Source organism: Bufo bufo, chromosome 1, assembly GCF_905171765.1.
Source record: "Bufo bufo chromosome 1, aBufBuf1.1, whole genome shotgun sequence".
Lineage (NCBI taxonomy): Eukaryota > Metazoa > Chordata > Amphibia > Anura > Bufonidae > Bufo > Bufo bufo.
This window is the reverse complement of record NC_053389.1, coordinates 109,293,393-109,365,481: the sequence shown is the minus strand read 5'-3', so window position 1 is coordinate 109,365,481 and position 72,089 is coordinate 109,293,393. Positions and strand designations below refer to the sequence as shown.

At 46.0% G+C, this 72,089-nt stretch overlaps 1 protein-coding gene across 4 annotated transcripts; it reads left to right on the top strand.

The window, feature by feature from the left end:
• The first annotated feature begins 25,476 nt into the window (after positions 1-25,476).
• On the top strand, positions 25,477-59,215 carry LOC120997670 (trifunctional purine biosynthetic protein adenosine-3-like). 4 transcript variants are annotated; one of them, XM_040427877.1, is made up of 23 exons: positions 25,477-25,574; positions 26,821-26,971; positions 30,033-30,128; positions 37,783-37,957; positions 40,415-40,526; positions 40,853-40,921; positions 41,351-41,476; positions 42,430-42,517; positions 42,997-43,082; positions 46,735-46,903; positions 47,558-47,789; positions 50,791-50,885; positions 51,614-51,723; positions 51,937-52,135; positions 52,906-53,157; positions 53,503-53,655; positions 54,068-54,271; positions 54,826-54,828; positions 55,349-55,498; positions 55,868-55,998; positions 57,262-57,403; positions 58,134-58,249; positions 58,858-59,215. In XM_040427877.1, exons 2-23 carry the CDS (start codon positions 26,827-26,829, stop codon positions 59,050-59,052), a joined length of 3,048 nt encoding a protein of 1,015 aa, XP_040283811.1. In that variant the 5' UTR covers positions 25,477-25,574; positions 26,821-26,826; the 3' UTR covers positions 59,053-59,215. The 4 variants fall into 4 exon arrangements, with proteins under 4 accessions (XP_040283811.1, XP_040283837.1, XP_040283828.1 ...); XM_040427894.1 differs by lacking the exon at positions 25,477-25,574 and adding an exon at positions 25,588-25,617; XM_040427886.1 differs by lacking the exon at positions 25,477-25,574 and adding an exon at positions 25,749-25,849.
• The last annotated feature ends 12,874 nt before the right edge of the window (positions 59,216-72,089 follow it).

Here is a 72,089-nt window from a genome sequence, read left to right as displayed (position 1 = left end):
AAGTTTCAGCTCAGACAATAAGGCGCACACTGCATAATGAAGGCCTCCATGCCAGAACTCCCAGGCGCACCCCCTTGCTGTCTCCAAAGAATAAGAAGAGTCGACTGCAGTATGCCAAAAGTCATGTGGACAAACCACAAAAGTTTTGGGATAGTGTTCTGTGGACTGATGAAACAAAATTAGAACTGTTTGGGCCCATGGATCAACGCTATGTTTGGAGGAGGAAGAACAAGGCCTATGAAGAAAAGAACACCTTGCCTACTGTGAAGCATGGCGGGGGGTCAATCATGCTTTGGGGCTGTTTTGCTTCTACAGGTACAGGGAAGCTTCAGCATGTGCAAGGTACCATGAATTCTCTTCAGTACCAAGAGATATTGGATGAAAATGTCATGCAGTCCGTCACAAACCTGAGGCTTGGGAGACGTTGGACATTTCAACAGGACAATGATCCCAAGCATACCTCCAAGTCCACTAGAGCATGGTTGCAGGTTAAAGGCTGGAACATTTTGAAGTGGCCATCGCAGTCACCAGACTTAAATCCGATTGAGAACCTCTGGTGGGACTTAAAGAAAGCAGTTGCAGCACGCAAGCCTAAGAATGTGACTGAACTGGAGGCTTTTGCCCATGAAGAATGGGCGAAGATACCCGTAGATCGCTGCAAGACACTTGTGTCAAGCTATGCTTCACGTTTAAAAGCTGTTATAACTGGAAAAGGATGTTGTACTAAGTACTAAGATTGAATGTCACTTGGGGGTTGAATAAAACTGATAATGATGTGAGCACAGAAAAGACATTTGTGGTTATTTCATTATAAATGTTATGTTATATTTGTCTGACTTACAAGTGCCTCTTTGATTTAATTGTAAACAAGATGACTGAAATGATCAAAATCAATGTCAAACTGGCCAAAACACTCAATTTCAGTGGGGGTTGAATAATTTTGAACACAACTGTATGGGTTGTTGGCGTATTCGGGGGAAAATGGGCAACAAAATGTGGGGTGCATTTGTCCTGTTACCCCTTGTGAAAGTGAAAAATGTGGGTGTAAAGTAACTTTTTTTAGGAAAAAAAAAATAATAATCTTTTTCATAGCCAAGTGTTTTTTGATTCTGTGAAACACCTAATGGGTCAAAGTGCTCACTACAAACCTTGAAATATTCCATGAGGGGTGTAGTTTCCTGAATAAAGTCACTTTTTGGGGGTTTTCACTGTAGGGCCACCTCAGGGTGTCTTCATATGTGACATAGCTCCTAGAAATAACCGTGTAGTTTGCCCGGCGATCATTTTGCAGCGAACTTTGCTCGTTCGCGATTCGCCGAACATGCGAACATATGGCGATGTTCGCATACGCCATATTTATTTGCATTGCGCCGAACTTTGACCCATGACACATCCATCAGGTGGGGCAGGACAACCATTTGAGACGTTTCAGAACATGGACACACCCCCACCCTAGAACAGAACACTATCTGGCAGCGATTTTACATTCTGTGTTTTGTCAGTGTAGAGAGAGGTTGCTTTGTGGAGCAGGAATAGACTGTTAGGGACACCAAACGCTAGCTAATACAGCCACAAAAGTCCTTTTGTCGATAGGTGTGATATACTGAGGGGTGTGATATACTTATAATATACTTTCTAACATAGAAAGTATATTATAGTGCATTTGTATTGTGCAGCAGTTGTGTGCGGTTTTGCTGCGATACCGCAGCTATATAGAGGGACAAACGCTATTAGAATAACTAATTGCAACTGGTGTGATATACCTGTTGCCCCCCAAAAAAACTGATTGAGGGGTGTGATATACCTATAATATACTTTCTAACATAGAAAGTATATAGTGTATTTGTATTGTGCGGCAGTGGTGTGCGGTTCTGATGCGATACCGCAGGTATATAGAGTGACAAGTGCTATTGGAACAACTATTTGCAACGGGTGCGATATACCTGTTGCCCCAAAAAAAAAACTGATTGAGGGGTGCAATATACCTGCTTCCACAAAATACTAAGGGGTTTGATATACCTGCTTCAACAAAATACTGATTGAGGGGTGCGATATACCTGCTTCCACCAAATAATGATTAAGGGGTTCTATATACCTGCTTCCGCAAAATACAGATTGAAGGGTGTGATATACCTGCTTCCACAAAATACTGATTAAGGGGGTTGATATACCTGCTTCCACCAAATATTGATTGAGGCCTGTAATATACCTGCTTCCACAAAATACTGATTGAGGGGTGCGATATATCTGCTTCTGCAAAATACTGATTAAGGGGTTTGATATACCTGCTTCCACAAAATACAGATTGAGGGGTGCGATATACCTGCTTCCACCAAATATTAAAGGGTTCTATATACTTGCTTCCAAAAAATACTGATTAAGAGGATTGATATACCTGCTTCCACAAAATACTGATTAAGGGGTTTGATATACATGCTTCCACACAATACTGATTGGGGGTGCGATATACCTGCTTCCACAAAATTCTGAATAAGGGGTTTGATATACCTGCTTCGAACAAAATAAAGATTGAGGGGTGCGATATACCTGCTTCCACAAGATATTGATTAAGGGGTTCTATATACCTGCTTCCACAAAATATTGATTGAGGGGTGTGATATACCTGCTTCCACCAAATATTGATTAAGGGGTTTTATATACCTGCTTCCACAAAATACTGATTAAGGGGATTGATATACCTACTTCCACAAAATACTGATTAAGGAGTTTGATATACCTGCTTCCACAAAATACTGATTGAGGGGTGCGATATACGTGCTTCAACAAAATTCTGAATAAGGGGTTTGATATACCTGCTTCGGGGGGCGGAGCCTGACCTTGCTTGATGGCGGTTGCTTGAGCGAAGCGCTTCCGCTACCAAATCTCCCTTAAGCCTATTTCAAAGCGATATCCCACCGGCATGGTGAAGATTCAACCCAGAGAGAGCCCCAGAGACATACCGTACCTAGCTCACAGTCAGCTGCAAAATCTCGCCCAATGATGGAGAAATATCTTCACGTCTCCTGCTCAACCTGCCTCCCGCGCTCCCAAGATGACGCCGAGATGACAAGACAGTGAGCACTCGTGCACAGAAGTCCCATGCGATGATTCCGATGCGGACACAGATGCTGCCCACAGACAACAAGGGGTGAGTGAATCGTCGGATCTCACCCGGGACTATCTAGATTGGGCCTTACAAAGAGCCCTTGCATCTATTGCGGGCGACCTCGCGGTCATCAAAGCGGACATCCGCCATATTGGTGACAGGGTAGAAACCCAAGAACAGGCTCAGGAAGCTCTACTTACCTTCAATGCAGCAGTAAAAAAAACTCCTTGGAGTCGCACCACACTGCTATAAATAATCTGCTACTACAAATTGAAGACCAGGAGAACAGAAGTCGCAGACGCATCATTAGAATCCGCGGCCTGCCAGAAACTACTGAAAAAGAAGATTTACACGCTATTATGCTATTTACACGCTATTTACATGATTTACACGCTATTTAATACCTTATTAGGACCTGACAGAGCTGAAGCAATCACTGTGAAAAGGGTACATAGGGCATTACGCGCTAAGCCCACCCCCTCTGAGAACCCCAGAGACATATTCTGTGGATTATTGAGCTACCGGGACACAGAGGCCATTTTATATAAAGCAAGGAAGCTCGGGGACGTGATACTGGCGGTATCAAAATTCAAGTGTTCCAAGACCTTGCCGCTTCAACGCTCCAGAAAAGGAGGATCTTAAAGCCTCTTACGGATCAACTGAGAGCATCAAGAATCCCGTATCGATGGCTTTTCCCCTTCGGCCTCTTAATCACAGCTGGTAACAGACGCATTACCAAAAGATCTCCAGAGGACTTACAGCACATGTGGGAAGCATTAAGGCTGTCACCTGTGGAAGTACAGTCATGGTTGCCTCTATCTCAAGCTGCAGAACTACCCTTACTACCGGTTCCATCTACTTGGTTAAAGGTCCGAACCCAGAGAAATGGGAGAAACCAGAGATCCTCATTCAAGGACTTCAATACTTAAGGGTCGAGCCATATAAGACGACCACACCTTTGTTATAAGTTCTTTATATGGGACTCTTTCTATAGGGTTATGTTTTTTCACACTTCATTACTTGTCGGTTGCTGATATTCTTTACCTATATCTCCCCCTCACTCTTGTTTTAAAGAGGGGGACTTAGTGTATGGTATTTATACATACCATTTAAAGGGATAGTTGATAGCTCCTTTATCTGCCCAATAGGCTTATTTAGTTGGGGGGCTTGGGCAGATCAGGATACATAGATGCATATGCATCCCTCCTCCCTATTAGCTCCTTATGGAGACCTAAGTCATTATACTTCATTAGTTCCTAAGTTACACGTTTTGATATTGTACCAATTGTTGTTCATTTGTTTGGTCATGGTGTTCAAGGCAGGCTCATCTTCAGAAGCTGACATGACACAAAGATGGCCTCCCTGAAGCTCAACCTTGCTTCTTTTAACTTGCATGGTTCAACAACCCAGTTAAAAGAAGCCGTGTTTTTCAGATCTTAAAAAGGGCAGAAGCAGATATCGTACTGCTTCAAGAAACGCATTTTCGAGTTAGGCCTCATGCACACGACCGTTGTGTGCATCCGCGGCCGTTGTTCCGTTTTCCGTTTTTTTTCACGGACCCATTGACTTTCAATGGGTCCGTGGAAAAATCGGAAATTGCACCGTTTGGCTTCCGCGTCCGTGATTCATTTTTCCAGTCCATGAAAAAAATAAGACCTGTCCTATTTTTTTCACCGACAACGGCACACAAGATAGTCATCCGCGTCCGTGATCCGTGTCCGTGATCCGTGTCCGTTTTTCCTATCATTTTCAATGCAAACTTGACTTAGTTTTTTTTTTCACTTTTCATGTCTGTGGATCATCCAAAAATCAAGGAAGACCCACGGATGAAAAAACGGACACGGATCACGGAACAACGGAAACAGTTTTTGCGGACCGCAAAAAAAAACGTCCGTGTGCATGAGGCCTTAACCACATTCCAAAGTTATCAAGTTCTTTAAATCAATCCTGGTTTCACTCATGTTATGACCGTTCCTCATCAAGAGGGGTCAGTATAGGGATTAATAAGAATATTCCTTTTTCAATGCAATCTGAGTTGGCGGACCCTGAGGGGAGATATCTGTTCCTAAAAGGGACAATAGGAAATACTGAAGTTACAATATGTAACCTGTATGCCCCTAATAAGGGTACGGTCAGATGGTTAAGGGACACGCTACAAAACATCTCTGTATTCACTTCAGGATTCTTGATCATAGGGGGTGACCTTAACTTAACCCTCAATCCTCTTTTGGATGCCTCTACTCATAAGTCCGCCATCTCCTTTAAAGCACTCAAGGGTATCCAGCGTAAATTAATAGATCTTTGCTTAAGTGATGTTTGGAGATCTATACATGCAGACAGGAGAGACTACACGTTTTATTCTAATCCCCATAGGTCATACCTAAGGCTCGACTACCTTTTTATACCAGACAAATACCTACCCTTAGTCCAAAGGACGGATATTCATAACATCACTGTATCAGATCACGCATTGGTCTCCCTGTCCATGAGCCTTCTGGAGGTTTCAAGGAGATAACACACTGCTAGAGACCCCTTTGCATAGAAAGTCTATGTCCCAAAAGCTCAAAAATTACTTTACAAATAATAATAATACCCAAGAGACTCCACCTGCATTTGTTTGGGAGGCCCACAAGGCCGTTATTAGGGGAGAATTCATAGCTTTAGGATATACCTGCTTCCACAAAATACTGATTGAGACCTGCAATACACCTGCTTCCACAAAATACTGATAGAGGGGTGCGATATACCTGCTTCTGCAAAATACTGATTAAGGGGTTTGATTTACCTGCTTCCACCAAATATTGATTAAGGGGTTCTAAATACCTGCTTCCGCAAAATACAGATTGAGGGTTTTTTATATACCTGCTTCCACAAAATATTGATTGAGGGGTGCAATATTCCTGATTCAGCAAAATATTGATTAAGGGGTTCTATATACCTGCTTCCACAAAATACTGATTGAGTGGTGTGATATACCTGCTTCCACAAAATACTGATTAAGGGGTTTGATATACTTGCTTTCACAAAATACAGGTTGAGGGGTGCGATATACCTGCTTCCACCAAATATTGATTAAGGGGTTCTATATACCTGCCTCCTCAAAATACTGATTAAGGGGATTGATATACCTGCTTCGACAAAATACTGATTAAGGGGTTTGATATACCTGCTTCCACAAATTATTGATTGAAGGGTGCGATACAACTGCTTCCACCAAATATTGATTAAGGGTTTCTATATACCTGTTTCCACAAAATACTGATTGAGGGTTGTGATATACCTGCTTCCACCAAATACTGATTGAGGCCTGCAATACACCTGCTTCCACAAAATACTGATTAAGGGGTGCGATATACCTGCTTCCGCAAAATACTAATTAAGGGGTTTGATATACCTGCTTCCACAAAATACAGATTGAGGGGTGCGATATACCTGCTGCCACCAAATATTAAGGGGTTCTATATACCTGCTTCCACAAAATAATGATTGAGGGGTGCGATATACCTGCTTCCACCAAATACTGATTGAGGCCTGCGATACACCTTCTTCCTCAAAATACTGATTGAGGGGTACGATATATCTGCTTCCACAAAATACTGATTAAGGGGTGCGATACACCTGCTTCCACCAAATATTGATTAAGGCCTGCGATACACCTGCTTCCACAAAATACTGATTAAGGGGTTTGATATACCGGCTTACACAAAATACTGATTGAGGGGTGCGATATACCTCTTCCACAAAATACTGATTAAGGGGTTTGATATACCGGCTTCCACCAAGTACTGATTGAGTGGTGCGATATACCAGCTTCCACCAAATACTGATTGAGGCCTGCGATATACCTGCTTCCACAAATACTGCTCTTCTCTAGAGATTTTGGCACAGGGTCATTTTAAAAATTACAGGCCGTTCCACAGGGGTGGTAGGGGTCGGGCAGGTGCAGCAGGCCGGAGCCTAAGTAGGAAGTTGGAGAAGGTGCGTGCGATTATGTCAAAGGACACACCAGAGTTGGTTAAGTGACTCACTCAGCCTTTTGCTTCTGCACCCTCCTCATCCTCTGTATCTGCACCCTCCTCACTCTCTGCTGTGTGCGCCCCCAAAGACACCACCACCACCATAGCCCCTCCACTCGAGTCAAAGGAATTATTTTCCCATCCATTCCCAGACCGTACCAATGCGCAGCAGATGAGGAAGAGGAGGTAGCAACGGCTGCCACCCAGCGGTCTGACGACAGTACCCAGATAAGCCCAAGGAGGGTGGTCCCTGCTGTTGCTGCCTACTTCGAGACCTCTAATGTCAGTGGTGGTGAAGGTGATGATGATGATGATGACGTGTCAATGGACATCATGTGGGTGCACACAAGAGAGGAAGAGGAGGGGAGTTCAGAGGGAGATACGTAGCAGCAGATAGGGAGGAGAAGGAGGAGAAGCAGGCAGAACTTGCAGTGCACCGGAGGCAAAAAGCAGACTGCAAATGTATCTGGAGCGAGCCATCCACCATGCACGGTCACATCTTGCGCTCCCAGGACGCCGACACATGGCTCCACAATGTGGGCTTTTTTTTAACATGTCAGCTGCTGACAATAGTGTTGCCATTTGCAGCCTGTGCTGTCAACGCGTAAGTCGCGGTAAACCCAACGCTCACCTAGGGACGACAGCCTTAAGAAGGCACCTGGCCTCCCATCACCGAGCCCAGTGGGAGCAACGCCGTCAGAACCCACAAAGCCACACTCCCGGCGCTCCACGTCCTGCCTCTTCTCCTTCTCCTCCCATTTGTCCTACACTCCACCTTCCACCGTACCGTCGTCGCGTTCATCTGGCAGAAGGCAGGCTTCCGTGGCCCAAATGTTCGAGCGTAAAAAGTTGATGACGCCAAATAACCCTCTTGCCCAACAGCTGACCGCTGGCTTGTCGGAACTGCTAGCCCGCCAACTATTGCCATATAAACTGGTGGACTCGGAGGCCTTTAGAAAATTTGTGGCCATTGGCACACCGCAATGGAAAGTCCCCAGAAGGAAATATTTCTCCCAGAAGGGCATCCCAGAGCTATATGGCCACGTTCAGCGGCAAGTGAATATATTTCTGGCACACAGTGTCGGTGCCAAGATACATCTGACCACAGACACTTGGTCTAGCAAACACGGGCAGGGAAGCTACATAACTTTTACTGCCCACTGGGTGAACCTTCTGACGGCCGTCAAGCATGTTACCTGTGGCACCCATGTGGATTTGGTGTTACCGCCACAGATTCCATGCAGGCCTGCCTCTTCTTCTCCTCCTCCTACTCCATCCTCAGTCTCCTCCTCGGCTGACTCCCCCTTTTCAACTGCTACCGCCTCTTCCACTACACCCCCAAGCTCCCCAGAACCTATTCGACATGCCAGGTGAGACGTTTCCATGCTGTGCTGCGACTGTTGTGCCTGGAAGCCAAGAGCCACACCAGTCCTGCACTGCTTTCAGCTCTGCAGTCACAGGCCAATCAGTGGCTAACCCTGCTCAATTTGACAGTTTGTAAAGTGGTGTGCGACAACGGTGCCAATCGGCTGATCGCGCTGAAACAGGGCAAAATGACACACGTGCTGTGGATGGCACACGTCCTGCAGGCCAGGAAAATTTTCGGCCATTTTAGAAGATCTTACATGGCCATGGCTCGCCTTGCTGACGTTCAGCGGCGACACCACCTGCCCGTCAGATGTCTGACAGCCCGACGCGCTGGAACTCCACCTTGTATATGGTTGATAGGCTGATCCAGCAGCAATGTGCCGTTAACGACTACCTGTACAAACTTTGCAGCAGGACAGGTTCTGCGGAGCTTGGTTTCTTTTCACCGCACCAGTGGCTGATCATGCACGATGCATGCAGACTTCTGTGGCCATTTAATGTGATCACCAAACTGGTCAGTCGCAGCCAGGGTGCCATCAGTGACATCGTACCTTACGCCTTCTTTCTGGAGCGTGCATTGCGTCGTGTCATTGATCAAGCCGTCGAGGAGCAGGAGCTGGAATAGGAGGAAGTCGCAATGCTGAATGAATTCCCAGGGGGGGCTACTCCATCTGAGACAAATCAGCAGGAGTCTGAAGAGGAGTCAGAGGAGGATGGTGGCTGGAGGGAGGAGGAGCAAGAAGAGCAGGCTTTGAGGGGGACTTTAAACTTTTCGGTGATCCCTGGTGTTGTCCGTGGCTGGGGGGAGGAGACAGAGGATGACATTCTCCTGGGCGATGAGCAGGAGCCAGGGCTCTCCACCGCTTCCAATTTAGTACAAATGGGCGCCTTCATGCTCCAGTGTTTGAAAAGGGACCCCCGTATAAAAAGCATAAAGGGAAAGGACCAGTACTGGGTGGCAATGTACTTAGACCCCCGGTACAAACGCAAAATGGCGGACAAGTTACCAGCATCACAGAGGGCTGTCAGAATGCAGCATTTCCAGGCTTTGCTGCGAGAGATGCTGCGTTCTGCTGTTCCCGTTGCTGGCAGAGGAATTTCTACCCACAGCGAAACAGGTGCGGGTACCAATCCTATCGCGCCTGCAAGAAGAGGGCGGTTTGAAGATGTGTTAGTCACTTCGGATATGAGATCATTCTTGCAACCAACCCATCGACAGCCGAACTCCGGATCCAGCCTCAGGGAACGCCTAGACCGACAGGTGTCCGACTACATCGGGTTAAAGGCCGATATGGACGCTCTGAGAAGCGAGGAACCCCTGGACTACTGGGTGTGCAGACTTGACCTGTGGTCAGAGCTGGCACAATTTTCCATGGAACTCTTGGCTTGCCCCTCGTCGAGTGTCCTGTCCAAAAGGACGTTCAGCACAGCAGGGTGGATCGTGACCGATAAGTGCACTCGCCTAGCTCACGACAGTGTGGACTATCTTACATTTCTAAAAATGAATGAGGCATGGATCTCGGAGGAATTCAACACCTGTGACAACCACATGTAATTGAATTTCCTCATGCCAGCGCACACATATCCGCCACCAGACACATAATCACTTGTTCTTTTCTGTCGGGTGAATGCCAAATTTTTGGGGCCTGTACTCCCGTGGCCTAAAATAAAAATTTTCTAGGCTCCAGAAAGGCAAATTTTTGAGAGTTTCCCTTTAAGACGCATAAAATGGCCCTTAATTAAAATACATATTTTTTGTGGGAATTTTTGCCATTGATCCCCCCTCTAGTATGTAACTGTCCATGTTGTGGGACTATTTGTGCACTTCCAGTAAGTATTTGGTGGCTGCAAATATGACCTGAAGGTTTTTCAGGTTAGCCTGCCATTAAAGTGAATGGGGCCCACCGCGAACACGCGGTTTGCATACATTTGATCGCGAACGCGTGTCCATCACTAATAGCTCCCAATTACTAATTCCAGCTAAATCCGCTCTCCAAAAGTCATATGGTGCTCTTTCCACTCTGAATCCTGCTGTGCACCCATACATCATTTTTTGAGCACATATGAGATGCTGGCGTATTCAGGGGAAAATGGGGAACAAAATGTGGGGTGCACTTTGTCCTGTTACCCCTTGTGAAAGTTAAAAATGTGGGTGTAATGCAACTTTTTCAGGATTTTTATTTTTATTTTTCTGTTTCACAGCCAAGTGTTTCCTAATTCTGCGAAACGCCTAATGGGTCAAAGTGCTCACTACACACCTTAAAGTATGACTTGAGGGGTGTCGTTTCCGGAATGGGGTCACTTTTTGGGGGTTTCCACTGTAGGGCCACCTCAGGGTGTCTTTATATGCGATATAGCTCCCAATTACCAATTCTAGCTAAATCCGCTCTCCAAAAGCCATATGGTGCTCCTTCCACTCTGAAGCCTGCTATGCGCCTATACATCATTTTTTGAAAACATATGGGATGCTGGCGTATTCGAGGGGAAACGCGTAACAAAATGTGGTGTGCATTTTGTCCCGTTACCCCTTGTGAAAGTGAAAAATGTGGGTGCTAAAGCAACTTTTCAGGATTTTTATTTTATTTATATTTTTCACAGCCAAGTGTTTTCCTAATTCTGTGAAACGCCTGATGGGTCAAAGTGCTCACTACCCACCTTGAAATATTGCTTGAGGGGTGTAGTTTCCAGAATGGGGTCACTTTTTGGGGGTTTTCACTCTAGGGCCACCTCAGGGTGTCTTCATATGCAACATAGCTCCCAATTATCAATTCCAGCTAATTCCGCTCTCCAAAAAGTCATATGGTGCTCCTTCCAGTCTAAAGCCTGCTGTGCGCCCATACATCATTTTTTGAGCACACATGGGGTGTTGGCATTTTTTTATTTTTATTCTTTATTTATTTTCCTTTAGTTAACATAGCATTCAACAATACAATGTAGGCTACTTTCATACGAGCGTTCGGGTGTTCGCTCGTGCGCTCCGTTTGAAGGGGCTCACGAGCGGCCCCGAACGCATCCGTCTGGCCCTAATGCATTCTCAGTGGAGGCGGATCCACTGAGAATGCATCCGTCTGCCAGCGCTCAGCCTCCGCTCCGCTCAGTGAGCGGACACCTGAACGCTGCTTGCAGCGTTCGGGTGTCCGCCTGGCCGTGCGGAGGCGAGCGGATCCGTCCAGACTTATAATGGAAGTCAATGGGGACGGATCTGCTTGAAGATGACACCATATGGCTCAATCTTCAAGCGGATCCGTTCCCCATTAACTTTCAATGTAAAGTCTGAACGGATCCGCTCAGGCTACTTTCTGACTTAGAAAATTTTCTAAGTAATAATGCAGACGGATCCGTTCTGAACGGATGCAAACGTCTGCATTATCGGAGCGGATCCGTCTGATGAAACATCAGACGGATCCGCTCCGAACGCTCGTGTGAAAGTAGCCGTAATTGTACATAAGGTTTTTGTACATTTCACAGGGTTTATACCATGTGTATATCTTTGATAAATACAGACTGTAGTCATGGATGTAAATCATTAAACATACAACCTGTTAATAGCCTTCAACAAATCTCTTACTAGTCTGTCAGTAATTGTTCACCAAAACAATAGTGAATTAGCAAAGTCAGTTCTTAATTATCTAGAGAAAGGTCATGTATCCCACTTATTAGTCCTCCGTCTGGAAGTGCCATTCTCTGTTGACCCACAGGGAAGCCCCTTAATCCACAGGTGACAAAGTGTATGAATATTGCAAAACATAAAAGTGTGACGAAAGACATAGGAATGCGCAAGGCAATCACTCCAGGGGGGAGGAAATGTGTGGTCTCTGCTCAATCTAGAAAGAGTTGCTGTGTATCAGGGCTGCTAGCAAAACTCAGCCAGGGCTCCCATACTTTATAATATTTAGCCGTGGCTTTATGAGTAGAGACGCTCAAATCCTCTAGCCTGGCCACTTGGCCGACCTCACGCAGCCAGTCACATATGGGTGATGTCACTGTCTGTTTCCAATATAGAGGGATCATTCATACTTTTAGCTACTAGTGCCAAATGTCTCCATAGTGAAGTATTATATTTGGTCGGGGAGTCAGGTAGAATGTTCAAAAATAGAAAAGGCAAGGAACTCTCCGGGGATCCTACACACACCTTTTTTAATATCTTTTCCACCTCCAGCCAGTAGGGGGTGATCAAGGGACAAGTCCACCATAGGTGTGTGTATGAACCAGTACCTGTAAGACATCTCCAGCAGGAGGAAGAGATGAGAGGATTCATAGCTTGTAATGCTACGGGAGTTTTGTACCATCTGCTGACAATCTTGTAGGATGTCTCCTGCATAGTGATGCTTCTAGATGTGCCACATGCATTTTTGTACACCGCTACCATGTCTTCTTTGGTTCATTGAAAATTTACCGTAATTCTTTCTTCCATACTTCTATATATGCGAGTGTAGGGCAATCCGTAGGGTCTACAATCGGTTTATATATTATGGATATTAACTTCGGGGGAGGGGATCTTTGCATGGCTAGCTTTTTGAACCAGTAATGATCCCTATCTAGCATATCAGCAATCCGAATGCTTTTGTAACTGAGCAAAAGTTGAGAGTATGTGAGATGGTCCAGCTTAAGGTCTGGGCTGGGGCGGACTGACAACTCATGGAGCCCCCCAGGCAATAGAAGATTATGGGGCCGCTGTGTCCCGCCCACCCTCAAGTCACACCCACACACAGCCCCACCCACATATTGCGCCGCCCACATCACCTACACTTGGTACAGAATTTCTCTTTACCATCCCCCCCACCTTCTCCAACCACCCAGCACCCTTACTCACATAAAACAAGTAATATATATATATAATGTAGCTTACAGTGAATTACTGTAAATACTTACAGTTCTGAAGACTCCAGCAGGCTCAGGATCGGGGCTCAGGGCTGGAAGTTGGCACTGCTCTGCAATTCAGGAGACCTATAAGACGCACCTAGGTTTTAAAGGGGGACAATAAGAAAAAAATATTTTTCATTACACCTCAGGTCAGACCACCAATCAGACCCCTAATGTTAGTCATATCTCAGCTGACAGCCCCAATCAGACCCCCAATGTAAATAGGACCCCAATAAGACCTCAAATCAGACCTCAGCTCAGACCCCAATGTAAATTACTCCCAATCAGACCTCAGATGAGAGCCCCATGCCTTTCATCAGCCCCCATTATCAGCCCTTATGCCTCTCATCAGCCCCCATTATGCCTCTCAGCTCCCATTATGCGCCTCTCAGCCCCCATTATGCCTCTGTCCCCAGATTATGTGCCCCTCACAGTAGATATGCCCAGATATGTGCCCCTTAACGGTAGTTATGCCAGATTAGGTGCCTCCTCACAGTAGTTATGCCAGATTATGTGCCCCTCACAGTAGTTATGACAGATTATGTGCCCCTCACAGTAGATATGCCCAGATATGTGCCTCCCACACAGTAGTTATGCCAGATATGTGCCCCTCACAGTAGATATGCCCAGATATGTGCCCCCTCACAGTAGATATGTTCAGATATGTGCCCCTCACAGTAGATATGCCCAGATATGTCCCCCCTCACAGTAGATATGCCTAGATATGTGCCCCCTCACAGTAGTTATGTCATATTATGTGCCCCCTAACGGTAGTTATGCCAGATTATGTGCCCCTCACAGTAGTTATGCCAGATTATGTGCCCCATCAGAGTAGTTATGCCAGATTATGTGCCCCCTCAGAGTAGTTATGCCAGAAAATGTGCCTCCTCACAGTAGTTATGCCAGATTATGTGCCCACTCACAGTAGTTATGCCAAATTATGTGCCTCTTCACAGTAGTTATGCTAGATTATGTGCCTATTTTTCATAGACCCATTTGGACCCAGGATTTTTAAATAATATGGTTCAAATAGCCATAGGCTACAAAACTCCTGTTTCTGGTCTGATAAAACGTACGTTTATTTCGATCAATAAAACTAATACAGAACAGGAGAAAAAGAAAAGAAAAAACACTTAATTTTAAAATTTAAAGGTGCTATGATGATGCTCGCGGCAGTGAATCGGGATATGATTCCCATAGATGTGTCCTAAATTGCTTTGGGAAAATTCCCTCTTATCGCTACTTGAGGTATAACTGCTGCCACATGCAATATCCAAGGGTAACCTCATGTATATCACTTGGAATGATTCCCTATTAGTGCTACTAATGGTGCAGCTACTACCGCTATTGTGTCCAAGTGTAGTGAGTCTGCAGTTCTCACCACTCAGACAGTACATCTATCACACACCTATTTTTAAAAGATCAAACTAGAGCTCCCCCAACATGTTTCGCCACTAGATGTGGCTTCATCAGGGGATGGAGCTACTGTCAACACGAGTGCTTGATACGTGAAGGTTTATAACTGCTAGGGGTGGGACGTTAGTACTCTTCTGTCCAATCCCTGCTCAGAACTCGTGTGACAGCATGATCATCCAATCAGGTACCTTCAAGCTTTTGTTCCGTGTTCGCGTCGCCTCTTCAAGTGCGCATGCGTCAGAACTTAGAAGATTTTTCCTCCGTCATGTTTTCGCCTCACCCCTTCAAATGCGCATGCGTAAGAACTTAGAAATTTTTTTTTTTCCTTATGTGCCTCTCGCAGTAGATATGCCCAGATATGTGCCCCCTCACAGTGGTTATGCCAGATTATGTGCCCCCTCACAGTGGTTATGGCCAAATATGTGCCCCCTCACAGTAGTTATGCCAGATATGTGCCCCCTCATAGTAGTTATGCAGTAGTTATGCCAGATATGTGCCCCCTCAAATTAGTTATGCCAACAGCCCCCTCACAGTAGTTGTTGCCCCCAGTCTGCAGCTTTATAAAAAAAACAAACAAACACAGACTTACCTTTTTTCCTGATGATGCGCTCCCACACTCACATTACACTGCTTGCTGTGCTGGAGGCCGATTCCCGGGCCTTCAGCGCTCCTCCCACAGCCAGCAGCATGATGTGTGGCCAGCAGGGAGAGCGCTCAGAAGAACAGTGAAGCAGGGAACGGAGAGCGCACCTCGCGACCACCCCTTGCCTCTGCGCCAACCTCCCCCCCTTCCTTGCCTCATATTATACATGACGGGACCCCCTAGTGGCCGCGGGCCCTCAGTCCATGCCCGAGTGCCCGAATGGTCAGTCCGCCCCTGGGTCTGGGAATTTAGTTTGTAACATGGGCAGATCTGGAAAAGTACCGTCTATTAGTATGTCACATAATCGGAGTCCTTTTTAATAATGTTTGCTTCTCTATCCGATGAGAAGTGAAAGGGTCTTTGAGTGCCAACAGATCCCCCACATTTAATAGTGGAGAGGGGTGAGCCCATAGTTTATGTAAGTGAAAGGTATGTACCCATACAGATAAGGGGGCTTTCGTCAATAACGGGGTATTAGTGGGAAAGTGTTTCCCTAGGTCTACTCCGATGAAAGCTTGAGTCAGAGAATAGCCCGTTATTTCTTCTTCCATCCTAACGTGTGATTTTGATGGAGGGATCTTGAACCAATCTAATATTATGGTTATTTGGACTGCTTTGTACAGGCCTTCCATATCAGGAAACCCAATGCCACCCAGATATTTGCGTTTGGTCATGGTAGAGTAGGCGACTCTGCATATCCCATTTGCCCAGGTATATTTTAGAAAGGTTCTCCGGAGTTGAGCAAAGAACTGGGCAGAAATAGGGGAAGTGTTTGGAACAAGTATAACACTTTCGGCATTATCTTAATTTTTGGTAGCTTCACTCTACCCATCCATATGTAGGGGATCCAGGGGCGGGCTGGGACCCTTTAACAAATAATAATTATTAATTTTTAATTCCTCAGGGCTGCACCGCCAATCACCACAGGCAGCGCGACCCTGGATGTAATTGCGGCGACGGTGGTGGCAGTGGGCAGTAGGAGATGAGCGCTTCCATTGTGGAAGCGCTTATCTCCATATTCATCTGTATCGCCGTCCTCAGGACAGCGATACAGATGCCTGTGCTGCAGCAGGGCAGGGAACGGAGAGGTGTCTCCCTTCCCTGTTCTTCTGATAGGCCGCAGGCACTAATGCCTGCAGCCTATTAGAGGCCGGCTCAGGCGGCGCGATGACATCATTATAATCGCGCCGCCTGAGCCGGGCAGCACACAACAGGGGACACAGGCCAGAAGAGGCCTGCATCGCATCGCTGCTGATGAAGGTAAGTATTAGTGGGGTTTTTTTTGTTTTGTTTTTTTCTTTGCGGGGGGAGCTGGCACTATGGGGGGTCATTTATTGCCCATTTTGGGGGGGGCACTATGGGGGCATTTCTTACTGGCACATTATGGGGGGGCACCATGGGGGAGAGGAGCACTATGGGGGCATCTGGGGCTTTTTTTTGGCACATTATGGGGCGGCACTATGGGGAGAGTGGCACTATGGGGCATCTGTTGGCACTATAGGGGCATTATTTGGGGGCACTATGGGGAAGTGGGGGCTCTAAAGGGGCAATTTTTATTGGCACATTATGGGGGGCACTAAGGCATCTGGTGGCACTAAGGGGGCATTTTTTACTGGCACATTATGGGAGGCATTATAGAGGAGAGCGGCACTATGGGGGAGTGGAGCACTATTGGGGCATCTGGTGGCACTAAGAAGGGGCATTTTTACTGGCACATTATGGGGAGAGGAGCACTATAGGAGCATCTGATGGAGGCACTAAGAATGGGCATTTTCTTACTGGCATATTATGGGGGAGACTATGGGGAATGGGGAGAGGAGCACTATGAGGGCATTTACTGGGGCACTATATAGGGGTATTTTATACTGGCATACATTATGGGGACATTAGCTCAACTGCGGGCACTAAGCGGGGGTATTTCATGTACTGTCATAATATAGGAAGAATTATTACTACTAGGGGTATTAAGCAGAGCTTTACTACTACTGGGGGGCTATGAGGAACATGATTACTAGTATGGGCACTATAGGGGCATTATTACTACTAAGTGTGCTCTGGCAGAGAATTATTTCTATTGGTGGGATTTTGGGGAGCACTGTTACTTTGGGGGGCACCCTGGCACAGTATCAGCTTAGCACAATTATTTTTGGGGGACATTATCTTTATACTATTAGTGTCTGGGCGCAATTATTTTTTTAGAGCACTGTGTGCCAATAATTGTTGAAGGGGGCACTATCTGTGTGGTAGTAATATTTCCAGGGGGACTGTTTCTGCAGTATAGTATTGGGGGGGCAGGAAAGGGTGTTCAGAAGATGTGAAGAGAAGATGATGGAAATGTGGGAAACTAATGTCTGTTTTTCAATCTCTGCAGAGACGGGAGATGGCAGAAAAATCATCATGGCGGTCTGGTCTGAATGGAGAAGATAAAGAAAGAGAACGTCTACAACAAAGGTGACATCACTGGATGTAAGCGGTATGTGGTGCTATGTAGGAGAGGAGATGCTCCGGCTCCTCCTCCTGCCATTTACAGAAGGAGGATTCAGAGCTGGGGGAGGACGGCCAAAGGGGGCAGCAGGCCACGAGCGGGTGACAGATGGTGGGGGGAACCACAGGCCTTGAGCAGGATCTGGGGAGGAAGGAGAGCGGAGGAGCTCCCTGGCTGTAGCTTGTTATATAAGCAGGCAGTGCAGCCAGGACAGGCCTCCTCTCTCCGTATGATGTGTAGAGACAGGCCGCAACTATAGAATGTCAGCTGTACAGTGTTTGTTGGGAGTGGCCTATTATATGTAGGAGGGGCTTTTAATAATGGGCGGGGCTAAAAATGGGCCACTTAACTGTATTTACCCCCAGGACTAAGGCTGCCAGCCCTCCCCTGAATTGGGATCTTCCATGAATTTATTATATTCCCTGTCTGACGAAGTAGTGGAGTGTAGTTTAGTGTAAACCAGTTTTCGGGGTTAGGAGATAATTGAAGGCCTAAATACTTTATGTGACTATTTGACCACGGGAAGTCAGATTTAGCCCGGTGTATTATGCTCTGGGGTCAGGAGATATTCAAGCCTGTTGAATTTGTTGGGTTTATTTTAAAGTTTGATAGTGAATGGAATTCATCAAAAATCTTTGATAAAATAGGGAAGGATATATCTGGGTTAGAGGTTATCACGAGTAAATCGTCTGCATATGCCGCTGTTTTATGACACTGACCACTGATTGTAACTCCTTTAATATCTGGATGTTGTCAGATGTTTTGTATAAGTGTTTCCATAGTGAGGACAAACAAGAGGGGGGAAAGAGGGCAACCCTGTCTTGTTCCATTAGTGATCTGGAAGCTGGATGACAAGGTTCCATTTCTCCTAATTGAGGCAGGAGGGCTAGCGTATAATGCAAATATAGCATTTATAAAGGGTTCCGGAAAATTAAACTTCTCTAACGTTTTCCTCATGTACCACCAATCTATCCTATCAAATGCTTTCTCCCCATCTGTAGATAGGAATGCAATAGGGACCCGTTTAACACAAGCATATCGAATTAACTGCAGTAGACGTAACGTGTTATCTTTTCCTTCCCTATCTTTGACAAATCCGACCTGTTCTTGATTGACCAAAGAGGGAAGAAGATGTTGGAGCCTATTGGCAATCATTTTGGCGTACAGTTTAATATACATGTTAAGTAGAGATATAGGTCTATAGCTGCTACACAGTGTGTTATCCTTTTCCTCTTTGGGCAACACAGTGATATGGGCTGCTAGCGACTGTGCAGGGAAGTTTCTATCTTTAGCCGCTGAATTAACAGCTGCCAGGAGATGCGGAGAAAGCACTTCAGAGAAAGTTTTATAATAATTTATTGACAATCCATCTGAGCCGGGGCTCTTTCCAGTGGGAGTTTCCTTTACAGCTAATTGTAGTTCCTCAGTGGTAAATGGGGTCGATAGATGGCTTCTCTGTAAAGCCTCATGCACACATCTGTGGAACACGGACCGTGAGATACCGGCCTGGATTCCTGCTGAGTGCGTTTTTCCGTATGGCATATACAGTATACAGTAATTACATAGAACAAATTGGGCTGGGCATAACATTTTCAAAAGATGGTTCCGCAAAAAAACGGAACAGATACGGAAGACATACGGATGCATTTCCGTATGCATTCCGTTTTTTTCGCGGACCCATTGACTTTAATATAGGACATGTTCTATCTTTGCACGGAACGGAGTACATTCCGTTTTTTTTTGCGGAACCATTGAAATGGATGGTTCCGTATACGGATAAAAAAAAAAGTATACATATTAGGTATCGCAGCGTCCGTAATAACTTGCTCTATAAAAATATCACATGATCTAACCCCTCAGGTGAATACCGTAAAAAAATAAAAATAAAAACAGTGTACAAAAAGCCATTTTTTGTCACCTTACATCACAAAAAGTGTAATAGCAAGCGATCAAAAAGTCACACGACCCCAAAATAGTGCCAATAAAACCGTCATCTCATCCCGCAAAAATCATACCCTACCCAAGGTAATCGCCCAAAAACTGAAAAAATTATGGCTCTCAGACTATGGAAACACTAAAACATGATTTTTTTTGTTTAAAAAAAATCATTGTGTAAAACTTACATAAAAAAAAAAAAGTATACATATTAGGTATCGCCGCATCCGTGACAACCTGGTCTATAAAAATATCACATGATCTAACCTGTCAGATGAATGTTGTAAATAACAAAAAATAAAAACGGTGCCAAAACAGCTATTTCTTGTTACCTTGCCTCACAAAAAGTGTAATATAGAGCAACCAAAAATAATATGTACCCTAAACTAGTACCAACAATACTGCCACCCTATCCAGTAGTTTCTAAAATTTGGTCACTTTTTTGGAGTTTCTACTATAGGGGCGCATCAGGGGGGGGCTTCAAATGGGACATGGTTTCAAAAAAAACAGTCCAGCAAAATCTGCCTTCCAAAAACCGTATGACATTCCTTTCCCTCTGCGCCCTACCGTGTGCCCGTACAGCAGTTTACGACCACATATGGGGTGTTTCTGTAAACTACAAAATCAGGGCCATAAATATTGAGTTTTGTTTTGCTGTTAACCCTTGCTTTGTAACTGGAAAAAAATTATTAAAATGGAAAATCTGCCAAAAAAGTGAAATTTTGAAATTGTATCTCTATTTTCCATTAATTCTTGTGGAACACCTAAAGGGTTAACAAAGTTTGTAAAATCAGTTTTGAATACCTTGAGGGGTGTAGTTCATAGAATGGGGTCATTTTTGAGTGGTCCTTAAAAATTGGGTTTTTGAAAATTCCTGAAAAATTTTAAGATTTTCTTCTAAACTTCTAAGCCTTGTAACATCCCCAAAATATAAAATATAATTCCCAAAATGATCCAAACATGAAGTAGACATAAGGGGAATGTAAAGTAATAACTATTTTTGGAGGTATTACCATGTATTATAGAAGTAGTTCATAGAAGTTCATTTTTGGTAAATTTAGTATATTTTTTATAAATAAAAATACATTTTTTTTTACTTCATTTTACCAGTGTCATGAAGTACAATATGTGACGAAAAAACAATCTCAGAATGGCCTGGATAAGTCAAAGCGTTTTAAAGTTATCACCACTTAGGCCTCATGCACACGACAGTATTTTTTCACGGTCCGCAAAACGGGGTTCCGTTGGTCCGTGATCTGTGACCGTTTTTTCGTCCGTGGGTCTTCCTTGATTTTTGGAGGATCCACGGACATGAAAAGTGAAAAAAAAAACTAAGACAAGTTTGCATTGAAAATGATAGGGAAAACGGACACGGATCACGGACGCGGATGACAATCTTGTGTGCATCCGTGATTTTTCACGGCCCCATTGACTTGAATGGGTCAGCGAACCGTTGACCGTGAAAAAAATAGGACAGGTTATATTTTTTTCACGGCAGGAAACACGGGTCACGGGCGCGGGTGACAAAACGGTGCAGTAGCCAAGTTTTCAACGGACCCATTGAAAGTCAATGGGACCGCAGAAAATCACGTCAAACGGAACAACGGCCGCGGATGCACACAACGGTCGTGTGCATGAGGCCTTAAAGTGACACTGGTCAGATTTGCAAAAAATTTCTTAAAGAGGACCTTTCACCTGAAAATGAAAGTTAAACTAAAGATATAGCCTTACTTACATGGAATATTTGCCGCCTTGTATGCTAATGAGCCATTCGGCTCAACTGTGCGGGCCTTCAAAGGTTCTCCCGGGCGGCTCATTATTCTCCCTGGCATGGAGCGCATTCAATCAGCGTGCTCCGCTGTTAGCCAGGGAGAAGACCCTCCAGTTCTCGCGAGATGGCGCCGGCTCCGGATGGATGAAATCGCTCCAGTTCTCACGAATCTCGCGAGAACTGGAGCGTCTTCTCCCTGGCTCCCTGGAGAATAATGACCCGCCCGGGAGAACTTTTGAAGGCCCGCCCAGTTGAGCCGAATGGCTCATTAGCATACAAGGCGGCAAATATTCCGGGGGGCAGCGCGGACAAGTGGGGGCACTGATTGAAAAATGAATGACTAAACAAGCAATACCGGGGGCATGTAAGTAAGGCTATATCTTTAGTTTAACTTTCATTTTCAGGTGAAAGGTCCTCTTTTCCGCCTCCGGACTGCCTAACGCAGGATCACGTTCCGGAGGTGGCAGCTGCAGGCACAGTCACGCATATATGCGTCATCTAGCGAGACGCGAGATTTCCTGTGAACGCGCGCACACAGGCGCGCGCGTTCACAGGATCGGAAGGTAAGCGAGTGGATCTCCAGCCTGCCAGCGGCGATCGTTCGCTGGCAGGCTGGAGATGCGATTTTTTTAACCCCTAACAGGTATATTAGATGCTGTTTTGATAACAGCGTCTAATATACCTGCTACCTGGTCCTCTGGTGGTCCCTTTTGCTTGGATCGACCACCAGAGGACACAGACAGCTCAGTAATAAGTAGCACCAAACACCACTACACTACACCCCCCCTGTCACTTATTAACCCCTTATAAACCCCTGATCACCCCATATAGACTCCCTGATCCCCCCCCCTGTCATTGATCACCCCCTTGTAAGGCTCCATTCAGACGTCCATATGTTTTTTACGGATTCACGGATACATGGATCGGATCCGCAAAACACATACGGACGTCTGAATGGAGCCTTACAGGGGGGTGATCAATGACAGGGTGGTGATCACCCCATATAGACTCCCTGATCACCCCCCTGTGATTGATCAACCCCCTGTGATTGATCACCCCCCTGTAAGGCTCCATTCAGACGTCCGTATGTTTTTTACGGATCCACGGATACATGGATCGGATCCGCAAAACACATACAGACGTCTGAATAGAGCCTTACAGGGGGGTGATCACCCCATATAGACTCCCTGATCACCCCCCTGTCATTGATCACCCCCCTGTAAGGCTTCATTCAGACGTCCGTATGTTTTTTACGGATCCACGGATACATGGATCGGATCCGCAAAACACATACGGACGTCTGAATGGACTCCCATATAGACTCCCTGATCACCCACGTGGATCCGCAAAACACGGACACCGCGGATCCGCAAAACACATACGGACGTCTGAATGGAGCCTTACAGGGGGGTGATCAATGACAGGGGGGTGATAACCCCATATACACTCCCTGATCACCCCCCTGTCATTGATCACCCCCCTGTAAGGCTCCATTCAGTCATTTTTTTGGCCCAAGTTAGCAGAAATTTTTTTTTTTTTTTTCTTACAAAGTCTCATATTCCACTAACTTGTGACGGAAATGGAGACTTTGTGAGAAAAAAAATAAATTTCCGCTAACTTGTGCCTAAAAAAAAAAATTCTATGAACTCGCCATGCCCCTAATTGAATACCTTGGGGTGTCTTCTTTCCAAAATGGGGTCACATGTGGGGTATTTATACTGCCCTGGCATTTTAGGGGCCCTAAAGCGTGAGAAGAAGTCTGGGATCCAAATGACTAAAAATGCCGTCCTAAAAGGAATTTGGGCCCCTTTGCGCATCTAGGCTGCAAAAAAGTGTCACACATGTGGTATCTCCGTACTCAGGAGAAGTTGGGCAATGTGTTTTGGGGTGTAATTTTACATATACCCATGCTGGGTGAGGTAAATATCTTAATCAAATGCCAACTTTTTATAAAAAAATTGGAAAAGTTGTCTTTTGCCGAGATATTTCTCTCACCCAGCATGGGTATATGTAAAAAGACACCCCAAAACACATTGCCCTACTTCTTCTGAGTACGGTGATACCAGATGTGTGACACTTTTTTGCAGCCTAGGTGGGCAAAGGGGCCCACATTCCAAAGAGCACCTTTCGAATTTCACAGGGCATTTTTTACAGATTTTGATTTCAAACTACTTCTCACGCATTAGGGCCCCTAAAATGCCAGGGCAGTATAACTACCCCACAAGTGACCCCATTTTGGAAATAAGACACCCCAAGGTATTCCGTGAGGGGCATGGCGAGTTCCTAGAAATTTTTATTTTTTGTCACAAGTTAGCGGAAAATGATGATTTTTATTTATTTTATTTTTTTCTTACAAAGTCTCATATTCCACTAACTTGTGACAAAAAATAAAAACTTCCATGAACTTACTATGCCCATCACGAAATACCTTGGGGTGACTTCTTTCCAAAATGGGGTCACTTGTGGGGTAGTTATACTGCCCTGGCATTCTAGGGGCCCTAATGTGTGGTAAGTAGTTTGAAATCAAAATGTGTAAAAAATGACCTGTGAAATCCTAAAGGTGCTCTTTGGAATATGGGCCCCTTTGCCCACCTAGGCTGCAAAAAAGTGTCACACATGTGGTATCTCCGTACTCAGGAGAAGTTGGGCAATGTGTTTTGGGGTGTCATTTTACATATACCCATGCTGGGTGAGATAAATATCTTGGTCAAATGCCAACTTTGTATAAAAAAAATGGGAAAAGTTGTCTTTTGCCGAGATATTTCTCTCACCCAGCATGGGTATATGTAAAAAGTTAGTGGAATATGAGACTTTGTAAGAAAAAAAAATAAAAAATCATCATTTTCCGCTAACTTGTGACAAAAAATAAAAAGTTCTATGAACTCACTATGCCCATCAGCGAATACCTTAGGGTGTCTACTTTCCGAAATGGGGTCACTTGTGGGCTGTTTGTACTGTCTGGCCATTGTAGAACCTCAGGAAACATGACAGGTGCTCAGAAAGTCAGAGCTGCTTCAAAAAGCGGAAATTCACATTTTTGTACCATAGTTTGTAAACGCTATAACTTTTACCCAAACCATTTTTTTTTACCCAAACGTTTTTTTTTATCAAAGACATGTTGAACAATAAATTTTGAGAAAAATTTATATATGGATGTCGTTTTTTTTTAATATTTTACAACTGAAAGTGAAAAATTTCATTTTTTTGCAGAAATTTCATTAAATTTCGATTAATAACAAAAAAAGTAAAAATGTCAGCAGCAATGAAATACCACCAAATGAAAGCTCTATTAGTGAGAAGAAAAGGAGGTAAAATTCATTTGGGTGGTAAGTTGCATGACCGAGCAATAAACGGTGAAAGTAGTGTAGGTCAGAAGTGTAAAAAGTGGCCTGGTCTTTCAGGGTGTTTAGGCTAGGGGGGCTGAAGTGGTTAAGGTGAAATAGGGCTGAGTCCTTAAGGGGTTAAAGATGTGTATACACAGTAAGTCACTCGCACGCACCCAATGAGTTTGTTCACAAACATCTCATTTCCGCACACTTTTTTTCCAGCGCAAGTGAACAAGTTTTCAAAAACCGCATTCACTGGATTTTTAGTACTGAAATCCTCATCAAATCCAGAAGGCGTGAATTGGGCTGATGAGAGGGTAGCATGCATTGCTGGCACAAAGAGTATGGCTTCCCTTTATTTTATTTTTTTGGGCTAGAGAGACTCTTCAAAAACGTCTCAGTGTGAACCTATCACAAGAAAGTGACCGGTTGCAAAAGGAGGACGTCCAAGCAGCAGTTATTAAAAAAGACTCTCCCTCCAAAGTATGATGGATCCTATCCAAACATTCTGCCTGTTCAGTCTTCCGAGCAGCAGGTGGCGCTAGAAGATCACGTGCCTGCGCGGCTTTGCTGTGTTTTGCAGGTCCTTCTTTCCTGCGGCTCCTGTGCAGAACACGTGGGTCAGTCCTGCTGTACTTCCCGGCGGTAAGTGTGCGGCTGCTGCTGTCCAGTGTATGCTTCTGCAGAGGTATGTAGGTCACTAGGTCGCCACATTGACGCACGTCAGAGCCCAGGGATGGCGGCGCGGCGCTGTAGTAAATCACGGGTGACACGGTGTAATATACATCCGGCCAGCGGAGGGCAGTGTGGCGGAGCGCCAGGAGCTAGTGCGCAGTGTATAAGTGGCCAGTGCATTCGCTTCTGGTCACACACACGTGGGGCTGCAGTGTACATCAGGCTGCAGTATACAGAGCTGAGAGGTAAAAGTGCATACAACTGCATGGCTGGGTACGGTATATACTGTGCGTGCACTGTATGCATTAGAGTTCTCATCTATGCTTGTGCAGAATTCTCCTTTAATTTGCTGTATGGAGGTGATTGCGCTAGCTGGGTGGGCTCTATGCCTGAGGGTTGGGATCTCTGATTATAAGTCCATGTTAACAGATCGCATGAGGCTGTGTGATAGCTGTCCTGGTTGCAGTAGGGATTTGCTGCAATTAAGTTTTGCAAAGACCTTGATCGGTGGCGTCACGCAAAAACAGATATTGTGCGACTGACCTGCATAGAGTAGGAGGGGTGGATTTTATGTGTATGGTCCGAGAGAGCGCGCTGTAGTTGACAGGTTGGGGGTGATCCCAGGTGGGAAACAAAGGGAGGGCCAAGGATTAGATAAAGAAAGGGAGGTCCACCAGACCATCTTATCTGGCAAATGTTGGAGGGGGGGGGGGGGGGGTAAAAGAAGGATCAGGCTGTTGGATTTCAACATGCCCAATCCTTTTGTTCTCAGCCACCAGCAGTGTCGTCTGGCAGCAAATTCTCCATAGAAAGTAGAAGACATGCTTGGCTGTCAGTGTATGGTCGGAAGGAATAGTCATAGGAGCCTTTTAACTGCTATGTAACGCGTACGGCCAGCTTACCAGAGGTTCTGCTCACATCGCATATTCTTCATTGGTGGTCCGGTGGATGGAGCCCTATGGTTACAGGTGGTTTTCGCTCCTTATCCTGAAGTAAGCAGGGTGACGCCCCAATCCCTTTGAGGCAGGGGCGCTTGGTCCCATCTGACAATGGATCGGGGGGATGTGACATGTGTAGAAATGGTCTATAAATGTCCACGGGTTGACCTCAATGCCATGTATTTCCAGATCAAGTACGTTTGCTTATTGTCCACCTATCGCCGTCCCACTTATGACTCCTGCTTTTTATTAAAGTATTTTTATTTTATTTTTTGTAGGCAGACATGGCTGAAAAGGTTCTTGTGATTGGTAGCGGCGCCAGAGAACACGCTTTAGCCTGGAAACTGGCACAGTCTGCCCACGTCAAGCAAGTTCTTGTTGCCCCTGGAAATGCTGGCACTGCCAACAATGGGAAGATCTCAAATTCTGGTAAGAAATGTAAAAATATTTTACAGTGTTATTCCAATGCTAAATGTTCGCCTTGGCGCTGGTGATGGCTGGTAACTCTAATAAATCTTAAGAACCAGGGACTGGACTCCCATTGAGACAGGAGTCGTGAGCCTCTTACTCCCTGGAACTCCGTGGTAGCTGAAGAAATCTGTATGCAGTGAGCTCCTCCTAGTGGCGGGAAGCAGGGAATTCAGACCAACTAAGGCTACTTTCACACTTGCGTTCGGAGCGGATCCGTCTGGTGTCTGCACAGACGGATCCGCTCCTATAATGCAAACGATGGTATCCGTTCAGAACTGATCCGTCTGCATTATATTTCAGAAAAAAATCTAAGTCTAAAAATTAGTCAGACGGATCCGTCCTGACTTTGCATTGAAAGTCAATGGGGGACGGATCCGTTTGAAATTGTACCATATTGTCTCAACGTCAAACGGATCCGTCCCTATTGACTTGCATTGTAAGTCTGGATGGATCCGTTTGGCTCCGCACGGCCAGGCGGACACCCGAACGCTGCAAGCGGCGTTCGGGTGTCCGCCTGCTGAGCGGAACGTAGGCGAAACGGAGCTATACTGATGCATTCTGAGCGGATCCACATCCACTCAGAATGCATTGGGGCAGTACGGATGCGTTCGGGGCTGCTTGTGAGAGCCTTCAAACGGAACTCACAAGCGGAACCCCGAACGCAAGTGTGAAAGTAGCCTAACATATGGTTTGACAGTAGGTCTCCCTTATCATGGCACTATACTTTGAGTACATACCAAAAGTGTAGATCGTTGGGGGGGGGGGGGGTCTGAGCTCTTAAAGGGACTCTGTCACCACTTTCTAACCCCCCCTTTTAAAAGTATTGTTCTCTCCATGGCGCCCTTGTGATTACAAAGGTGGTGCTATAACATAAATTCGCCGTCTCGTTTTGATAAAAATACCTTTTATCTAACCTGTCAATCTTGTGGATAAGGTGCCCAGGGTGTTTCTGAAGGTCTGAAGCTGCCGCCCGCCGTTGGTGCCCAGCTCCTCCCCTGATCCTTTCAGCGCCGCCTGAATGTAAAGAAATCCGGCTCTCGCTCAGTGCCCCCTCCTCCTTTTCAAAGATCCCGCGTGTGCGCACAGGCCTGTGCCTGATGCGCCCGTGCGGACATTTAGAATCAGCCTCATTGAGCGAAGTGCGCATGCACTTCGCTTAACCTCCTCATAAGACGAGCACTGCAGCCAGCCACTCAGAGCCTGCCAAGCACTGTATGGAGCCGCAGGCTCTGAGTGGCTGGCTGCAGTGCTCGTCTTATGAGGAGGTTAAGCGAAGTGCATGCGCACTTCGCTCAATGAGGCTGATTCTAAATGTCCGCACGGGCGCATCAGGCACAGGCCTGTGCGCACGCGCGGGATCTTTGAAAAGGAGGAGGGGGCACTGAGCGAGAGCCGGAGGCGGATTTCTTTACATTCAGGCGGCGCTGAAAGGATCAGGGGAGGAGCTGGGCACCAACGGCGGCGGCGGCGGGCGGCAGCTTCAGACCTTCAGAAACGCCCTGGGCACCTTATCCACAAGATTGACAGGTTAGATAAAAGGTATTTTTATCAAAACGAGACGGCGAATTTATGTTATAACAACACCTTTGTAATCACAAGGGCGCCATGGAGAGAACAATACTTTTAAAAGGGGGGGTTAGAAAGTGGTGACAGAGTCCCTTTAAAAAGCTGGAGAAGCCCAGTGCTGACACTCTGCAAGAGTGAAGATCCAGGACTTCTGAGGCTGAATTCAATTACTTGGTCTCCTTCCTTCCCTCCTCGTGTGGATCACATGGATGATCATCTGAGAATTATAGCTTCCTGGAATTTGTCATGCTGCATCAGTGTAAATAAATGAAAAAAAGCAAATCATTACAAATCCAGACCCCCCCCCAGTGGGAACCATTCAAGTCGTGGCATGATGTAATTTAGTCTGTGACCCTCTGAAGAATATTTAAAGGGAAACTGTCATCAGGATTTACCCCTCCCCAAACTGTCACCAACCGGTTATCCAGCAGGGTGACGGCTTCACAATGATGTCCTTTCATCTTAGCAATTTGGCATTAATCGGAAAAATATGCAGGAGTCATGGGGGAGAAGCTGCCCCTCTCCTGGCTCCCACAGGTGCATCATCACAAGTCACCCTTAGCGCATGCGCTTTGAAACAATGTGCACTGGTCTCAGCTTTAACTGCACTCTGTATATGTGTTGGATGCCACTGGAGGTCAGAGGGAGGAATGCATGCTCAGTTGCCTGAATGCAGACATAGTATGCTGTCCTACCCCCCCCCCCCCCCCCAAACAGTTTGTCAGGGAGAATCAGGAATCAGGAGCCCCTCATACATATTAGTCTGCCGACCCAAATGTAGTTGACTGGTTCGGTCAATGTTCTAATGTGTATGTGGGTCATTGGTGAGGTGTGGAACCACTAATAATGCCAAATGAGTCCTATCATGTGGACGCTGCTACGTACAACGAAAAGGAAAAGATTGATTTAAAGGGGTTGTCCGGGTTCAGAGCTGTTTTCACTGAATCGCTTGTTATGTATGTCCGGTGATATACTGGGCTCTCCATGGGTAAAGCTAGGAGGAGGCTTCCGCCTAGAAGTGAGCCCAGTGACGTCACTGGCCGGGCTTTAGCGCTGCCCTACCCGGGCTGTAAAACGTCTAGGGCAGCACTAAAATCCGCCCTTCAGAGCCGGAGATGTCACTGGGATCACTGCTAGGCGGAAGCCTCCTCCTAACAGTGAAAAAATATAAACAAACAGCCCATGGCCTGCGCGATACAGGGCAAGGGGGAGAGCATCTGAGCATGAAATGGTCAGGGGGGCTGCCTGGGTGAAAATGGGGATATTTCTGGGTTCAGCTCTGAACCCAGACAACCCCTTTAATCAGCTTGATCAATCTTACCTGCAATATGCCTGGTTTTAGAGGGTCGATCATGCTGACAGTGGCTGTCTGAATGAGCACCTGTTCTTGGGTGGGCTGTGTAAGAGGACCCTTACTTCTGGTCATTGATCTGCCTCTCTTCTTCTCTCGCAGACGTCCCTACCACTGATCACAACCAACTCATCAAATTTTGCCAAAGCAGCAGCATCTCCCTTGTGGTGGTCGGCCCAGAAGCTCCTCTGGCGGCAGGTAATGGCGTAATCTATATGACATGGACACCTCAAGGAATAAATCTTAAAGCAGTGGAAACCCAACATGTACAATTCTTTTATTTTCAAGGGAGATCGGCAAGTTGTATTTTGTAGTGGCGGCCATTTTGCAGGAGTGACCACAGGAAGTGCAGATGTATTGGTTGTCACCTTTGTATCTGTCACTAGAAAATGATGGTAAACGCTTAGTCTGTCAGAATGCTGTGAGACGCAGGTTAAAAGCTGACAACCAATATGGCCGCACTTCCTTCCAGAAGGGCTGCCGAAACAAAGCAGATGTGGCATACTTAAAGGGGTTGTCACTTCAGCAAATGCCATTTATCATGTAGAGAAAGGAGACTTTTGTATTACTTACCAGTAAAGTCTCTTTCTCGCTCTTCCTTGGGGGACACAGGAAACCATGGGTATAGCTCTGCTCCCTAGGAGGCGTGACACTAAGTGAAAGCTGTAAGCCCCTCCTCCATCAGCTATACCCTTCAGCCTGGAGAAGAGACTGCCAGTTGCGTGTCCAAGTAGTGAAAGATAACCACCAACCGGAAAAAAGAACCGTCAAGCCCCAACGGGGGCAACCAAGCCGGAACCACAACTGTAAACCCAAATGAAGGGCGGGTGCTGTGTCCCCCAAGGAAGAGCGAGAAAGAGACTTTACTGGTAAGTAATACAAAAGTCTCCTTTTCTCGCCCATATTCCTTGGGGGACACAGGAAACCATGGGACGTTCCAGAGCAGTCCCAGAAGGGAGGGACCAGAACAAACTAGACCAACACCGGAGGCATCAATCAACTGCCGCCTGCAACACCAGACGGCCTAAAGCAGCGTCAGCCGACGCATGAGTATGCACCCTGTAGAATTTGGTGAAGGTGTGCAAGGAGGACCAAGTGGCCGCCTTGCAAATCTGCTCCGTAGAAGCCCGATTTCTCTGAGCCCAGGAAGCCCCGACCGCTCTAGTGGAATGAGCGGTAACACCGAGGGGCGGAACCTTGCCCTTGGCGAGATAAGCCTCAGTAACAGCCATCTTGACAAAACGGGCGATAGCAACTTTGGATGCCGCCAACCCTCTGCGCGACCCCTCCGGAACCACAAAGAGCGAGTCAGTACGCCTGAAAGAGCTGGTTACCTCCAGGTAAACCTTGAGCGCCCTGACAACGTCCAGGCGATGAAGTTCCCTCTCCCTAGGGTGGGAAGGGGAAGGACACAAAGAGGGGAGAACGATGTCCTCGTTCAGATGAAAGGCGGAGACCACCTTAGGAAGGAAGGAAGGGACCGGACGAAGAACTACCTTGTCCTGGTGGAACACTAGGAAAGGTTCCAGACAGGAGAGTGCAGCCAATTCGGACACCCTCCGAAGAGAGGTGACGGCTACAAGGAAAATAACCTTGCAGGACAGAAGTCGCAAGGAAACCGTCCGCAGAGGCTCGAAAGGAGAAGCCTGGAGCGCTGAGAGAACCAGGTTCAGGTCCCAGGGCGGTACCGGAGGCCGGTACGGGGGAACCGCGTGAGCCACGCCCTGAAGGAAGGTCTTGACAGGACCAAGGGGGGCCAGTGGGCGCTGAAACAAAATGGACAGCGCAGACACCTGACCCTTCAAAGAACTAAGACCCAGACCTTGGGCAAGTCCGCTCTGCAGGAAGGACAAAACGGTGGGGAGAGAAAAGCGGAGCGGAGGAATCCCCAGATCGGCACAGAACCCCAAATAGGTCCTCCAGGTCCTATAATAGATCCTAGAAGAGGACGGCTTACGGGCGCGGATCATGGTGCGGACGACGTCCGCAGAAAAACCCCTACGTGTCAGGACAGTGGTCTCAACAACCACGCCGTCAAACGTAGGGACCTTAAACGCGGGTGGAAGATCGGTCCCTGAGAGAGAAGATCTTCCCTGGCGGGCAGCGGCCAGGGCGCGTCTGCCAGGAGCAGCATGAGGTCGGCATACCAAGACCGGCGGGGCCAGTCCGGAGCGACCAGAATCACCGAGACGCCTTCCGCCGCGATCTTCCGAAGGACCTTGGGCAGGAGTGGGATGGGAGGGAATATGTATGGACGCGCGAAGCCTCGCCAAGGAAGAACGAGGGCGTCGGCTCCGCAAGCTCCCGGATCCCTGGCCCTGGACAGATAGGCGGGGACCTTGTGATTGAACTTGGAGGCCATGAGGTCCACGTCCGGTATGCCCCAACGAAGGCAAATGGCCTCGAATACCTCCGGGTGAAGAGACCACTCGCCGGGGTCGACAGTGGTGCGACTGAGGAAGTCCGCCGCCCAATTGTCCACCCCTGGAATAAAAATTGCCGATAGGGCCGGGACGTGGGCTTCCGCCCAACGGAGAATGCTGGAGACCTCCCTCATTGCAGCAGCGCTGCGAGTGCCCCCCTGGTGGTTTATGTACGCCACAGCCGTGGCGTTGTCCGATTGTACACGAACTGGATGACCCTTCAACAGATGAGTCCAGTGTCGTAGAGACAAAAGGGCCGCTCTCAGCTCCAGGACATTGATCGAGAGTTTGGACTCCAATGGAGACCAAATGCCCTGGACGGATCGGGGAGGAAACACGCCTCCCCAGCCCAAGAGACTGGCATCGGTTGTAACCACCAACCAGTTGAGTGGCAGAAAAGACCTGCCCAGAAGAGGGGACTGTAACCACCAGCGGAGAGATGACCTCACCGGAGGCGATAGATGGAAGGGATGATCCAGAGACTGCGGCGATTTGTCCCAGGAGGAGAGGATCGCCCGTTGGAGAGGGCGGGAGTGAAACTGCGCAAACGGGATCGCCTCGAAGCAGGCAACCATCTGCCCCAAGACCCGCATGCAGAAGCGGAAGGACGGTCGACGGTGGAGAAGGAGACCCCGAACCGCCCCACGGAGGATCAGACGTTTTTCCGAGGGAAGACGTACTTCCGCCGCTCCCGTGTCTAAAAGCATTCCCAGGAAGGCCAGTTGTCTGGAGGGGGGAAGGGAGGACTTGGGGAAGTTGATGACCCAACCGAACCTCGTCAGAGTCTCTAGAGTGAGATCCACGCTGGCAACCGCTTGAGAAAGGGACGGAGCCTTGATGAGGATATCGTCCAAGTACGGTAGCAGAAAAACACCCCTGGAACGGAGTAAGGCCAAAACCGGGGCCAGGACCTTGGTGAACACCCGGGGGGCTGTTGCCAGCCCAAAGGGAAGGGCGACAAACTGGAAGTGGAGGTCCCCCACGGCGAATCGGAGGAAGCGATGGTGACACCGGGCTACCGGAACATGGAGGTAGGCATCCTGTATATCGATGGAAGACATGAAATCTCCCTGCTCCAGGGAAGCCACCGCGGAACGGAGGGACTCCATCCGAAACCGTCGAAGGAGGAGAAAACGGTTGAGCTTTTTGAGGTCCAAAATGGGCCGCATGGAACCTCCCTTCTTGGGAACTACAAAGAGGTTCGAGTAGAACCCTTGGAACCTTTCCTCTAGAGGAACGGGGGTAATCACCCCCCTGTCCAGTAAGGCTTGAACGGCCGCGGAGAACGCAACCGCGCGTTTCGGGTCCCGTGGCGGGCGGGAGCGAAAGAACCGATCTGGAGGGAAGGATGCAAATTCGATTTTGTATCCGGAGCACACAATTTCGAGGGCCCAGGCGTCGGAGACGTGAGCCAACCAGACGTCCCTGAAAAGGAGGAGCCGGCCCCCCACCCGGGTGGGTGGGGGCGCGCCTTCAGGCAGAGGATTGTTTTGCTGCGGGTGTGCGGGCAGCCTGCGGCTTGCGCCAGGAGGGCTGCGCCCGAAAAAACGGCTTCCTATGCTTGTCCTGGGGAGGAGCCGAAGCGGCAGCTGTGGTGGGAGCCCCAGAGGCCCTGCGGGAGGACCGAAAACGAGACGCACCAGGGCGTCCGCGGGGGGCGCCCCTGGCTTGGGGTTGAGGAAGATGGGTGCTTTTACCACCCGTGGCCTCCGAAATAAGTTCGTCTAGGCGGACCCCGAAAAGGCGGGAACCCGCAAACGGTAGCCCCGCCAAGGAGCGTTTGGAGGCAGCGTCCGCTTTCCAAACCTTCAGCCAGAGCTCCCTCCTGACGGAAACTGCCAGGGCGGAGGAGCGTGCAATAAGGGCTCCCGCATCAAGGGAGGCCTCACAAACAAAATTCCCGGCCCGAACAATAAGCTAGGCCAAGGAACGCAGGTCCTGGATAGGGACGTCCGAGTCCAACTCCTGTTCCAGCTGCGCACCCCAAGCAGAGATTGCTTTCCCTGCCCAAGCAGAGGCAAAAACCGGTCTGAGAGCAGAACCGGAGGCAGCAAAAATGCCCTTAGAAAGGGTCTCCATGCGACGGTCCTCCGCTGACTGAAGAGAGGACCCGTCGGGAACAGGGATGGCCGTGTTCTTTGACAGCCGGGCCACAGGGGGGTCCACCTTGGGTGGGGAAGACCATGTGGCCACGACATCTGCTGGAAAAGGATAGCAAATGTCCAGCTTCTTGGGGTTGACAAAACGGGCGTCCGGGCGAGCCCAAGCCTTAGACACCACAGAGGAGAAATCAGAGTGGATTGGAAAGACTTTTGAGACCTGCCTGGGTCTGATAAATGAGACGCTAGCTGCGTCCGAGCTAGGGGGATCATCCTGCACCTTAAAGGTGTCACGAATATCAGAGATGAGTTGACCCATCGCTGAGGCTAGCTTGGACGGCAGGGCCGAGTCCATTTCCAAATCTGAAACCGCCAATTCACCTTCAGAGAGCGAATCCTTTGGAGAGGAGAGGCTCGTCTGGGTGCGCACGCGTGGCGGGGAGAGGGAGGCATCCGAGGAGGAGGCTCGCTCTACTCTAATACGCTTCTGAGAGTGCCTAGCTCGGGAGGGGTCACTACAAGAGAGTGAACCCGCTGCAGCGGCAGAAGCGGTGGACCCGGAGGGCGCGACAGTAAGAGTGGCGTCCTGCGGGGTAGGCGGCCTGTCCATTAGGCGGCCCACGACATGAGTGAGGCTTTCCACGGCCTGGGACAGGGATCTAGCCCAGTCAGGCGGGTCAGAGGCAGCAGGGAGCGACACAGCGGGCGACTGAGGCTGCGGTGGAGCCCGGCATGCAGTACAGTGCGGATCAGACTGCCCCCGGGGAAAGGGTTCCCTACAAGCAGTACAGGCATGGTACCAAGGCTTGGCGGCTGCAGAAGGGTCTGACATGGTGGAACAAAGATGTTGCACTTAAAGTGGGAGACCCCAAGGAAAGAAACGGGGATAACACCCAAGCGACAGTACTGTGGCACGGAGGGGGTTAAAAGTCCTACCAGACCCGGATGATGCAAGCGGCAGCGGTAAGGGGAACAGACTGAGGAGGCTGTGGAGGAGAGGCAGCAGCACCGGCTTCGGATCGCACTGCAGAGAGGATTCCACGCAGCACTGTGCGATGAACCCGGAAGTAGCGGAGCGAATGTAGGAAGCTCCGCCCCCTCTCTGCCGCTCTGAAGCAGAGCCGCGCGCGCGCGGCAAAATGATTTTAACCCCCAAGGATGATGAAGTGCCGGCCTGAAATGGCGCCGTTCACGCCAAGAAAACGGCCCCCTCCGCGCCTGGATGTGGCAGACGGCTTGCTTTTTTCCTGCAGCCGTCCCCTGAAGGCAGCGTCCCTGCCAAGGACTTGCCCAGATAAACTCCCCTGCCCGGTAACGGTCCCGATATATGCCCGGGGGGGGGGGGGGGGGGAGGGGTGGGCGCACGATGTAGCAGTGGCCATGTAGTAACAGTGGCCATGGGAGCCCAGGAGGCCTGTAGCAGCGGTGGGAGGGAGGAAGGGGAGGCTGGAGCAGCCTGTCTCACCATACGCTGTCTTCGCCCTCAATCCATCCAGCGGGGTCGCCCCTTCAGCTCCTGGCACCGCAGTGGCAGGAAGCCGGGGGAGGGACTTGGCGTGCGGGCGACCCTGAGCTGGCGGGACGCAGGGGAGCGAGGCTGCCCTGGTCCACCTTGTCTTCTGTGGGGGAGGCGGCAGTGCGGAATTACCGGCACTGGCGCAACTCAACCCCGGGAGAAACAGAGGGGTCTAATGCGCCTCTGTTGTCCCTGTAAGTAGAAAAAAACCGAATTAAAAACAACAAATAACGCAAAAATAAAAAATCATAGGAAAACAACCCTGCATAAGCAGGGGGTGTCTTGCCTCCTTGGACACTAAGCAAAAACTGGCAGTCTCTTCTCCAGGCTGAAGGGTATAGCTGATGGAGGAGGGGCTTACAGCTTTCACTTAGTGTCACGCCTCCTAGGGAGCAGAGCTATACCCATGGTTTCCTGTGTCCCCCAAGGAATATGGGCGAGAAAAGTTAATACCAGGCACTTACTAATGTATTGTTATCCATATTGCTTCCTTTGCTGGCTGGATTCATTTTTCCATCACATGTTTCTACATTACACACTGCTTGTTTCCATGGTTACGCCCACCTTGAAACGGTGGTCGTGATTGCACTATAGAAAACAGCACAAGCCTATGAGCACTCCCACAGTCCCGGCCACCAGAGAGGCTGGCACTTTTTACTATAGCGTGCAAGCACGACCACTACTGGTTGATTGCTGGGTGGTCTGTAACCATGGAAACGAGCAGTGTATAATGTGATGTAAAAATGAATCCAACCAGCAAAGGAGGCAATATGGACAATCACAATACATTAGTAAGTGCCTTGTATTAACTTTCTCTACATGATAAATGCCACTTGCTGAAGTCATGTTTTTCTGTGTATTATCAATACATCATGGATCCGAATTATTTTGTTTGTGACTAAGGCCGAGAGCGGTCCGTTGTAACCCGGCCGGGACTCCTGCTGACAGCAGGAGCGGACGCCGTCATTGGTTGCTATGACGCCGTGCGCTTCATGCCGCCGCTGCACTACAGTAATACACTCGTATGATCTATACCAGTGTATTACTGTAGTGCAGCAGCGGCATGAAGCGCACGGCGTCATAGCAACCAATGACGCCGTGCGCTCCTGCTGTCAGCAGGAGTCCCGGCCGGGTTACCACGGACCGCTCTCGGTCGTGGAACACGGCCGTGTGCATGAGGCCTTATTAAGATTATATATAAATCCTGTATCCCACTGCCATTGTGTACCCAGCGGAAACATGACATTTATGTTATTGTTTTTATTTCGGTTATAGTTTGATAAAGGCCTGAATAGGCCGAAACTTTACTAAGCCGCAGATCCAATAAAGCACGTGATACTTACAAAGTAAAAATGGTGGTATTTCTGGAGTTTTCTACACATTATCCGACTCCCAGAAATTAAAACCTAAATACAGCAGGGTGCGACTAAGCAACTTCTACTTGCTGAAGTCAGACGTTTAGGTTGGTAACAATCCGGACTCTAAAAAAACCTGCCCAGAAACGCCCATGTATAGGTGGGGTTATCATTAGCTCTGCCCGTTTTTGTCCAGTCCGAAGTTTGTCAGGACTGTCTCTGAAAACTAGGGACAGTCCCTGCAACTTCGAGACATTTGGCAGCTATGAGAGGTGGCAGCATCCCTGTCATTTCTTAGTTTTCCATCTATATGCACTCCCACTGTTGCCCATAGCAACCAATCACAGCTCAGCTTATATTTTTAAAGGCAGAATTCAGAATGAAAGCTGCGCTGTGGTTGGTTGCTGTGGGCATTAGACGGGTTTCTTATAGTTGCTGAGTAGATTTCTTTCGTTTCAGGTCTAGTTGATGATTTGATGGCAGCCGGAGTGAGATGTTTTGGACCCACCGCGAAGGCCGCTCAGCTGGAGGCCAGTAAAAGTTTTTCCAAGGATTTTATGATCCGGCATGGCATCCCAACCGCCAAGTACAAATCCTTCACCGATCCGAAGGAAGCCTGTGACTTTATAAAGAGGTAGCCCACTCTAATAGCAAATTATCAGCTTTCCCTTTAAACGGGACAATGGGGTCATATCGCTAGGGGGAACCTCACCTATCTTTAGAACAGAGCCGCACCGCGCATGTGCAGCCATCCTCCATTCATTTCTATGGGAGAGCCGAGAATAGCTGTATTTCTGTGAGCCGACACTTCATGTTTTGTAGGGATGAGCGAACCCGACATTTTCGGGTTTGGCATTCGGGCGGTGGAGGAATTCTGTTATGGATTCCGTTAGCACTGAATATAATTTAATTCTATTATGGAAGGCAAAACGGAAGCCTTTAAGAGGCATTCCGTCGTCATAGAAGTCTATGGGCAGCAGAAAGGATCCACCTGGTTTCCGTTATGCAGGGGAGGACTTTGTTTTCGGTCCCTTCTGCTGCCCATAGACGTCTGTTATGACAGAATGCAAAACGGAATGCCTCTTAAAGGCTTCATTTTTGCCTTCCGTCACAGAATTCTGTTATATTCCGTGCTAAAGGAATTCCCTCACTGCCCTTAATGTGTTATTTAGATCTAGAGGCCAAACAAGAACATTCCTGGTGGTGATAAAGGCCCTAATTCTTCAAACCCAAGCAGGGGAGGGTCCCAGTACTTCTGCAAGTTACGGTGCCAGAGTTGTACCAGGGCAGCATTTCCTTGGTGAAGTCCCCCAAACAGCGAGGAAGGGAAGGATCCAAAAGATGCAGGGTGTGTTCCAAAAGGGGGATAAGGAAAGACACCATTTACCATTGTGAAACCTGGCCTGTGCTTTAAAGATTGTTTCAGAATCTACAACTCATCCATGGACTATTAATTTAATCCTTGATGTACCCTGTACCTTATATCTCTGATTTAGTCCGCATAGCTTAAATATCCACTTTTCATCAACCACTACATATTAATTTTTGTGAAACACCTGTTAGGTCAAAAGTGCCCTTTCCACCCCTTAAAATGTTCGTACGGGGGTGCTCTTTCCAAAATGGTGTCACTTCTTGGGGTTTTTAATTTCGGGAGACCTCAGGAATTTTTTAACATGCGACATGGCAGCTAAAATCCATGTCTGTTGATTCAAGCCTGCAAAAAACATATTTTGCACTTTGCCTCTAGAGCCCTGCTGTGCGCCCATACAGCAGACTACAAGCACATGCGGGGTGTTGCCGTATTCAGGGGGAAACGGGTAACTAAATGTGTGGTGCATTTTGTCCTGGAAATACTCCTTGAGGGGTCTAGTTTCCGTAATGGGGGTTACCTTTTGGGGGTTTCCACTGTAGGGGGTACCTCAGGGTGTCTTCATATGTGACATAGCTCCCAAAAGTCAATCCTCCAAAAGCCCTATGGCGCTACTTCCCTTTTGATCCCTTTGATGCGCTCATGCAACTGTTTTTGAGTACATGTGGGGTGTTGCCGTATTTAGGGGGAAATGGGTAACAAAATGTGGGGTGCATTTTGTCCTGTTACCCCTTGTGGAAGTGAAAAATGTGGGTGTAAAGCAACTTTTTCTGCAAAAAAAATTTATTTTTCCTTTTCACAGTCAAGTGTTTCCTAATCTTGTGAAACGCCTGATGGGTCAAAGTGCTCACTACACACCTTGAGGGGTGTAGTTTCCGGACTGGGGTCACTTTTTGGGGGTTTCCACTGTATGGCTACCTCAGGTTGTCTTTTATATGCAACATAGCTCCCAAAAGCCAATCCTGCAACATCTGTCCTCCAAAAGCCCTATGGCGCTACTTCCCTTTTGAACACTGCCATGCGCTCCTACGACTGTTTTTGAGCACATTTTTTGAGGAATCGGGGTAATAAATAATGAGGTTTAATTTTCTATTAACCCTTGCTATGTTATAGTAACAATGGAAGGAAATGGAAAATCTGAAAAAAAAAAAATATTGAAATTTAGAAATTTTACCTAAATTTCCCGTTAATTCTTGTGGATCATCTCAAGGGTTAACAAAGTTTGTAACATCGGTTTAGAATAATTTGAGGGGTGTCGTTTCTAAAACGAGGTCACTTATGGGTGGTTTCCATTACATAAGCCACTGAAACTCATGTTATAACTGAATTGGTGCTTAAAAAATGGTTTTGGAAATTTTGATCCAAAAATTTGTAAGCCTTCTAACGTCCTAAATAAACGAAATGACATTTAGAAAATGAAGCCAACATAAAGTAGACATAGGGGAAATATAAAGTAATAACTATTTTGTGAGGTATCACTATCTGCCATAAAAGCGGAGAAATTCATATTTAGAATATAGTGAATTTTTCCAGAATTTCTATCATTTTTGGGCTTTTTAATAAAGGTGAAATATATTGACTGAAATTTACCACTGTCATGAAGTACAAGCTCAGAATGGCTTGGATAAGTAAAAGCGTTCCATAGTTATTACCACATAACGTGAAAGGTTAATCAGGATCTCGCAGTGTGTTTTTATTATTATATATTTTTTTTACTTTAAGTGCTGATTTCCGTGCCCTGGTAGTGAAAGCGAGCGGCCTCGCTGCTGGGAAGGGAGTGGTTGTGGCCGCCAGCAAGGAGGAGGCTTGTAAAGCAGTGAATGAAATCATGCAGGTTTGTTACAGTCCAGATTTTAGATTTTGTTCTGTCTCCATGCACCCCTACGCCCCCCAATTAGCCTTTTAAAGGGTGCAATTTGACAAGAACCCAGCCCTCTTCATTGTAAACTAAGCACAGCGCCGTACATGGCATAGTGGCTGGACTTGGTATTGCAGCTCTATCCAATTCAAATGAATGGGACTCGCCTGCAGAAAATCCACGTGACTAATGCAAGGGACTCTTGGGGAATGTCGTTTCCCCTTCACACAGCTGATCAGGTCCCAAGGACCAGAAAACCCATTGAATTCATAATCTTATTTTTCCCATGTACTTTAATATAGGATAAGGCGTTTGGAGAAGCTGGAGACACAGTCGTGGTGGAGGAGCTGCTGGAAGGGGAAGAAGTGTCTGTATGTAACACCCGTATATCCTGTGATTTTTAGATTTTTTTTTTTTTGTTGCATCCCAATGTATACTGTACAGGGTTTATCATCCGGCATCTGATAACTTAGAAAGTCTGATCAAAATATTAAATCTGCTGCTGTTTTAGACTGTCTTAAAGTTGTTTTTGTTTTTTTTTGTTTTTATTTTTATTTGCCTTTTTAAACATATATTTATATCACTGTCCTAAAGTTTATAATTTGTTTCTATGATATTCTGGGATACTATCTGATAGTCTGACACCCATCAGCATTGGATTAAAGGAAATTTGCAAATCTAAAATCTGGGGGTTGCAATCTGTAGTATATTCTTCTGTGCGTTCAAAGCTTCCCCTATTACATGACCTACCTCTGGCCGACCACCTCTGTGACCCCTTTCTTGATTTTGTGTCCCTGCAGTGCCTTTGTTTCACAGATGGACTTACTGTTGCCCCCATTCCACCGGCCCAAGACCATAAGAGGCTCGAGGATGGCGACCAAGGCCCCAACACAGGAGGAATGGGAGCGTATTGTCCTGCCCCTCAGGTATAACGTAAAGTAGGTCTATACTGCTGCAAAACAGCAGCTCCCAGCATGCTACAGGATGGAGCCAGGTTTTTATAGAGCATGATGCAACGACAATGCTCCATATATTGTGTTGGAAATGTTCCCACCTGTCGTGTGCTGAAAAATGAATGGTGCTTTACATTACTGCTGCTCTCTATTCAAATTCTTGATACACCCTCTTACTGAGTATGAAACTGTGTCAGAATTAAACTACAAAGGACTTCTCCCAAGTCTGCGTCAGCGTCTGCTATAGGAACTTTGTTGAGATGGTCCCCCAGTTTGCTTCTGCTTTTTTCCTTGAGGTCATGGTAGACCAGGGATGCCCAAGCTGCGGTCCTCCACCTGTTGAAAAACTACAACTCCCAATATGCCTGGACAGCCTACAGTTACTATGGCATGCTGGGGGTTGTAGGTTTGCAACAGCTGGAGGGCCGCAGGTTGAGCATCCCTGTCTTAGACGCTGCAGTTGTTTTGTATGATATGTCCCCCCGCCCCCCCCCCCCCTCTACTAATACTAAAGGAGCTTTTCGGAGTGTTTAAGACTAGGGCTACACATCGACTCTGGGCGTGTAATATGAATGCAATATGAATCACAAGGTGACATTACGATCTCTAATAATTGTCAGTGTGGTCGCAGACTTCAGTGTAAGTCATGTACAACTGCGACTCGATTATACAGTACATTATATATTTTATTTTATTTTTTTATTAGGACTGTCAAATTTTTTACATTTTTATTTTATTATTTTTTATATAACTTGATTTTGCACAACTAAAGTCGTCATGTAGTTCTAGTGCAAGAGCCTACCAAATATCGGCACAAGCCATCCTCGTCATCAGTCACATCAGCGGAATTTCCTGTACGTCTGTCCAGAGTTTGCTTGTAGAAATTGGAAATGATTTTATTCAGTCTGCTTCATTTAACATTTCAGATTTCTAAGGATTTGCTTGATGAAATCCGGGAGACTGTGCTGCAAAGAACGGTTAATGGGATCCGAGAAGAGGGCACCCCATACGTTGGTGAGCCATTTTTTTATTTGGGGTTTGGTCGTCCCCTTATGATTTAAGTCACTTAAAGAGGACCTCTCGCCACTCCTGACATGCCTGTTTTAATAGCTTCATGCATTCCCCATAATAAGAATTCTGGAGCATCTATTCTTATGGCTCTATGGTGTGCTGTTCCTTTATTATTTCTACTAGAAGTTTATAAATGAATTGCAAGAAGTCTGCAGGAAGGGTACAGAGGGGTGGTAACTAGGTGGGGGGTGTACCTGCACAGCCTGACAATGGAAGCTCTGACTGCCAGAGACACACCTCAAGCTGGTTACCTCCCCTCTGTACCCTTACTGCAGACTGCTAGCCATAAGAATAGATGCTCCAGAATGGTTATTACATGAAGAATGCATGTAGCTATTAAAGCAGACATGTCAGGAGAGGGGACGGCTCCTCTTTAATGCTTCAATATTGCTGCTATTTTTGATACGTTGGTTTATGTTCAGGTGTTCTGTACGCTGGATTAATGCTGACGAAGGATGGTCCTAAGGTGCTAGAGTTTAACTGCAGATTTGGAGACCCGGAATGTCAGGTGAATCTCACATTTGTCCCGCACAATAATACCTTTTGTCTCAGTCTTATCAATCAGCATCACTGCTTGCTGTAAGGGAATGCAGGCAATCATTGTTTGCATTCAGAGGCTGGAAACCAATTCTAACCTGGTCCTGCTCATACAGGACTTCCGTACAGCTGTTAATTTGTTACAGTGTGTTGGTTTATGTAAGAGCTTTCAGTTTGGACTGCAGGACTGGAGAGAGATTTGTGTTGTGGTCAGATAATGATGGTTGTCTAAACTGATGATGCCACAATCGCGACTTTACTATGGCAGGACTAGGCTTGGACTTGGAAGTCCAGGAGGCGGTCCTTTCAGTGATTGACAGCTCTCTGTATACACAGTCATAGAGGGAAGGCTGTCAATCACTGATAGGACCGCCTCGTCATAGAGGGAAGGCTGTCAATCACTGATAGGACCGCCTCGTCATAGAGGGAAGGCTGTCAATCACTGATAGGACCGCCTCGTCATAGAGGGAAGGCTGTCAATCACTGATAGGACCGCCTCCTGGACTTCAAAGCCAACAATTAGCAGGAATTTAAATGAGTGTTTCAAGTTTTACAGAATCTTTTCGCATACATTAATAATCAATCTAATCTGCTCAGCTCCTCCTGCTCTATAGTATTCTGCTTGTAGCTTACATTGCATTTTCATGATGACAGGTTCCCTTAAAGGGTGCGACCAGCCGGCACGGTCATGATGTGGTTAGAAACTGCAGCATCTCATTTCCCAATGGAAGTCAATGGAGAAATAGGTTTCTGAGACAGAGCTGTCACTTTCCAAGTTGTTGCTTCTGGGACACGTCAACTAGGGACGCACAGAGCTCCCGCACTGTCCACGGCTGATAACACTAGGCATGCAGATTTATTAGTGTGTTTTATAGGACTGGGTCCCCATGAGGTCACAAGGAGAAGCCAGAGATTGGTAAACCCTGTTAGAACATCTATAAGCACCGGCTGTGCTGGTTTCACACCACAATATGTCGGTGGGATCCCCCGTCCTCTCCTGCGTAGCACTAACCGGGTAGCATAGCATTATATTGATTTATGATGCTATGTAACCCTTAGAAGTCTGAGTGTACTGGTTAACACTGACCCCTCCTTCCCCTGGCAGTGCTGGAAGGTCAGTACAGAGCTCCTGCAGACACACTGGTGTGAAACCAGTGCAGTCCTATCAATGCACAGACTAGTAACGTCTGTAATTAAACCTTTTCTGATCGTAAATCATAAAATCTATATTATCATTATTTGACAAGACAAGTATCCCCCCCACCTCCCAGAAATTCGCCCAGCAGTCTCAAGGCATGCAGTTTAACAAGGAGAGATTGCTGCCTATACTGCGCAGGATCAAGAAAAGGACGGCTATGGTAGTGCACGGCTCTTTACTGACATGTGAGGTGGCGGGCAGATGGTTAAGTGCTCCTTTCTGCTTCAAAGACATGTAGTGAAGTTAAAAAGAGGGATAATGGCACTACAGCAGCCTATAAGGGGTTAAGCACAGGCTAGTTCAGCTGCCAGAGGTCTCCTACCTTCCCCACACCTCTGCTTGCTGGCAGGGAATGGAAACCTTCACAGTTAATATTCAGACTGAATGTCCATGTCTGGCCAGTTACAGTGAGCAGAACTAGAATATGGGCAATCTTTCCTCCCTCTGAGAGCAAACAAAGGTTTTCATTCACTGACAGGCAGGCAGAGGTGTTTTGAGAGTAAAGACTAACGCTCCTAAAGTATTAATAGATATAGATGGGCCCGACACGTATGTGCGCTAAGCTTCCGTTATTCATGTATACTCGTTTATAGTCGGTATTGTACCACTTTTATCTAGAATGACCCCCATTTCTTAGCTCTATTGTTTGTATATATAACGGTGTGCAGCCATTTTGTTTTTTGTAATTGTTTGCTTCATGGATATGCACCTGTGATCCTGAAGGGTTTAGTCTAAATTTTCTTGAGATAGATATAGATAGATAGAGATATAAATATATATATATATCTGCTATATTATATTTTTTCTAAATATGTTCAAATAAATTAAAGCTGTGTCCCCCAGCCCACTGTCATTCTGGTTCCATCAACACATGATGCCTGCTTATGTTGTCACTGGTTGCAGTGGCGACTCTCTTAAGTGATTGGCTTTTTAAGGAGTGCAGTGCGGGTAGTTTATTTTAACCCATTCTGTGTCACATACAGAAGAATACTGGTTTGAAACCCCCTTAAAAAAATTAACTCCTTAAACAATTTCTATACACTAATTTCTGAGTCTGGCAGGACCTTTGTTGGTGATCATACTTACCTGATCCCCAGTGCTGGGTCTTGGCTCGTTTGCTCTCCAGCTTCCGTTGCTCGTCTTGAGTCCCTTCATGAATACTACCTGTTGGACACCGTTAGAGCCAAAAAACTGATTACTGCTTCCCTTGCATTATGTAAAATGGTCTTGTGATGCAAGGGGAGCAGATCTCCACTGTGGCCAGTGATTGGCTGCAGCGGCATCAAGATAAGTTTTCATGGAGAAACCCAAGACAAACAGCGAAGGCCTGGAAGCTAATGAGCCAAGGCCCAGTATCTAGGGATCAGCAATGTGAATCTGCATGTCAGAGTTCATAGAAATTAGTGCACAACCCCTTTATCTGTGTGGGCTGTAGCCTAAGCATCCCAGTTTTTTTTTTGGGGAAGACAACAGTAGCCATGGGGGTGAGAGTGGGTGGGGGCTTTAATGAAGTAACAGTGAGGGGGTGTAATGAGTCTTAAGATTGGGGTTAGAAGAACTATTTAAAAGGAGAGACAAATTTGCAACTACAGACGGTAAGAGACGTTTATATTTGTTTTGTTTTTTATTATACCATAATTATATGCATTTTAAATTTGGCAACAAAAGATTTCGAAAGTGTTTGTTTTTTAGTCTGGAGCACTGCTAGGAGACAACTTACAAACAATAAGGATTACACAAAAGACTAAACACAACTACTAATTACACTGACAACCACACTTCATCTACAGTCCTGACTACATCCAGAATGAAGGTACTTACATCACCAATTGAGTTTAGCATCATCTGACAGAGACAGACATCAGCTGGGGAGTCCGGTTCAGCGAGAGCCGTCAGACTCTATTGGAAACAACAATTTTCTACGCAGATATGTCGATCTCATAGATGAACTCCAATTGCTTGCTGAAACAGTCCAACTTTTATACTGTTTTAGGCCTCATGCCCACGTCCACAATGCATGGGCACCGACCGCAGTGGCTGCCGTATGCAGATCGCGGACCCATATCAGACGATACCCACCACAAAAAAGTAGTGCATGCACTACTTTTTTTGAGGTGCGGAGGCACAGACAGAAAACCCACGGAAGCACTCCATAGTGCTTCTGCACCGATCTTCCGGATTGCAGACCCATTCAAGTTAATTGATCCACATCTGTGATGTGGGGTGCACACGGTGGTGCCCGTGTATTGCGGACCTGCTGTCCATTTTTTTTTGCAGACCCATTGATGTAAATCGTTCCGCATACAACCTGTAAATAAACGGAAGAAAAATAAATTTGTGTGCATGAGCCTTTATGCTGTATGTATTAAAAAGCACAATTAATCAGGCAGCTTCTAACAGTTTCTGATTCATCTTTGTCTTGAAGGTAATTCTGCCGCTGCTTCAGAGCGACCTCTATGAGGTTATCCAGGCCACTATCGATGGACGGCTTGCTGGTTCCATGCCAGTCTGGTTAGAAGACTACGCTGCCGTTACTGTAGTCATGGCCAGTGGAGGCTATCCTGGTAGCTATAACAAGGGTCTGGAAATCACAGGTACAAGTTTGTCATTATTAGTTTTATTCCTTCTGACTATCCATGTTACCATGTTGCCTGGCTGGTAACACTAGTCAATTGATGCCAGAGTTATAATTAAATAACGGATGCTACTCTTCCTGCCCTTCTAGTCTCCTGTAATACAAAAGGGGGACTTCAATAAAATTTGTCAATTATATATTGTTGGCCATTTTCAGTTACAACTAGCACAGTTGAGTTCAGTTCTGGAGTATAATAGAGAATCTGACTCTGGATCAGTCTGTGGGCTTTCTAGGAGTCTATACACTCCTTGCTAGTAGACCTGAATAGAGCAAATCTGGGGGGGGGGGGAATTCTCATCACTGTTGCCCCCCTTGTTTAACAATTGGTTAGGGTCTCGCCACCCCCACCCCCACCGATTCATCTAAAAAAAAATACAAAACAAACCTGACGTTTCACTATGTCAGGAGGTTGCTTAAAATGATGATTACCCTTTCAGATTCTTAAAGCACAATCATCGTTTTAACAAACTATTGACATGCCGAAGTTTTAATCGAAAAATGCATGACTGAAAATGCTTTGCTTAAAGGGGTTGTCCATTTTTGACAATCTTCCTCTTTGATTTAAATCTGATTCCCATAGTAGCCACTTGACCAATTGTGGTATCTCTTCCAGGACTTTCACACGCTAAGGACCTTGGTCTTCAGGTGTTCCATGCTGGCACAACACTGAAGGACGGAAAGGTGGTCACCAGCGGGGGGCGTGTTCTCACAGTGACGTCTGTCAGGAAGGATTTACTTTCTGCTCTGGAAGAGGCCAACAAAGGAGTGTCCGTCATAGAGTTCTCCAGAGCGGTGTACAGAAAGGACATTGGCTTCCGAGCCATTGCTTATCTGAAGCAGCACAGGTGTGTATAGGAGGACCTGCAGGGACTAGAGATTCATCCACTGTGGACCATTTTTATGTGGATTTTGATCTGTAATTTGCATTGGGTCACAATAAAATTCTACAAATGTTCCAATCTGGTGTCATCAGCCAGTGTACGCTGTGCAGGACTCCATGTGTGTCTATCATGGAGTTATCTTCAGAAGTGGCTTTCATTCCATCTTCCTTCCATGAACTTTCATACTTTCCACCGTGGCCTCTGGATTACCAGCTTCAGCTATGTTAGACCTCGTTTTGGAAAGATATGACTCTGTGAAGTAAGACTTGTGGAGCAGCCTTCCAGGGGAACCAGTAAGTTTATGATGTGGAAGAACCACGGAAAGATCAGGGCTAATGCCACAGTCATTGACTCTGCGGAGTGGGACATTTACTGAAGCTTTTGGAGCACAATTAAGTCGCAAATTCTTGCACCATAATTTGCATCTTTTTAAGCTTCTCTCCACTTTTATGAAATGGTGAGAAAAGGGACAGCGCTTAGTTGGAAGGTAGGCGCTTAGCATGGCCACCTGATTTACAATAATTTGCACCAGAAACTGGTGTAAGTTAGAGCTGAAGTCTTAAGCTTTTCAGCCAGAAAATCCACAACGTCAAGAATTCCTCCATGTTATCCTACGGGGCTGAAAATTGTCTATCCCTGCATTGTATTCCGCTGCAGAATTTACATTCCGGACAAATAATGTTGTGTTGCGGATTTTCTTTGAGAATCTCCTTAGAAATAAAATGGGAAACGGAAAAATCTGCATGGCAAATTCCACAATAAAATCTGCACAGATATCCACAATAAAATCTTTGTGGATAATCACCATGACACCATAATTCACAACTTTTGTAAAAAAAAAAAAAAATCTCCATCTGTGGATTTTCTGGTGGAAAATGTCTGCCACGTGTGAGGGCACCTTTTAAGAGGCATTTTCAGCTTAATAAATTAGTCGTATCTCACTCTGGTGCACTGGGCATCAAGACTAGCATAGGGGAACACCATTCTTGATAAATGTCCCTCCTAGTCCATATTTTGGACCTGCAGGCACTCTGTGGCTCTGCATGGCGCCTCTGAGCACCAGATTTTACCTTTTTATTCTTAAAGCGGAGAATATCTATGTAATATTTCATGTGTTGGATCAATCGGTGCTTTTGTATTTGGAGGTACATGACAGCCTTGGGCATCATGTTATGGATCTGTAGTACAGCTGTGAATGATTACACCCTTAAAGGGGTTGTCCGCTTTCAAGATGGGACGGGACAATTTAGGAGATGGACCTGTACTAAAGACTCGATGATTACTTACCTGACAGATCTCGGCAGGGCACTGTTTTCTTAATGGCATCTGTAATCTGTAGCACTGCGCACACAGTCTCCCTATACAGCTGATCGGCAGGGGTGATGGGTGTCGCCTCCGCCGATCTGATATTGATTCCCTATCCTGAGGACAGGTCATCAATAGAAAAAGCTCAGACAATATCTTTAAATGTGGATTGGGAGAGTACTCCTTTAATACATTGATTTTATTATTTTTATGATCAGAGGAACTTGTTTTTCAGCTCTCTTGAATCGCCACATACGTACACCTTAGGGTACTTTCACACTTGCGTTAAAGTTTTCCGGTATTGAGTTACGTCCTAGGGGCTCAATACCGGAATAAAACTGATCAGTTTTATCCTAATGCATTCTGAATGGAGAGCAATCCGTTCAGGATGTCTTCAGTTCAGTCACTCTTACGGTAATTGGCCGGAGAAAATACCGCCAAGATTCTGGAACACTTGCCGGATCCGGCATTATTTACCACTGAAATGCATTAATGCCGTATTCGGTTTTCCGGTCTGTGCATGCGCAGACCTTTAAAAATGGAAATAAAAAAATACTGAATTCGTTTTTCTGGTTGACACTGGAGAGACTGATCCGGTGTTTCAATGCATTTGTTAGACGGATCCGCATCCTCACAACGCAAGTGTGAAAGTAGACTTAGTCGACCGGTCCTGCCAAAATCTACTTGTGCATGGCCATCTTAACTGGTCAGGCCTTCAGATTGTCCATATTGCCATCCAGCCAGTTCCCAATAACTATTGCATATCTACTAAAAATAAAAATAAAAATGTCCTCCAAACCTCTATTGGATTCCCTGGTGTTCCCCCTCACATGAAAGGAAAAAAGTGCTAGATGGCAGCAGCAGTCGATCTAAAAGCTTAGCGACCGATCATAATACCTGTAGCTGGTGTGAAATCTGTGAGTCCTCCTCTCTGGTTTCCATTACTGGCTAAACACCAGGATACTTGGGAAATAAGGTGGAGGGGTTCACGGCGATCTTGATTTTGACCCCTGCGGATCGCCTAAAGACCGCTGTGTAGCAGTGCAGCCATCAAACTGAATGGGGTCACAAAGCGACTTGTGAGATACCACGCCTCGAGAATTGCAAATAATCCAACGTTGATGGATTTTCAATTTTTTTTGCGATTCTGGTGTCATGGCTGCTTGGAAGTGGCACCGTTCACTTTGATAGTTGCACCGCTATACAGTGATCTTTAGTGTCGAGACTAAAATCGCCGTGTAGCACCGACTGAAAAACTGCTCAGAACTGCATGCTTACGGTAAAATGTCACTCGCCCTTTTCCCACACAGTTGTAAAGAGAGAGTCTGAGAACAGGGTTTTTATTTGCAAAATATATTCTTGCTGCGATTTCTCCATTGGGTGGCCACATGCGGAGCATTCCCATTGAATGGGGCTAAATCCACATGTGTACCCACCCCCTTTCTGGTTTTGATATTTTTTTTTTTTTTCAAGGGGAATGGTTTGTAGATTGGTGGTCCTGTCCGTCAGACCCTCATCCGTAGAAACATTTATGGTCTTTTATAAGATTAGATCAGTGTTTTAGTCCTGGAAAACCTCTTGTTGCCCTGTATAATTCTATAGGCCATACATATAATTACAGCACAGAGTGATTTTACGCTTCTGCTTCGTATTCTTCCAGACATCTCACCTACAAGGACAGTGGGGTGGATATTGAAGCTGGAAATACCCTGGTGCGGAAAATTAAACCTTTTGCGGCGGCCACAGCTAGACCAGGTACAATGAATGAAATAAACTGGTGACCCAGAGAGTCCACCTGGACCCCCGCCACAAGAAGCCTAAGAATTGTAGATGTCTCCGAGTGTCAAGCAAAAATATATGTGAATAGATGATTTTAAGGAGGAAGTGTCAACAGTTTTTACCTATAAAATTAGCACAAGAGACGTGTATTGCAGCTCCAAAGAATAATGGGGGATACTGGGAGCCCTGAAATTCTTCTTTTTGCTACAAGTACAAATCATGAGTAGTCCCCACTGTACTTGTTATGTGCAACTTGGTAGCCAGTCACATGGGGAAGGAACTGTGGCTCAGAAGTAGCACATGACAGGTACAGACGGACTCCTCTGTCGGGAACTCCTGCAAGCATGGTTTACATGGGTACAGAAGGAAACGTGGCAGGGTCTTCAAGATGGGTCATCAATATTTGCTGGCGGTCTGACTCCCAGCACCCCTACTGATCATGTGTTTGAGGAGACTAACACATTCCTGTGCGGGCTCTGGCCTGATTGGCAGGGGTATCGGACCCCCACGATCTGATTGGCCATCATTCTAGAACTACAAGAAAACCCCTTTAGTCTTAAATGGACAAACAGTAATCAGGTCTTCTGTCAGCATATTACTCATTTAAAAAATAAAAAGAACCTCCAGATGCTGGACACCTTCTTTCATCGTTGAGAGTCCCCACCCTCTATGCAAGTGTATAGTGATTTGGTTTCCACCAACAGGTTGTAACGCAGAGCTCGGAGGATTTGCCGGCCTGTTTGATCTCAAAGCCGCAGGATTTATAGACCCCATAATGGTGTCTGGTACGGACGGTGTAGGAACGAAGCTAAAAGTAAGTCGGAATATTTTTGTAGAATTTCTAAAAATGGCTTTGCATGAATACCGCACATACTGTGAACTGCCTCTTGGTGGATGTTGCCTTCAGTTATCTCTGCATTCTCCAGTCTGTCTGCAGTTCTTCACCTGCTCTGATGGGATTTAACTTTGTTGTAAATTTCCGGTCTAGACAGGGTCCGGCTAAAGCCAAGTACTCTTCTCTACACAGATCGCTCATGCTTGTCACAAGCATGACACCATTGGTCAGGACCTGGTGGCAATGTGTGTCAATGACATTTTGGCACAGGGAGCGGAGCCTCTGTTCTTCCTGGACTACTTTGGCTGCGGGGCCTTGGACGTGTCGGTGGCTGAATCTGTGGTTTCTGGTATTGCCAAAGCCTGTCAGATGGCCGGATGTGCTCTTCTAGGTATAGCGCTTTTGTTTATCGTTAATTTATTTTTAAATATTCAAAATTTGACATTATAAAAAAAAAATTATATAATCAATTTATTTATAATTTATCCTAATTTTAGCCAGGTCTAGAAGCCAGTGATTGTAGCGTGCCATCCGTACATAACTTTCCCAATAGTAACTGGATACCCTTTCTCTATTCTGACAGTCAAAATGTCCCCCTTCCCTCATAACACCTCCACTAGTCACAGCAAGACCTCCCCCCGTAGTCACAGCAGCAACCCCCTTTTATTAATAATCACGACATGGCCACCACCCACCTCCAGCAGGCCCATCTAATGTCCCCTGTAGTCACAACAGCCCCATGTCACGCTAGTCTAGCCACAACAAGCTACACTTTCCTAATGGTCAAAGCAGCCCCCCCCCCCCCCATAGTCACAGCAGTCCTACCTCCACTCAGACAATAGACACTGCAAGACCTACCCCCATTATGTACTTGCCTTCGAAAGCCTCTTCAATGCAGACTCTGTTGGTAGGTAGGTAAACAGAAGCCTATTGCTGCCGGCTGTTATATGTAGCTTCTTGAAAATGCAGCCCGGTGCAGGCAGAGCACACAGCGCTGTCATTTATATGACCCAGGCTAAGCTGTTTCCGCTCAGCACATGCAACAAATTTGAGCCGGTGGGAGTGGACTGTCTGATTTCTGGCTGTTCCTTGTACTGGGGTACTTCATGGTTGGTAAGCTATGATAGCGCTCTGTCACTACTACATACGTTTATGTTTTAGGTGGAGAAACGGCAGAGATGCCGGGGATGTACGCCCCTGGGGAGTATGACCTGGCCGGCTTCGCTGTGGGTGCAGTAGAGCGAGGCTGCATGCTGCCCCTTCTGGAGAAAATCACTGCAGGGGACTTTGTTATCGGTGTCTCTTCCTCCGGGGTCCACAGCAACGGCTTCAGCTTGGTTCGGAAGATTCTTGAGAAGTCTTCTCTGGAGTTATCATCTCCAGCACCACCTGAATGTGGAAAGGGGACGCTGGGTAAGGATTGAAAGTGATACCAGACAACCAAATACAGTCATTGGCCCTCGTAGTCTTAATTGTGTGTGACTTGCTGCTTATCACATTCTTGAAAACTTTTGTACTTCGAAGGGTTTTCTGGCAGTAGAATATTGATGACCTGTTCTCAGGATGGGTCATCAATAATTGTTCAGCCGGCACCATTCAGCTGCTTTGAAGAGGCTGCAGCGCTCCGGTGAACACTGCGGCCTCCTCACAGCATACCTAGCACAGCGCTAGGGCCTGAGCTGTGCCTAGGCTATGTGACTATCAATATTTTACTCCTGGAAAACCCCTTTAATTCTTTTGGATTTGCTCGTCTTTCAGGGGAACTTTTATTGACTCCTACTAAGATTTACAGCAAGACCCTCCTGCCCATCCTGAAGTCTGGCCATGTGAAGGCGTATGCTCACATCACAGGGGGTGGTCTACTGGAGAATATTCCCAGGGTCCTGCCCTCATCACTGGGAGTCACTTTAGGTACGACTGTGTATACATTGCCAGTATACAAGTAATGGCTGCGTGGTAATGGTAATTCTGTCGCAAGAGGGGAGCGGCTGCTGGATAACGTCATAGAATTGAGCACAAGGGCTCTGTGTGTGAGCCTGATCCTCCGTTCTGGACACTGCTCGTCTTACAGGAGCGCACAACACTGATCCCTCCCTGATGGGGCCTGCACCAGTACCTAATATTGCACAACTTTTGGGGGTAATCTTCTTCTTTATGTTTGAGGGGAACCCATGTCAAATGTATTACCCTATGAATGCTTTGTTTTTTTGCCTTCTCTGCTTTAGCAAAATATAATCGGTGTGTAAGTGGCTGCTGCTGTCGTCTGCCCTTTATGCAAAGAAATGCTAAATAACCAAGCCGATGCACAATTATTATATTTCAGATGCCCATTGCTGGAAAATACCAGGGATATTCTCTTGGCTTCACAAGGAGGGTGGTCTGTCGGAGGAGGAGATGAGCCGCACATTCAACTGTGGTATTGGAGCCGTGCTTGTCGTGGAGAAGACATTTGTGGAGGACGTCTTGAAGGACATCCGGGCTGCTGACGATGCGTGGGTCATTGGACAAGTTATCCTACGCCCAGCGGGTCAGACTACAGACTATTCAACCTACATTGACTTAGGCGGCTCAAAACTGGGGGGAGGGGGGGGGGGGCGGCGGCCAGGAGTAAGGAGAGTGGCTTTCGGTACAACGAGGTGTAATGCTGATGCCCTCGTTGCACCTAGCCTTTAATTTGCACATGAGAAAAATAATTTCTGCAGAATGCCAGCAACAATCAGGAGGGGTTCAAGAGCATTTTTCTCTGGACAAGCACACGCCTAACAATTCTCTTTAAAACCTTTGATAGGTCATAGATCCTATATCAAAAATTTTGATCAGTGACGGTTTCAGTGTTGAGACTCCTGCCGATCGCTAGAATGAGGAGAGAGAAGTGCTTGCATCACCAGTTTAGAGGATCTGCTATTGATTTTTTATAGTTTAATTAAATACCTTTCTTTGCTGACGCTGCCACCCTTGCCTGTATGTTTAATACTGAGCATCGGTACAGGGAGGAGGCGACGTCTGGGTTCTCAATGGGCGCCTCCTTTTCCCTGGCTATGCTGCGATCCAATCACAGCGGAGAGCGTCACAGCCAGGGAGAAGGTGAGCTGTTTTTTCTCCCTGGTTGTGACTCTCTCCGCTGCGATTGGATCGCGGCACAGCAAGGCGTACAAGCGATATTTAAAAAAAAAAAGGCAGGGTGGCCGCGTCGGCGGGGGTTTCTTGGCAAAGAAAGGTATTTAATTTGAACTAAAAAAATAAATCTATAAAAGGTTCTCTTTAATAGAAGTCTATTGGCATGTTTTGATTTCATCGTCTACAGTGAGGAGAGAGTGCCATATGCGAATTCTGCTCTCGTCTCTTCTAGGGATTGGTGGGAGTCTCGGCATTCAGACCCCCAACAATCAGAACTTTTGATGTCTGACCTATCAAAAGTTTTTTGTAAATTCTGTCAACTTTACGATTTTCTAAAGGTTATCATCGTCACTGCCACTTGTAAAGGGAGGAATGCAGATAAAGTAATTGATAATATGAAGGAATTGACTATTGCTTCAAAATGTAATTTATTATGTAGGCTTGGTGGCATAATTGGACACCACAGTAATTTCTCCCCTTCCTGCAGTCTTAGAAAGTGTGGATATCAAGAATCTGACGGCTGCTCTGAATGGGACAGAGGCACAACCACAGAAATATTTGTCTGCATCAGTCTGTGATGGGGAACGTCCTGGTTTAGAGGGGAAAGTGAGAGTGGCAGTTCTCATTTCTGGGACAGGTAAGAACTTACAAATGGTGTTCTATAAGAGCTCTAGAAAAGATCATTATACTCCAGAGCTGTGCCCACAATTCAACTGGCGGAGTAACTGTACATACATTACTTATCGTGTACTGATCCCTAGTTACATTTTTATACTTCAGAGCTGCACTCACTATTCTGCTGGTGGATTCACTGTGTACATACATTACTTATCCTGTACTGATCATGAGTTACATCCTGTATGAGTCAGGATCTTTTAGAATACGTCTGCAGAGCACATCCTTTATCAGTGTGGTTTCCATGTGTGACATCTGTCAGTGTTCCACAGTCCATTGTTTTGAGCCGTGAAGCATTATAACACCTAATCTACTCTCCATCCTTCCTTAGGTACAAATCTGGATGCGTTAATAAGAAGCACCAGGTCTCCTGGCAGTGCTGCTAACATTGCTCTGGTAATCTCTAACAAAGCCAATGTAGGAGGCCTGCAGAAGGCTGAAGCTGCCGGGATTCCAACAAAGGCGAGTCCTTTCTCATTTCTTGTGTGTGGTGTCTTTTACACATGTTTAGATCCTTAACGCCCCATGCACACAACACATCCGTTTTGCGGTCTGAAAATCGGGGATCCACTAAATGCACACTTATGCGGTCCATGTTCCATCCACATTTTTGGCGCACCTATCAACTTTAGTGGGTCTGCGGTCCTCGTGTTTTTTTTTTTTTTTTTTTGGGGTAACAGACATAGGATGGGGAATGCACGCTGATCATCCGTGTGCTTCCCACTTCCGTAGGTTCTGCAAAAATAGACTGCCTGAAAAATGCGGACCAAGCAATGGGCAAATTTAAATACAGACTGCATACGGACCACATCCGTATTTTGTGGACCACAAAACGGATAGGGTAATGTGTATGAGACCTCAAAGGTGTTTTCCCATCTCATACAATGAGGGCATATCGCTAGGATAGGCCCCAATTGTCTGATAGGTGTGGATCCCACCTCTGGGACCCGCAGCTACACTGAGAACAGCCCTAAAAGTTATGGAGGGCGCATGCACAGCCGCCCTCCATTCATTTCTATGGGGCCGCCGAAAGTAGCTAAGCGCTGGCTCGACTATTTCCGTCGGTCCTATAGAAATTAACGGGAGCGGTCGCCGCGCAAGTGCGGTGCGCTCCCATTCACTACTATGGGGACAGTGCTTGGTGATGGCCGGACCCGGGGTCCTCCTGCCACCACCTTCCCCGCTCTGTTCTCTGTGTAGGTTCGGGTCCCAGAGGACAATGGGGGCATATCCTAGCCATAAGCCCCCATTGTCTCAGATGGGAATACACCTTTAACTGCATGTCATGAATTGTCCACACACCCTTGGCATACATTTACATCATGCCGTCCAAGCTGTGCTTGCACAGTCCCCAGCAGAAAGGTGTTTTGACAGCCAGACTCCTGCTGCACTCCTATAACGCCTTGAATGCCAAGATACATAACATTCACAGCGTCTGATGAGAATAGACAGAGGGAGTGAGTTCCTTTTTGTGCGTCCAGCTGTCAGTCTGTGCAGCCCCATTATGGAGACCACCTAAGCAGGGCCTAATAGGTGCCTGTCAGTCTCTTTCTGGCAATAATGCATTTCGGTACTTTATGGTCTCCACTGGGATGTATTACCATCACATGGAGAAGAAAATATAGTCATGCGCATGCGTCCTGATCATGCACGTTAGCTATAAAGCTCCATGTATGGCCTCATGGTACAACCAGGGAGGGTCATATGCCAACCTTCCCATTGCAGGTGATTGACCACAGACAGTACAGCAGCCGGCAGGAGTTTGATAATGCTGTGGACAATGTCCTTGAGGAGTTCTCCATCGAGCTTGTATGCCTGGCCGGCTTCATGAGAATTTTATCTGGCCCCTTTGTCAGGAAGTGGAATGGTAAGTGCACATTTGTATCTGCAGCCTACTGCAGAACGATAAGAGTATGAAATCTACTCCTGCTACACCTGTAAAGATGCCTTGTTGCTCATAGCGGCTAATCCGAGACCTTCTTCTTTAATTTTTCCAGTTGTGCAAGGACTTAAAGGGGTACTCCCATCTCAGGCATGGATGGCATATTGCTAAGATATGCCATCATTGTTAGATGGGTGTGGGTCCCACCTCTTGGTCATGCTCCTATTTTCAGAATGGAGCCTCCAAAGTAATGGAGACCATGCCACATATGTGCAGCCATTCACCACTATGGGTGTTCTGAAAATAGCGTTTTCGCACTGATATTTTTTTAACTCCCATAGCAGCGAATGGAGAAGGTGCCGCGCCTACGTCACAATAGACCATGGATTTTAAAGGAGTTTTCTCACTTCAGCAAATGTCATTTATTATGTAGATAAAGTTAATACAAGGCACTTACTAATATACTGTGATTGTCCATATTGCTTGGAAACAAGCAGCATATAATGTGATGGAAAATTGAATCCAGCCAGCAAAGGAAGCAATATGGACAATCACAATACATTAGTAAGTGCCTTGTAGTAATATATAAAAATTGAATCTTCATTGTCCTGATTTTTTATTTTTGTATTTTTTTAGTATTTTTTTTTTTCTTGTACTGCAAAGGCAGCAGCCATAATGATACAGGGCAATGACATTCTCTTCATTTTCTTGATAGGAAAGATCCTGAATATCCACCCATCTCTACTTCCGTCATTTAAAGGAGCACACGCACATAAGCTGGTGTTGGATGCTGGAGTGAGAGTCTCCGGTTGCACGGTGCATTTTGTGGCCGTAAGTTTATTAAAAAGCTTTAATCAGGTAGTTGTTAGTGGCATAAAAATCTTGACTTTTCTCTGAAGTAAGGGCACAGTTTTCTAAAATTATACTTGCCTGGTCCTCTTGCATGCCACTCCAGCTGCATTCTACTGTGCTGAGGTTCTGGGCCGCAGTTGTCAAGACCTGCCCAGGAACCCGTACAGGAAATAACTTTTCAAGAGGAGGTCTCTTGACATGTATGTTTTATTTATTTTGTTCCTCTGTTATTCCTCCTGGAAATGTGTGAATAAATTAACAAGTGGGTGTTGCCATGGCCCTTATCGGTAGATTATGTCCCGACAGTCTGGAACCACTAATTGGACAGTATCAGACTGTGTACGCCCACATCTTTTCAACAAGGGGAATAGTAACCACACATGCCACCGTTTATTCATACATTTCCAGGAGGAATGACAGAGGAACTGCCCAGTGCAGAGTTTTAATAACAGATGTTTCTGAATTTTTATTTTATGGAGAATACAAATAAAGCAGGCAGGTTCCTTATTTTTTAAGATTTGGCTCTATCGTGGTGCTCAGAGCCGTTTCAGCAATGATGGATTATATTATTCCTGTATTTGTTGTAGGAGGAAGTTGATGCTGGGGCTATCATCTGTCAAGTGCCTGTCCCTGTGAAGTTTGGTGACACTGTGGACACCTTATCTGAAAGGGTCAAGGAAGCTGAACACCGAGCCTTTCCAGAAGCCATGCAGCTTGTAGCCAGTGGAGGAGCAAAGCTGGGAGAAGATGGCAAGATCTGCTGGAGTAACCAGCAAATATAATGTCTGCAGAGTACTTTCCTGATACAGAGCTACCATTCACCTGTCTGTATATTTTAAAGAGGACCTTTCACCTGGATATATATAATCGAATTATTATACTACCTTACAGTGTGTTCCCCAGTGGTGTCTTGGCAATTTAATTTTTTTCTAAAGAACCCCCGTTCGTCCGCTGTGGTTCCCGTATCTTTTGGCGCCTCATATGCTAATGAGGCGACTTGGTTATACTAGGCGTGGACTTGAAGTTCTCCTGGGCGCGGTTATCTTCTTCCTGGCTGCGAGCGCATCCAATCAGAGCGCCCAGCTCCTTTTCCCCGGCTAAGAGCGGAGCGCTCTGATTGGATGCGCTCGCAGCCAGGGAGAAGATAACCGTGCCCAGGAGAACCAAGTCCACGCCTAGTATAACCAAGTCGCCTCATTAGCATACGAGGCGCCAAAAGATACAGGAACCACAGCGGACGAATGGGGGTTCTTTAGAAAAAAAACTAAATTGCCGAGACGTCACTGGGGAACGCACTATAAGGTAGTATAATAATTTGATTTATAGATATCCAGGTGAAAGGTCCTCTTTAAACTAATAAGCTGACTGCTTGCAGTCGCCACTAGAGGAAGCTGACTGCATACATTGAAGTCAATAATAAAACAGCATGCGGATAGCTCCCTCTAGTGATTGCTGCAGGCAGAATGTTAAAGGGAACCTGTCATCAACCTAATGCTGTCCATACTAACGGCAGCATAAAGTAGAGACAGGGGAGTTGATTTCAGAGGTCTGTCATTTAAAAGTAAGTGGTTGCCGAGAACCAACATCATAATCATTGCAGACTGGGCCTGGAAAAGAGTCACAGCCACCTGAGAGAGAGTCATGGTTATTCATGAATTCTTGCTCTCCCTGCCCAACTGCTGATGATTGGCAGTTCTCTACTAGGGAGAAAACTAGGTAGAAGACTGACAATCAGCAGCACATGGGTGAGTGCAGCAGATTATGAATAACCATGACTCTTCTCAGGTAGATTTGACTCTTTTCAAGGCCTGGGCTGCAGTGATTATGATGCTGGTTCTCAGCAACCACTTGCTTCTAGTTCATGAGTGACACATCGCTGAAATCAGCATTTCTGTCACTATTTTCTGCTGCCCTCAGTGAGGTCAGCAGAAAGTTGATAACAGGTTCCCTTTAAGTTTTTTTGCTTTTTGGTGTTTGATAATGTTTTTTCATGGCAATACTCGTACACTCAATACACTGAATGCTAAGTGATGCCGGCAGCCTGCGCTTCAATTTCATTCATTCATGCGCTACACTATACTATTGTTGGGCAGACTGGCGGCTTCTCTGTATGTGCTGTAGTGCCGCCAGCCCGCAAGTCCTTCCACTCAATGCAGTAGGATCCCCTTCTCTGTGCTGATTGGTGGAGGCAGGGGGAACAGGACGCGCTCACCACCAATCAGCTTCGTACATTTCTCGTGCCATATGACCTCCCCTCTGTCCTGGTACCGTAGATTGCTGCCTAAGTCCCATGGTGAGGACAGCTCGGGCAATATATGGTACCCTAATGAAAAATGTGTGCCAAATATGACTATTAACTATGCTCATCCATAGGAATCCACCAATGTAATGCAGTATATGGGTGGATTCCTATGGATGAGGGGGGTTATAATCACATAACAGTGTCATCCACAGACCCCCCCCCCCCATAGTGTCATCCTCAGACTACCATTAGTTCAAAATATATTTTTTCTTATTTTCCTCCTCAAAAACCTAGGTGCGTCTTATATTGTGAAAAATACGGTAAATATTTTTGGACATGGATTACTCTACCTGGTAATGTGCCCCTTGCTATGTTTTCTGTATCTATTTTCCATCTTGTTTTTTTTTTTTTTTTTTTCTGCCGTCTGATTTATTTAATAGGTTTTGATTAATAAAGATTGTTTATATATTTTTCTACACCATATAGTCCCATTGATCCCATTTTTTTGAGAATGTTGTTTTTAATCTGTGTGTATGCAGCGGTTATGGAGCTGTGCAACTGGTAAAAAATTGGATTTTTGTACTGTACAAATCCCTTTCTCGTTCAATTAATTGGGGGACACAGCACCATAGGTATACCCAGCTACCACTAGGAGGCAACACTAGATATGAAAAAGGTTGGCGCCGCCCAGGTGGGCTATACCCTCTCCACAGACACTAGGCTAATCACGGTAAAGTAGAAAATAACAGAAAAGCAGCTCCAGAAAGCAATTTTCGTCCTCTTAAAAACTTCTCCTTTATTTCGCAATTTTCAACAGCAGATAGTCACTTCATATGCAGTGTTTGTTTACGCGTTTCAGACAGTACGTCCTTATTCGTAACATTGTATCACGGTGGAGAGCATGATTTAAATGTTAAACTTACCCCTCCTCCCTAAAGGAGGCGAAGGGAAGACGTGTTTCATTGGTCACTCAATCATGATAACACCTGTTACCCATTTGCATACTAGATTTCATGTGTCCTTCACACTGGGATTTCATCCTACGCCCTATTAACTCTTACCACTCTTGTGTCTCCAAATAACACTAGGAGGGCTTGACATACGCACCGCAGTGCATAGCCAGGAAAAGAAAAGAAAACGCAGTGTGAACGGGCACATGTTACATAAATTAAAATCACAAATAGTAACAACCCACTTATGGTTTTTCTCCACGTTATATTTAACTACATTAAAATATAGGATAACTATTTAAGCACTGGATCTATAGCAAGAGTTAGTTTCATTGGTATATATACATTAACTCTTTCTTCAGGTTCAGGCCCGCAGGAACCCTTGTGTTTAACCTGAAAATCCAGTATGCTTCGCGGAGGAGAAGTTTTTGACGGTAGTCTCCTCCACGTAAGGGTGCACTAACTTTTTCCACCCCATAGGCACAAAAGGATCTGGTTCGGCGGGCATGAACCTGGACAAAGTGTCTGGCCGCATTGAAAATATTTACCATAGCAGGGTTTGCAATATAATTGAAATGTTCAAGTACTCTTGTAGCTCTACATCCACATTTAAGGAGGAGTGTATGCTGATAGACAGTAGATTAAAAAGTAGAAATTATCGAGATTGGATGCTCTGCAGAGGCAAAAATATAGCTATGCAGAGAACAAGATTTAATATGCTGTTTGGGTAATAGTGACAAACATAGGAAGGGCTGCACAAAGGGAATGGAGAAATAGGGAAGTGTAAAGCAGGGTGGGATCCCTACCCTAGTACTAACATATAGCAAACAATTTAACAAAATACGAAATATACTGAATAAGTGTTTGCCAATCTTGTATGACGACCAGATTTTGTATGATGCATTGAAGTCTGGATGTCATGTGGTTCCAAGGAGGGCTCCCACCCTGTCATATTCCCTATCGCCATCTCTTTTCTCTTCAAGAACAGTTGCTAGAAATGAGGGAAGTTAATTGACTAAGGCTTTGGCTTTACCAAATGTGGTGGTAGCCCATGCAAGACATGCAGTTACGTTGTCCCCAAAAATAATTTTGATAATTCTGACCACTCCCTTACTTTTACTATAAAAAGTTATATTAACTGTAATACTAAGGGCGTGGTTTACGTTATTGTATGTACTGAGTGTGATCTCATGTATGTGGGAAGTACCACACGAAAATTAAAAAAATAGAGTACTTGAACATCTCAATTATATTGCAAACCCTGCTATGGTAAATATTTCCAATGCGGCCAGACACTTTGTCCAGGTTCATGCCCGCCGAACCAGATCCTTTTGTGCCTATGGGGTGGAAAAAGATAGTGCACCCTTACGTGGAGGAGACTACCGTCAAAAACTTCTCCTCCACGAAGCATACTGGATTTTCAGGTTAAACACAAGGGTTCCTGCGGGCCTGAAAGAGTTAATGTATATATACCAATGAAACTAACTCTTGCTATAGATCCAGTGCTTAAATAGTTATCCTATATTTTAATGTAGTTAAAGAGGACCTTTCACCATAATAAAACCTCTAAACTAACTATACAGACGTGTAGAGCGGCGCCCAGGGATCCCCCTGCACTTACTGTTAACCCCAGGGGCCGCTCCGTTCTCCGGTTATAGCCTCCGGTATCTTCATAGTTAGGCTCCACCCAGGGGAACCTGCTGGCGTCTCATTCTTCCATGCTGTAGCGCTGGCCAATCGCAGCGCTCAGCTCATAGCCTGAGAGAGAAAAAAAACTCTCAGGCTATGAGCTGAGCGCTGCGATTGGCCAGCGCTACAGCATAGGAGAAAGAGACGGCGTCAGGTTCCCCTGGGTGGAGCCTAACTATGAAGATACTGGAGGCTATAACGGGAGAACGGAGCGGCGCCCGGGGATAACAGTAAGTGCAGGGGGATCCCTGGGCGCCGCTCTACGCGTCTGTATAGTTTAGAGGTTTTATTATGGTGAAAGGTCCTCTTTAACTACTGTAAAATATAACGTGGAGAAAAACCATAAGTGGGTTGTTACTATTTTAATTTATGTAACATGTGCCCGTTCACACTGCGTTTTCTTTTCTTTTCCTGGCTATGCACTGCGGTGCGTATGTCAAGCCCTCCTAGTGTTATTTAGAGACACAAGAGTGGTAAGAGTTAATGGGGCGTAGGATGAAATCCCAGTGTGAAGGACACATGAAATCTAGTATGCAAATAAGTAACAGGTGTTATGATGGAGTGACCAATGAAACATGTCTTCCCTTCGCCTCCTTTAGGGAGGAGGGGTAAGTTTAACATTTAAATCATGCTCTCCACCGTGATACAATATTACGAATAAGGACGTACTGTCTGAAACGCGTAAACAAACACTGCATATGAAGTGACTATCTGCTGTTGAAAATTGCGAAATAAAGGAGAAGTTTTTAAGAGGACGAAAATTGCTTTCTGGAGCCGCTTTTGTTATTTTCTACTTTACCGTACCTGGGGACTCGCCCAAAGGCTCCTGAATATGGGCATAAACGCAAGATAAAAGGTGAGCTGGAAAAAAGTGTGTCTTTGAAACTAGGCTAATCAGTTTGTACTAATAGCAGTAGGAGAGAGAAACAAAAGCAAAGAACCAACATGTCCTGGACCGGGGAAGGAAAGAAGACCAGCAGCCCGGTGATGAAATGATAACAAAGGGTGAGATCTGTGTTCCCCAATGAATTGAACGAGTAAGGGATTTTACTGTAAGTACAAAAATCCAATTTTCTCGTTAATGTCATTGGGGGACACAGCACCATGGGAAGTCCCAAAGCAGTCCCCGACGGTGGGAAGGAAATCTCATGCAAAAAGTTGGATGCATAGGTGCAGGAGAACCATACGACCCAACAGGACCAGGAGAGCCCACAGCATAAAATAGTAGATGAAAAACGAAGGCAGTGAGCCGAGAGGCACCAGGAAGAGTCCAAAGGAAAAAAATTGTGGGAGACTGGCAGGATCCCAAGGACAAGTGCCAGGGGAAAAAAGGCCATATGCAAGAAAGGAACAAAGGGAAATGCCCAGCTCCACCCAAGGTGAAAAAAAAATATAGAAACTAGAGCATAGGGAGCAGGGCTAGATGAGCCAGAGGAAGGATCTGGAAGAACCAGGGCTACCCCGAAGAAGCAGGAAAGCAGCACAACTGGAAGGTGTCTGTTGCCAATGGCCTAGCGCTCTGCATATAGAAGGATGCTCCAGGAGGAGCATCTATAAGAGGACAGACCCAACAAGAAAAATTAGACTATGAGGGAACCTTGCAGGAGAGAAAATGCCTGGGCAAACTACTGGAGCAGTCCTGAACTTCCTCGAGACAAACTAACGGATGACCCTTTGGACAGCCCATCAGCAAAAGGAAGGTGATTCCATAAAGCCTGGAAGCAAAGGAACCTGAAAAGTAAGAGGACCCTGCAAGGAAAAAACTTGTTATTGTCTCAAACCAAAAACATGACCTGTCTGTGGAAAACACCATGTGAAGGCCATGGTAGAGAGGAAACAAGGAAGCACTGGAGGCTGAAAGATTGAGAGAAAGAATAGGAAAGACTCCCCATTGGAAGGGAGCAAGCCTCCTTCCACTGCAAGGCAGGTGGGAAAAGAGAAACGCCTTATGAGAAGGTAGAAACCCCATCCTGCTGGAGAAAGCAGCCAACCTCTGGGGGAGAAGGGGGTCCTTGGTAATGGCCAGAAGGGAACGTAAAGACATGGTTCCCACACAAAGAAGGCGAGAATCGAGCCTCAGAAAAACTGGAACAAAATATCACTGTGAAATGTAAGACCAGAGAAATCCCTGGCCACATGAAGTCTCGGCAAATAAGGAACCAGTCACAGTCCCTGGTAATATAAGTGGAGACACACTCGTCTGAGAGATAGTGGAGTAGAAAAAAGAAGAATCCAAACAGCCAAACGAGGAACAGTTCTCAATCCAGGAAAATCTCCATCCAGAAGTGGTCAATATGAATGTATATTGCAACCCGGAGCAACAAACTCCCAGGACCTGAACCTGGGGAGATGGAAAGAGAGGTTAGAATCCCAGGAGGAAAAAGAAGCAAACTGGGCCCAAAGAAGCAGCTGTCATACAGAGTATGTGCGGTCAGAGATGCCATGAGTAGCTTCCCCAGAGGGAACTGGCCAGCTAGATGGTGTCGGGGGGTAATAATTCAATTAAGAATTATTAATTATGGTCATAAAAATAATTAACCCTAAAAAATAAAATGTATTAAATTTGTCAAATTCTTAAAAGCATGACCTGGTGAATAGCAGACAACCTAATTGATACAATTCACATCTGAGTCCGACTATTTCCTCAGATAAATAAGTTCTTTTTGATGTGAGATGACGTTAATGATAAAATGTAGGTCTGCATTATACAATAATACACAGGTATTATAAAAGTATGCAGATTTATTGGTTACAAGATTATAAACATATATCAGTAAATAAACATAATGATATATACAAATGAATATATATAGCGTTAATACACTGCTCAAAAAAATAAAGGGAACACTTAAACAACACAATGTAACGCCAAGTCAATCACACTTCTGTGAAATCAAACTGTCCACTTAGGAAGCAACACTGAGTGACAATCAATTTCACATGCTGTTGTGCAAATGGGATAGACAACAGGTGGCAATTAGCAAGACACCCCCAATAAAGGAGTGGTTCTGCAGGTGGTGACAACAGACCACTTCTCAGTTCCTATGCTTCCTGGCTGATGTTTTGGGCACTTTTGAATACTGGCGGTGCTTTCACTCTAGTGGTAGCATGAGACGGAGTCTACAACCCACACAAGTGGCTCAGGTAGTGCAGCTTATCCAGGATGGCACATCAATGCGAGCTGTGGCAAGAAGGTTTGCTGTGTCTGTCAGCGTAGTGTCCAGAGCATGGAGGCGCTACCAGGAGACAGGCCAGTACATCAGGAGACGTGGAGGAGGCCAACAACCCAGCAGCAGGACCGCTACCTCCGCCTTTGTGCAAGGAGGAACAGGAGGAGCACTGCCAGCGCCCTGCAAAATGACCTCCAGCAGGCCACAAATGTGCATGTGTTTGCTCAAACGGTCAGAAACAGACTCCATGACCCAACACCGTGCAGGATGTTTGGCATTTGCCAGAGAACACCAAGATTGGCCACTGGCGCCCTGTGCTCTTCACAGATGAAAACAGGTTCACACTGAGCACATGTGACAGACGTGACAGTCTGGAGACGCCGTGGAGAACGTTCTGCTGCCTGCAACATCCTCCAGCATGACCGGTTTGGCATTGGGTCAGTAATGGTGTGGGGTGGCATTTCTTTGGCGGGCCGCACAGCCCTGCATGTGCTCGCCAGAGGTAGCCTGACTGCCATTAGGTACCGAGATGAGATCCTCAGACCCCTTGTGAAACCATATGCTGGTGCGGTTGGCCCTGGGTTCCTCCTAATGCAAGACAATGCTAGACCTCATGTGGCTGGAGTGTGTCAGCAGTTCCTGCAAGACGAAGGCATTGATGCTATGGACTTGCCCGCCCGTTCCCCAGACCTGAATCCAATTGAGCACATCTGGGACATCATGTCTCGCTCTATCCACCAACGTAACGTTGCACCACAGACTGTCCAGGAGTTGGCAGATGCTTTAGTCCAGGTCTGGGAGGAGATCCCTCAGGAGACCGTCCGCCACCTCATCAGGAGCATGCACAGGCGTTGTAGGGAGGTGATACAGGCACGTGGAGGCCACACACACTACTGAGCCTCATTTTGACTTGTTTTAAGGACATTACATCAAAGTTGGATCAGCCTGTCGTGTGTTTTTCCACTTTAATTTTGAGTGTGACTCCAAATCCAGACCTCCATGGGTTGAAAATTTTATTTCCATTTTTTAATTTTTGTGTGATTTTGTTGTCAGCACATTCAACTATGTAAAGAACAAAGTATTTCAGAAGAATATTTAATTAACTCAGATCTAGGATGTTATTTTTGTGTTCCCTTTATTTTTTTGAGCAGTGTATAAAGCATTACAAGCTTAACAATACATGTGAGTGGAAATAACTTGTCACATTATAATCAAGCTATTATTAGGTTAGGATATCAAAGTAGGAACATAAGTTATATACATCCCTTCTGTTCAGAGAAAACCTCATGATATCAAGATGGGCATGTCTAATCCTAGACATCATTATAGGATGCTAAATACATTCCCCCCCAACCAACTACTCATCACATGACTTCAAGATGGGCAAATCCATTCAAGGATATAACTTAGAAGAGACAATTATATCCTTCCGCCCCATCCTGGACTATTTTCACATATATAACTTTGGTAAGACTATTAAGACAAATAACAGGGATCTAGGATTTTGCTAGACCATATCTTAAATGGGAAGGACTTGAAATAAGTCCTTCCTGTGGGAATCCATCGCTTAGCTTGGCGAAGAATTTTCTAATATATATATATACACTGCTCAAAAAAATAAAGGGAACACAAAAATAACACATCCTAGCTCTGAATTAATATTTTTCTGAAATACTTTGTTCTTTACATAGTTGAATGTGCTGACAACAAAATCACACAAAAATTAAAAAATGGAAATCAAATTTTTCAACCCATGGAGGTCTGGATTTGGAGTCACCCTCAAAATTAAAGTGGAAAAACACACGACAGATCCAACTTTGATGTAATGTCCTTAAAACAAGTCAAAATGAGGCTCAGTAGTGTGTGTGGCCTCCACGTGCCTGTATCACCTCCCTACAACGCCTGTGCATGCTCCTGATGAGGTGGCGGACGGTCTCCTGAGGGATCTCCTCCCAGACCTGGACTAAAGCATCTGCCAACTCCTGGACAGTCTGTGGTGCAACGTGACGTTGGTGGATAGAGCGAGACATGATGTCCCAGATGTGCTCAATTGGATTCAGGTCTGGGGAACGGGCGGGCCAGTCCATAGCATCAATGCCTTCGTCTTGCAGGAACTGCTGACACACTCCAGCCACATGAGGTCTAGCATTGTCTTGCATTAGGAGGAACCCAGGGCCAAAAGCACGAGCATATGGTCTCACAAGGGGTCTGAGGATCTCATCTCGGTACCTAATGGCAGTCAGGCTACCTCTGGCGAGCACATGGAGGGCTGTGCGGCCCTCCAAAGAAATGCCACCCCACACCATTACTGACCCAATGCCAAACCGGTCATGCTGGAGGATGTTGCAGGCAGCAGAACGTTCTCCACGGCGTCTCAAGACTCTGTCACGTCTGTCACATGTGCTCAGTGTGAACCTGCTTTCATCTGTGAAGAGCACAGGGCGCCAGTAGCGAATTTGCCAAACATCCTGCGCGGTGTTGGGCTCTAAGCACAACCCCCACCTGTGGACGTCGGGCCCTCATATTACCCTCATGGAGTCTGTTTCTGACCGTTTGAGGCCTGCTGGAGGTCATTTTGCAGGGCGCTGGCAGTGCTCCTCCTGTTCCTCCTTGCACAAAGGCGGAGGTAGCGGTCCTGCTGCTGGGTTGTTGCCCTCCTACGGCCTCCTCCACGTCTCCCGATGTACTGGCCTGTCTCCTGGTAGCGCCTCCATGCTCTGGACACTACGCTGACAGACACAGCAAACCTTCTTGCCACAGCTCGCATTGATGTGCCATCCTGGATAAGCTGCATTACCTGAGCCACTTGTGTGGGTTGTAGACTCCGTCTCATGCTACCACTAGAGTGAAAGCACCGCCAGCATTCAAAAGTGACCAAAACATCAGCCAGGAAGCATAGAAACTGAGAAGTGGTCTGTGATCACCACCTGCAGAACCACTCCTTTATTGGGGGTGTCTTGCTAATTGCTTATAATTTCCACCTGTTGTCTATCCCATTTGCACAACAGCATCGGAAATTGATTGTCACTCAGTGTTGCTTCCTAAGTGGACAGTTTGATTTCACAGAAGTGTGATTGACTTGGAGTTACATTGTGTTGTTTAAGTGTTCCCTTTATTTTTTTGAGCAGTGTATAAGCAATTATTTAATGCTTTGCTAGATTATGAGTCTTGATTCTTCTGCAGGTAGAATGAAGCCTCACAATATCCTAAGACTACATCTCAATATGGAGATGAACAATTAATTTAATTTATTTATTTATTCGCCAATCTAGATGGTATAATTTCACCCACACTATCAAATTAGTCTTAATAAAATGAAATATCATTTTCTGTGTCTCTTACCAAGTCCTAGTAGGAATCTCACTTCTGCTCCTAGGAAAGCTGGGTGGTCCATCATAGTGCATCTCACCATGGCTTTCATCTTGATAAACCCCTCTAGAGAGCTCAACTTCTCTTCTTCTCTCTTTCTCCTCTCTTTTTCTCCTCTTTTTTTTCTTACCTCCTGTGTATGGCTTATGATCACAAACTTATCAGTTAGACACACCTTCCTAGTTTGGAACTTTCCAATCATTGTCAGATGGGCGTGACCATTGATAAAAAATGTGACATCATAACCCTACCCAGAATGCACTTTTGCTACTGTTGTAATGTCACCTACTGAGCTATTTGCATCATAGTATAAAGGGTTAACTTATGTAAGTCTGAATATACATTTGACCTTAAAAGCTTTAATTCAAAGCCATAGGGATTAATTCTGACACTTGTAGCAATTAGAGACAGACCTCTAGGCGTCTCTCTGAATGTTTCTCACACTGTTGATTTATGGATCATAAATAACTTGAATGGCTTTGTTTTCTCACAGAGATATCAGTACCTCCTGTCATGCCAAAGATGTGAATAATGGTTACAAAATACACATCTTTACAGACACTCTTTTAGAGACAGATATTCTCCTAATGAGAAATATATACAATATACTGGATACATGTTGTCTTCGTAACACATAACAATATAATATAAACAAATATATATATATATATATGTCCTAATGATTGTCTTATGCTAAGGACTAACTAAGGCTCATTAAATGAATACATGAATATTATATATTTTGCTTCATTAATAAATGCATAATTGTATATGTAATTATCACCAGCTGCATAGAGCTTATCTTTTTCTCCCTCATCTTAGTGCCCCCTGGAGCACCTCAAATCGCCTGGACGCACTTCCTAAAGATAAGTACAGCACGTTTTATCTCTTTTTGAGGTTGATAAGTGCATTCTTCCGCCGCATGCTTTGCTTGATTGACAAATACAGCACCGTTGACTAATATTCAAGTACTTATTTCATAGCAAGTCCTGCTTTTACATCATTTTTGCTAATTGCATTATTATTGCTTTTCCTGCTGTGCGTCAGGCGTTTTGAAGGTATTTGCCTGGTGCTCCAGTATCTTGGTCTATATCCCTCCTGTGGATTGTGTATGTATAGACTTAGCAGTGTGTCAGCACTGCACTGGGTTTTTCTCTAGTTGTCTCCTGACAAACCAAATCTAATGGGGAAACGCGTCGAGACGAGAACCTTTAATTTATTTTAAACAATCAATTCAGTATTCATATCTTACTATATTATATGACCTGGGCATCCATAAGGGTCTACTGTGTGTTATAGGGTTAATATTAGGACAGATAGGGCAGGCACGGGGACAGAGTGCTCCCACCATCTGGGTGCATCTCTGGGCTGAGCATTAGTAAGGGATATCCTAGGGTTTACTAGGGACCCTTCTTGCCTGCCCTCTCTTTGCTATACCATCTCCCCTCCTGTCCTGATTTAGCCTAATTGTGCTTGTTCGTTTGTTTGTCTGTCTTGTTCTATTTGTCCCCACGTGAGGGATTTATGGTAATTTTTAATGTTTTTCCATTAAAAGTTATATTTTAGGTGGTTGACCTCTGTGACATTTATCTTTATCTCCCGTCATAAATTTATAAGTATACAAGGAGGCATCTTCTCGGACTGGTACATTCATGAGAAGAATAACATTAAAGAGCAGAAACCTTTGTATGACCTTACTTTGGCCTACTCAAGACATACAAAATTGTAAATATAGTCGAGCATGGCTCTTAAAGGAAATGAACATCCATCTTGACTAGAATGAATTGGATATCAATGCATTTACCTATGAAAAGGCACAACAATGGTCTAAGAATCATTAGGGCAGAGACTCCAAGCAGGATTACCCAGTCGTAGGGTCCACAGAACTGGACCACATGAGGAAAATAGCTAGACTATCAAAGGAAAAATGAATTGAAGCAACCATAGGGGAAAAAAAGAAAAATCAGCCATGGTTAACCAACCATCCTAAGTGTAGTGACTAGCATACTGTATAACACTGCCCGTAAGGGGCAAGTACAGCACCCTGGATTTTGTAAAAGAATTGCCAGACATCCATGTCAGAAAAGGATGCGGAATTCACCAGGGGTAGCCGGGAGAGACTACACTAACATGTAGAAACCAGCTACCAGCAGAGCACAATGGAACCCCCAAGGAAAGGGGAAGAAACTGACAGGTGCAGACAACAGCAAGGCCCAAGCGGCCGGCACTTCTGTCATGTAGCACAACTAATCAGAGAACATAAGGGAGTACCAAGAACGCCTGGACCATGGAAGAACTACGGCATCATGTCCGATACCAGAGCGAGCAGCGGAAAATTCCACCCACCAAGTAGGTGTGTGGCGCTCACTAGTCCTGTCACAGCCATATCAGAGAGGACG

What these genes read in the sequence shown, in the direction of transcription:
- LOC120997670 (XM_040427877.1), top strand. Translation starts at nt 26,827, where the DNA reads ATGGCTGAAAAGGTTCTTGTGATTGGTAGCGGCGCCAGAGAACACGCT. An exon ending in TTGGAGACCCGGAATGTCAG is followed by an intron (nt 43,083 to 46,734) that starts GTGAATCTCACA and finishes TTTGTCTTGAAG; the next exon opens with GTAATTCTGCCGCTGCTTCA. An exon ending in CTTTGTCAGGAAGTGGAATG is followed by an intron (nt 57,404 to 58,133) that starts GTAAGTGCACAT and finishes TTTTCTTGATAG; the next exon opens with GAAAGATCCTGAATATCCAC.